The 71,393-nt window shown below is 37.7% G+C and overlaps 5 protein-coding genes across 7 annotated transcripts; 2 read left to right on the top strand and 3 right to left on the bottom strand.

The window, feature by feature from the left end:
- Window positions 1–27,469: 27,469 nt before the first annotated feature.
- Window positions 27,470–31,140, top strand: LOC107804652 (putative adenylate kinase 7, mitochondrial). Its single transcript, XM_016628571.2, has 4 exons — window positions 27,470–27,854; window positions 28,829–28,969; window positions 29,786–30,010; window positions 30,752–31,140. The coding sequence occupies exons 1-4, from the start codon at window positions 27,525–27,527 to the stop codon at window positions 30,905–30,907; spliced, it is 852 nt and encodes a 283-aa protein (XP_016484057.1). The 5' UTR covers window positions 27,470–27,524; the 3' UTR covers window positions 30,908–31,140.
- Window positions 31,141–31,629: 489 nt separating this feature from the next.
- LOC107804653 (uncharacterized) lies at window positions 31,630–37,653 on the bottom strand. Of its 2 annotated transcripts, XM_016628574.2 has the most exons (10): window positions 37,402–37,653; window positions 35,686–36,454; window positions 34,753–35,402; window positions 34,201–34,677; window positions 33,814–34,099; window positions 33,485–33,706; window positions 32,996–33,169; window positions 32,433–32,624; window positions 32,216–32,329; window positions 31,630–32,012 (listed from the first exon to the last, which is right to left on the bottom strand). In XM_016628574.2, exons 2-10 carry the CDS (start codon window positions 36,403–36,405, stop codon window positions 31,683–31,685), a joined length of 3,165 nt encoding a protein of 1,054 aa, XP_016484060.2. In that variant the 5' UTR covers window positions 36,406–36,454; window positions 37,402–37,653; the 3' UTR covers window positions 31,630–31,682. The 2 variants fall into 2 exon arrangements, with proteins under 2 accessions (XP_016484060.2, XP_016484059.2); XM_016628573.2 differs by having other exon boundaries at window positions 34,201–35,402.
- Window positions 37,654–43,274: 5,621 nt separating this feature from the next.
- LOC107761284 (protoporphyrinogen oxidase, mitochondrial-like) lies at window positions 43,275–50,846 on the bottom strand. Its single transcript, XM_016579501.2, has 19 exons — window positions 50,562–50,846; window positions 50,428–50,467; window positions 49,414–49,549; window positions 49,225–49,290; window positions 49,040–49,090; window positions 48,857–48,913; window positions 47,860–47,930; window positions 47,033–47,069; window positions 46,818–46,883; window positions 46,506–46,546; window positions 46,190–46,322; window positions 45,539–45,718; window positions 45,307–45,381; window positions 44,834–44,957; window positions 44,643–44,751; window positions 44,467–44,541; window positions 44,259–44,365; window positions 43,832–43,970; window positions 43,275–43,607 (listed from the first exon to the last, which is right to left on the bottom strand). The coding sequence occupies exons 1-18, from the start codon at window positions 50,590–50,592 to the stop codon at window positions 43,858–43,860; spliced, it is 1,512 nt and encodes a 503-aa protein (XP_016434987.1). The 5' UTR covers window positions 50,593–50,846; the 3' UTR covers window positions 43,275–43,607; window positions 43,832–43,857.
- A 6,187-nt stretch (window positions 50,847–57,033) lies between these two features.
- Window positions 57,034–62,977, top strand: LOC107761283 (COP9 signalosome complex subunit 3). Of its 2 annotated transcripts, none has more exons than XM_075229920.1 (11): window positions 57,034–57,362; window positions 58,691–58,806; window positions 58,901–59,147; window positions 59,520–59,577; window positions 59,725–59,814; window positions 60,634–60,699; window positions 61,020–61,148; window positions 61,252–61,410; window positions 61,501–61,622; window positions 62,399–62,471; window positions 62,602–62,977. In XM_075229920.1, the coding sequence occupies exons 1-11, from the start codon at window positions 57,166–57,168 to the stop codon at window positions 62,668–62,670; spliced, it is 1,326 nt and encodes a 441-aa protein (XP_075086021.1). In that variant the 5' UTR covers window positions 57,034–57,165; the 3' UTR covers window positions 62,671–62,977. The 2 variants fall into 2 exon arrangements, with proteins under 2 accessions (XP_075086021.1, XP_075086022.1); XM_075229921.1 differs by having other exon boundaries at window positions 57,035–57,362; window positions 61,020–61,111; window positions 61,254–61,410.
- LOC107761282 (4-coumarate--CoA ligase-like 9) lies at window positions 62,703–66,262 on the bottom strand. The gene is made up of 6 exons (XM_016579498.2): window positions 65,214–66,262; window positions 64,128–64,317; window positions 63,877–64,022; window positions 63,722–63,789; window positions 63,442–63,544; window positions 62,703–63,229 (listed from the first exon to the last, which is right to left on the bottom strand). Exons 1-6 carry the CDS (start codon window positions 66,210–66,212, stop codon window positions 63,110–63,112), a joined length of 1,626 nt encoding a protein of 541 aa, XP_016434984.1. The 5' UTR covers window positions 66,213–66,262; the 3' UTR covers window positions 62,703–63,109.
- Between the last annotated feature and the right edge of the window lie 5,131 nt (window positions 66,263–71,393).

The following is a 71,393-nucleotide window of genomic DNA, read 5'->3' as shown; positions in this document are numbered from 1 at the left end:
GATAACCCACCTGCTTAGTCTCAAATTAGAATCCTGTTATACCCTTTCGCAGCCACAATTACTATGAAATCACATAATCTTTCTGAGTCCAAACTCATTAACTAGACACGAGAATTTAATTTTCCCCAAAATTTAACAACGTAAAAGATCTTTCACAACATTCACACTCGAGATTGTACGTCACATCAAAACAAAAATAAAGCACCCAATGGCCTTCCTTTACATTTCATGAAAACACTTCTCGTCACATTCAAATCGTCTTAACATATCTCGCAATTATATCATACTCATCACAAAGCCATTCCACCACTCATCGAGCCATAAATTCCACTCGTAGGGATATTACCGGACATATGAGTCCAAATGTACAGGTTACAACTGAAGCTACAGAGCCTAAGCTGCGATCTAAACCTGGCCTCAAGTCCTCCAGACTGGCCCATCACCAAAACACAGAATACACATCTTGAACCTCGTTCATAGAATCCCAAGTCGGCGATGCACAACTGATACCGAGCGCTCATATGCGCATACAAAATGCGTGGAAGGAATTCAAAGAGTTATGTTTCAAGCAGAATCAATTCCGCACTATAGAATACAAGAAAGTGAAATTTTCCTAAGGGTTCGACAACCTCTCGAAGATAAGTACAGACGTCTCTGTACCGATCCGCAAGACTCTACTAAACCTGCTCATGACTCATGAGACCTATGTTACCTAGAGCTACGGTAGCAACTTTTCACGACCCAAAATCCTAACTTGTCGTGATGGCGCCTATCTCGATACTAGGCAAACCGATAATCTCAATAAATCAAAACTTCTCTTTAAGGTTGAAAATATAATATTTAAATACAATACAAAATTTCACAAATATTAATACGAACACTCCCCAAAACCTGGTGTCACTAAGTACATGAGCATCTAATATGAATATAAGTCTAGAAAATACGGTCCATAAAAGTCTGAGACCAAATACTATAAATAAGGAGATAGAGAAGGAGAGGCAAGGTCTGTGAAACACAGCAACTACCTCTGAATCTCCGAAAAATCAACTTTGCGAAAGAATCAACACCCGCTATGACCGTGAGCACCTGGATCTGCATACAAAGTGCAAGGTGTAGTATGAGTACAACCAACCTAGCAAGTAATAATAATAAATAAGGAACTGAAGATAATGACGAGCTACACAGTTACAGTTCATTTCATGTAATTCCAGCAAAGAATAGACATGCTTTCAAATCCGACAGTTTAAGTCAAATCAATTTTATACTATTCAAGTTCATGTAATTCGGATATAAAATCTTTCAGAGAATTTCACAACAATGACAGATAGCAACTAAGTACAATAACAAATGAAAAGAAAGTACAGTCTCTCAGGCCAACAATCATACCACTCGTCATAATGACTCATCCACTCGGCTCTCAGCCCTCAGCACTCACACTCAATGGGTACCCGCACTCACTGGGGGTGTACAGACTCCGGAGGGGCTCCTACAGCCCAAGCGCTATAATCTGCACGGACAACTCATGTGCTGCACGGACAACTCACGTGCCATAATATAAATATCTGGATCCGCGCGGCCAACTCATGTACTGCAGTATAATATAAGGATCTGCACGGCCAACTCACGTGTATAATATAAGGATCCGCACGGCCAACTCACGTGATGCACGTCCAACTCGTGTGCAATAGTATAATATAAGGATCCGCATGGCCAACTCACATGCTACACGGCCAACTCATGTGCTGAACGGCCAACTCACGTGCAATAGTATAATATAAGGATCCGCACGGCCAACTCACGTGATGCACGTCCAACTCGCGTGCAATAGTATAATATAAGGATCCGCATGGCCAACTCACATGCTACACGGCCAACTCATGTGCTGAACGGCCAACTCACGTGCAATAGTATAATATAAGGATCCGCACGGCCAACTCACGTGCAATAGTATAATATAAGGATCCGCACGGCCAACTCACGTGCTGCACAACCAACTCACGTGCTATAGTATAATATCTCACAATCAGGCCATCGACCTCACTCAGTCATAAAGCTCTCCAGTCTCTCGGGCTCTCCAAAATCATAGAAATCAACCCAAAAAACAATGATATGATACATCAATAATGAACAATAAAGACTAAGATAAAATAATCAAGTAAGTTGTGACTAAGTACAAAACAACAATTTAAACAGATAATTCAACATGTACACGACCTATGTGGGTCCCGACAATACCAACGTATAACTTAAACATGGTTTCTAGTAAGACTTATAGTCAGGTTTCTATAACACATAGAGAGCACATAAAATATCAACAAGTTATTCAACTTTACAGTTTCCACGGGTCGGACCAAGTCACAATCCTCTCGGTGCACGCCCACACGCCGGTCATCTAGCATATGCGTCACCTCCAAAGTAATCGCATCATACCAAATTACGAGGTTTCATACCCTCAGGACCAGATTTAAAACTATTACTTACCTCAAACCATGAAATTCTTATTCCTCTAAGCCTTTGCCTTGTGAATTGGCCTCCAAACGCCTCGAATCTAGTCACAATTAACTCGTTTCAGTCAATAAAATTCATTGAAATTAATTCCATAAGAAAAAGTTAATTTTTCATAAAAATCCGAAAATTAGCTCAAAAATCGCTCGTGGGGCCTACGTCTCGGAACCCGACAAAAGTTACAAAATCCGACAACCCATTCAATTACAAGTTCAACCATACTAATTTCACTCAAATCCGACTCCGAATCGGTGTTCAAATCCCAAAAATTCATTTCTATGAAATTTCTATAATTTTCCCCAAATTTCATCTCAAAGTACTAATTAAATGGTGAAATCAATGATATATTCATATATATTAACCAAATCCGAGTTAGAATCACTTACCCCGATGAATTTCTTGAAAAACCCACAAATAATCGTCTCAAACCGAGCTCCCAAAGTCCAAAAATGAAATAAATACCTAAACCTTGGATATATAGTACATACTCTGAACTTCCAATGTGCGGTTCGCACAAAAATAGCGTGGCCGCACATCCCCAGCTCCTGCGGTCGCACAAAAATGGTGCGGTCGCACTTCACAGCCTTTTCCTCTAATAGGCTTTAGTACATTGGCCATAACTTTCTCTACACATGTCCGAATTATAATTTCTTTACTTTTCTGGAAACTAGACACGAAGGGATACAACTTTCATTTTTGAAGAATCTCAAAATTCTTTGTAGATCAAAAGTTATAAGCTTCCGAAATCGGACCGGCGAATCTGCAGAACTCCCTGGAGTGCGGCCGCGGACAGAATTGTGCGGTCCGCGCCCCTTCTCTGAGGTCCGTATTTTTCTATTACGGTCTGCACTCTTATTTGCGGTCCGCGCCCCTCCTTCGCCTCAGCACCCAAAAATGTACGGTCCGCACCCCCAAAAGTGCCAGAATAATATTAGAGTGTCGAAATGCCCGGACTCGCTCAAATTTCACCCCGAAACTCATCCGGAATCTCCGGACACAAACCATATATAAATTTCAATCATAAAATACGCTACGGACCTGCTCGCACACTCAAAACACTGAAAAGAGGTCGTCTTGACCCGATATTGACCATGGCCAAATTCCCAAATTTCTTAACTTTATTAATCTCTCAACCAATGATCCAAAAATATGCCCAAGCCCCTCGGGAGCTCAACCAAATATACCAACACGTTCCATAATATAACACGGACCTACTCGAGGCCTCAAATAACATCAAAATGTCGAATTGCACCTCAAATCAAAATCTATGAACTTTGAATTTTTAAATGCTATATCTTGTGCCGAAACACATTAAATCAATCCGAAATGACTTCAAATTTTGCACACAAGTCATAAATTACATAACGAAGCTACTCAAATTTCCAAAATCGGATTCCGACCCCGATATCAAAAAGTCAACCCCCTGTCAAACTTCCCAAAAATTCAACTTTTGCCATTTCAAGCCTAATTCCACTACGGACCTCCAAATAATTTTTCGGACACGCTCCTTAGTCCAAAATCACCATATAAAGCTATTGGAATTATCTGAATTCGAATCGGAGGTCGTTTACCCATAAGTCCCTATCCGGTCAACTTTTCTAACTTAAAATTTTAATTATGAGACTAAGTGTCTCATTTCCGAATTCCTTCTGGACCCAAACCAACTAACCTAGTAAGTCATATATCAACTGTAAGGCATAAATTGAGCAGTAAATGAGGGAACGGGGCTGTAATACTCAAAACGCCCGATCGGGTCGTTATAGTCTAGGCGGCCGTGACCATGGAGAATGTTTGGGCTATAGCACACGCAAATCTGGGAATGGGGCGACATTCTAGTTTTATGGCCTTAAACCCCTAAAAACGAGGAACGGTCATGGAGTGGCAGTTTCTATTATTCCTTAGGTCATTTTTATTTGTTAGATAATATTTGAGGCAATCGTGGTCCGGCCGTCTAGGCGCATGTAAAATCTGGGAAATCTATAGCACACGCAAATCTAGGAATCAAGTGAAATTCCAATTTTATGGTCCTAAAATGCCAAAACACAAGAAACGGTCATGAGTAGGTGGTGATTATTGTTCCTTAGGTCATTTTCAGGGTACGACAAAATTTGAGGCGATCCGTGTCCGGGCGCCCGGGCCTATGCAGAAGGCGTGGACTATAACACACAAAAATTTAGAAATCGGACGGAATTCCAATTTTGTGATCATAAAATGCACAAACATGACAAACGGTCATGAAGAGGCGGTTACTATTATTTCTTAGGTTATTTTTATGATCCTATAACATTTTAGGCAATCGGGTCTGTTACATGCCCATGCAGAAGGCATGGGCTATCGTATGCGAAAATTCTTAAATCGAGCGGAATTCTAGTTATATGGCCCTAAACGCTAACAACAAGGAACGATCATGGCGTGGCTGTGACTATTGTTCCTTAGGTCATTTTTGATGGTGTGACAAAATTTCAGGCGATTCGGATCCATGGGTCCTGCCCCATGTAGAAGGCGTGGCTGTAGCACACAAAAATTAGAGAATCGGGCAAAATTCCAATTTATGGCTCTAAAACGCCACAAAATGAGGAACGGTCATGGCAAGGCAGTGACTATTGTTCCTTAGGCCATTTTTGATGGTCCGATAAAATTTTAGGCAATCGAGGGTCCGACGCCCTGCCCTTGCAAACTTTTAAACGATCCAGGTCCGGGTGCCGAGGCCCACGCAGAAGGCATGGGCTATAGCACATGAAAATCTGGGAAGGAGTGACTATTGTTCCTTAGGTCGTATTTGATTGTCCGGTAAAATTTTAGGCGATCTGGGTCCGGGCCCATGCAGAAAGCATGGGCTATAACATGCAAAAATATGGGAATCGAGCGAAATCCTTGTTTTATGGCCAAAAAATGCCAAAATATGAGTAAAGGTCATAACGAGGCGTTGACTATTGACCCTTAGGTCGTTGTTGATGGTCTAGAAAAAATTTTGGCGATCTGTGTCTAAGACCCCCGGGCCCATGCATAAGGCGTGGGCTATAGCACTCGCAAATCTGGAATCGAGCGAAATTCCAGTTTTATGGACCTAAAGCGCCAAAAGATGAGGAACGATCATGGAAAGGCGGTGACTAATGTTCTTTAGGACATTGTTTATGGTCTGGGAGAACTTTAGGCAATCTAGGTCGGGCGCCTGGCCCCATACAAAAGGCGTGGGTATAGCACACAAAAATCTGAGAATCGGGCGGAGTTCCAATTTTATGGCCCTAAAACCCCAAAAAATGAGGAGCGTTCATGGGACGATGGTGACTACTGTTCCTTAGTTTGTTTCTGATGCTCTGGAAAGATCTGGGCACCTAAGCCCATGCAAAAGGCATGAGCTATAGCAAACAAAAATCTGGGAATCAGACGAAATTCCAGTTTTATGGACTTAAAACGCTAAAAAGAAGGAACGATCATGGTGAGCCGGTGACTATAGTTACTTAGGTCATTTTTAATGGTCTGGAAAAATTTTAGGCGACCAAGGACCGAGCGCCTGCGCTCATGCTGAAGGCGTGGGCTATATATAGTACACACAAATCTGAGAATCAGGCGAAATTCCAGTTTTATAGCCCTAAAATACCAAAATATGAAGAATGATCATGGCGATACAGTGACTATTGTTCCTTAGGTCATTGTTTGGGTCTGGTTTAGGCGATTCGGGTCTGGGCACTGGGACCTATGCAGGAGGCGTGGGTTATAGCACACGCAAAATATGAGAATCGAACGGAATCAAGTTTTATGGCCTTAAAATAACAAGAAATAAGTAACGGTGATGACGAGTCAGTCACTATTGTTCCTTAGGTTATTTTTCATTGTCCGACAAAATTTTAGGCGATCCAGGTTCGGGCGTCTGCGCCCATGCAGAAAGCGGGGCTATAACATACAAAAATTTGAAAATTGGGTAGAATTCTAGTTTTACGGCCCTAAAATGATAAAGAAAAAAATAAAAAATAAAAAAGAGTAATTGTCATGGCGAGACGGTGACTATCGTTCCATAGGTCATTTTTGATGTCCGGAAAAAATTGAGGCAATCCGTGTTCGGCCGTCCGGGCCCATGCAGAAGGCGTGGGCTATAGCACACAAAACTTTTGGTATAAGGGGGGATTTTAGTTTTATGGTCCTAAAATGCCAAAACACGAGTAACGGTCATGATGAGGCAGTGACTATTGTTCCTTAGGTTATTTTTTATGGTCCTGCAAAATTTTAGGCGATCAGGGTCCGGACGCTCGACCCATGCAGAAGGCGTGGGCTATGCAAACGAAAATCTAGAAATCGGGTAGAATTCCAGTTTTATGGCCCTAAAATGCCAAAAAATGAGGAACAGTCATGGAGAGGCGACGAATATTGTTCTGTAGGTCGTTATTGATGGTCTGGAAAACTTTTAGGCAAAATAGACCCGGACACTCGAACCCATGCAGAATGCGTGGGCTATGCAAATAAAAATCTGGAAATTAGGCGAAATTTCTATTTTATTCCCCTAAAACGCCAAAAAATGAGGAACGATCATGGCAATACAGTGACTATTGTTCCTTGGTCATTTTCGAGTGTCTAGAAATCTTTTAGGCTATTCGGACCCGGGACTATACAGGACGCGTGGGCTATAGCACACGCAAAATCTGGAAATCAGGCGGAATTCAGGTTTTATGGCCCTAAAATGACAAAAATAGTAACGGTCATGACGAGACAGTCACTATTGTTCCTTAGGTTATTTTTGATGGTCCGGAAAAATTTTAGGCGATCTGGGTCCGGGCGTCCAGGCCCATGCAAAATGGGTGGGCTATAGCACACAAAAATTTGGAATTCGTGTAGAATTCTAGTTTTATTGCCCTAAAATGACAATAAATGAGGAACCGTCATGGTAAAGCGATGACTATTATTCTATAGGTCATTTTTTATGTCTGACAATACTTGAGGCGATCTGTGTTTGGCTGCTCGGGCCCATGCAGAAGGCGTGGGATATAGCAAACGAAAATCTTGTATCAGGCCAAATTTCGGTTATATGGACCTAAAATTCCAAAACACGAGTAACGGTCATGATGAGGCGGTGACTATTGTTCCTTAGGTAATTTTTGATGATCCGCCATTTTAGGCAATCCAGGGCCGGTCGCTCAAGCCCATGCAGAGGGCGTGGGTTATGCGAACGAAATCAAGAAATCAAGCGAAATTCAAGTTTTATGGCCATAAAATGCCAAAAAATATGAAACGGTCATGGGGAGATGATGATTATTGTCCCGTAGCTCATTTTGGATGGTCCAGTAAAATTTTAGACGATCCGTGTCCGGCCAACCGGGCCCATGTAGAAGGCGTGGGCTATAGCAGAGATCTGGTATCAGGCGAAATTTCAGTTATATGGTTCTAAAATGCCAAAATACGAGTAACGGTCATGACGAGACAATGGCTATTATTCCTTAGGTTGTTTTTGATGGTCTGGCAAAATTTTAGGTGATCCAGGTCCGGGCGCCTGAGCCCATGCAGAAGGCGTGGGTATGCAAATGAAAATCTAGAAATCAGGCAGAATTCTAGTTTTATAGCCCTAAAATGCCAAAACAATGAGGAACGGTCATGGGGAAAATGTAAATATTATTCCTTAGGTCATTTTTGATGGTCTGAAAAATTTTAATGCGATACAGGTCCAGCCGCCTGGGCCCATGCAGAAGGCGTGGATTGTATGTATCACACGAAAATCTGGTATCGGGCAAAATTTCAGGTTTAAGGTCCTAAAATGCCAAAATACGAGTAACGGTCATGACGAGGCGGTGATTATTATTCCTTAGGTTTTTTCTGATGGTCTGACAAAATTTTAGGCGATCCGGGTCCGAACGCCCGAGCTCATGTAGAACGCTTGGGCTATGCAAACGAAAATCTAAAAATTGGGCAAAATTCCAGTTTTATGGCTGTAAATGTTAAGCAAAAAAAGAGGTACCGGCATGGATACATAATGAATATTATTCCGTAGGTCATTTTTTAAGGTCCGACAAAATTTTAGGCGATCCAAGTCTGGCCGCCCAGGCCCATGTAGAAGGTGTGGGGCTATAGCACATGAAAATTTGGTATCAGGCGGAATTTCAGTTTTATGGTCCTAAAATGCCAAAACACGAGTAACGGTCATAACGAGGTAGTGACTATTGATCCTTAGGTTGTTTTTGATGGTTCGACAAAATTTTAGGCGTTTTGGGTCCGAGCACCCGAGCCCATGCAGAAGGCGTGGGCTATGCAAACGAAAATCTAGAAATCGGGCGGAATTCTAGTTTTATGGCCCTAAAATGCCAAAACACGAGGAACGAACATAGAGACATGATGAATATTATTTCGTAGGTCATTTTTGATGGTCCGACAAAAGTTTAGGCGATTTGTGTCCAGCCATCCAGGCCCATGCAGAAGGTGTGGGCTATAGTACATGAAAATCAGGTATGTCGCGGAATTTCAGTTTTATGGTCTTAAAAAGCTAAAAAATGAGTAACAGTCATGACGAGGCGATGACTATTATTACTTAGGTTATTTTTTATGGTCCGATAAAATTTTAGGCGATCCGCGTTCGGGCGACCGAGCCCATGCAGAAGGCGTGGGCTATGCAAACGAAAATCTGGAAATAAGGCGGAATTCATGTTTTATTACCCTAAAATGCTAAGAAAGGAGGAACGGTCATAGAGAGAAGGTGACTATTATTCCTTAGGTCATTTTGGATGATTCAAAAAAAATTTAGGCCGACCGGGCCTATGTAGAAGGCGTGGACTATAGCACATGAAAATTTGGTATTAGGCAAAATTTCAATTTTATGGTCCTACAATACCAAAACACGAGTAACGGTTATGACAAGGCGACGAATATTGTTCCTTAGGTCATTTTTTATGGTCCGGCAAATTTTTTGGCCATCCGGGTCCGGGCGCCCGAGCCCATGTAGAAGGCGTGGGCTATGCAAATAAAAATCTGGAAATCGGCGGAATTCCTATTGTATAGCCCTAAAACGTCAAAAAACAAGGAATGGTCATAGCGAGAAGGTGACTATTATTCCATAGGTCATTTTCTATGGTTTGGTAAAATTTTAGGCGATCTGGGTCCGGGATCCCGGGTCCTTGTAGAAGGCGTGGTCTATAACATATGAAAATCTGACGGAATTCCAATTATATGGCTATAAAATGCCAAAAATGAGTAACGGTCATGACAAAGCGGTGACTATTGTTCCTTAGGCTATTTTTGAAGGTCCAGCAAAATTTTAGGCAATCCGGGTCCGGGCCAATGCAAGCACAAAAAAATATGATAATCGGATAGAATTTTAGTTTTATGGCCCTAAAAGGCAAAAACAAATGAGGAACAGTTATCGAGAAGAGGTGACTATTTTTCCTTAGGTCATTTTTTATGGTCCCGAAAATTTTTAGGCGATCCGGATTCGGGCCCCGGGGACCATGCACAAGGCATGGGATATAGCACTCGAAAATATGGGAAACGAGCCGAATTCTAGTTTTATGGCCCTGAAACGCCAAAAAACGAGTAACGGTCTTGACGAGGTGACTATTGTTTCTTTGGTCGTTTGCGATGATACGTCGAAAGTTTAGATGATCTAGGTCCAGGTTTAGGGTCATGATTAGGCGGCGACTATTTTTCATTAGGTCATTTTTGATAGTTTGGCAAAACCTTAGACCATTCGGGTCTGGGCCCATGCAGAAAGCGTGGGCTATAGCACAGAAAAATATGAGAATCGGGAAGAACTCCAATTTTATGGCCCTAAAATGCCAAAAAATGAGTAACGGTCATGACGAGGCAGTGAATATTGTTCCTTAGGTCATTTTTAATGGTCCGAAAAAATTTTAGGCGATCCGGATTCCGGCGCCCAGGCCCATGCAGAAGGCGTGGGCTATAGCACTCGTAAATCTGGGAATCAGGCAGAATTCTAGTTTTATGGCCGTAAAATGCCAAAACATGAGGAACGGTCATGGAAAGGCGGTGACTATTATTCCTTAGGTCATTTCTGATGGTCTGAAAAAAATTTAGGCGACCTGGGTCTGGCACCCGGGCCCATGTAGAAGGCGTGGGCTATTATTGCACATGAAAATCTAGCATCGGGCGGAATTTCTGTTTTATGGTCCTAAAATGCCAAAGCACGAGAAACGGTCATGACGAGCCAATGACTATTGTTACTTAGGTTATTTTAGATGGTCCATCAAACTTTTAGGCGATCCGGGTCCAGCCGCTCGAGCCCGGGCAGAAGGCGTGGGCTACGCAAATGAAAATCTGGAAATCGGGTGAAATTCTAGTTTTATGGACCTAAAATGTCCAAAAACGAGGAACGGTCATAGCGAGAAGGTGAATATTGTTCCTTAGGTCATTTTTGATGGTCCGAAAAATATTAGGTGATCCGGTTCCAGCCACCCGAGTGTATGCAAAAGGCGTGGGTTGCACACTAAAATCTAGTATCGGACAAAATTTCAATTTTACGGTCCTAAAAATGCTAAAACACGAGTAACAGTCATAATGAGACAGTGAATATTGTTCCTTAGATTCATTTTGATGGTCCGAAAATTTTTTAGGCGATCCGGATCTAGACGCCTGAGCTCATACAGAAGGCGTGGGCTATGCAAACAACAATTTGGAAATCCTGGGGAATTCCAGTTTTATGGCCTTAAAACACTATAAAATGAGGAATGGTCATGGAGACGCGATAAATATTGTTTCATAGGTCATTTTTGATGTTTTGGTAAAATTTTAGGCGATCCTTGTCCGACCGCCCAGGCACATGTAGAAGGCGTGGGCTATAGCATATGAAAATCTAGTATCGGGCGGAATTTCAATTTTATGGTCCTAAAATGCCAAAATACGAGTAACGGTCAAGATGAGGCGGTTAATATTGTTCCTTAGGTTATTTTTGATGGTCCAGCAAAATTTTAGGCAATCCAGGTTCGGGCATCTCAGCCCATGCAGAAGGTGTGGTCTATTAAAACAAAAATATGGAAATCGGACGGAATTCTAATTTTATGGCACTAAAATGTCCAAAAATGAGGAACGGTCATAGCGAGAAGGTGACTATTGTTCCTTAGGTCATTTGTTAAGGACCGAAAATTTTTTAGCTGATCCGGTTCCGGCCGCCCTGGCCATGCAGAAGGCGTGGGCTAAAGCTCATGAAATTTGGTATCAAGCGAAATTTCAATTTTATTTTCCTAAAATTCCAAAACACGAGTAACGGTCATGACGAGGCGGTGACTATTGTTTCTTAGGTTGTTTTCGATGGACCAACAAAACTTTAGCCAATACGGGTCCCGGCGCCCGAGCCCATGCAGAAGGCATGGGCTATGCAAACGAAAATCTGGAAATCAGACGGAATTCTAGTTTATGGCCCTATAACGAAAACAATGAAGAACAGTCATGTTGAGAAAGTGATTTTTGTTCCTTAGGTCTTTTTTGAAGGTATGAAAAAATTTTAGGCGATCTGGGTCCGGGCGCCTAGGCCCATGCAGCACACGAAAATCTGGAAATAGGGCGAAATTCTAGTTTTATGACCCTAAAATGAAAACAATTGAGGAACTGTCATGGAGAGAAGGTGATTTTGGTTCCTTAGGTCTTTTTTGAAGGTCTGAAAATTTTTTAAGCGATCTAGGTCCGGGCACCCAGGCCCATGCAGAAGGCGTGGGCTATAGCACACGAAAATCTAGTATAAGGCGGAATTTCAGTTTTATGACCCTAAAATTCTACAACACGGGTAATGGTCATGAAAAGGCGGTGACTATTGTTCCTTAGGTTATTTTTGATGGTCCGAAAAATGTTTAGGTGATCCGGGTCCGGGCGCTAGAGCCCATGCAAAAGGCGTGGGCTATACAAACGAGAATCTGGGAATGGGGCGAAATTCTCGCTTTATAGCCCTAAAATGCCAAAAAATGAGGAACGGTCATGGCGAGAAGGTGACTATTATTCCGTAGGTCATTTTTGATGGTCCGTCAAAATTTTAGGCGATTCGAGTCCGGCGCCCGGGTCCATGTTGAATGCATGGTCTATAACATACGAAAATTTAGGAATAAGATAGAATTCCAATTATATGGCCATAAAATGCCAAAACGAGTAACGGTCATGACAAGGTGGTGAATAGTGTTCCTTAGGTCATTTTAGGCGATCCGGGTCTAGGTCAATGCAGAAAGCGTGTGCCATAGCACATGAAAATATAGTAATCGAACAGAATTACAGTTTTATGGCCTAAAATTCCAAGAAATGAGGAACGATTATGGAGAGGAGGTGACTATTATTCCTTAGGTCATTTTCGATAGTCCAGCAAAGTTTTAGGCGATCCGGATCCGGGCATCGTGGCCCATGCAGAAGGTGTGGTATATAGCACACACATATATAGGAATCGAGTTTAATTCCAATTTTATGGCCCTAAAACGCCAAAAATGAGTAATGGTCATGACGAGGCAGTGACTATTGTTCCTTTGGTAATTTTTAATGGTATGACAAAATATTAGGTTTCTGGATCAGGTCGCCCAGGCCCATATAGAAGGCGAGGTTATAACACACGAAAATCTAAGAATCGGGCGAAGTTTCAGTTTTATGGCCCTAAAATACCAAAAACTGAGTAACGATCATGATTAGGCAGTGATTATTGTTACTTAAGTCATTTTGGATGTTCTAGCAAAATCTTAGGCGATCCGCACCCGGGCCCATGTAGAAGGCGTGAACTATAGCACTCGCAAATTTAGAAATTAAGAGGAATTCTAGTTTTATGGACCTAAAACGCCATAAAATGAGGCAAGGTCATGACTAGGCAGTGACTATTGTTCCTTAGGTCATTTTTGATGGTCTGGAAAAATTTTAGGCGATCCAGGTCCTGGCGCCCAAGCCATATGCAAAAGGCGTGGGCTATTTTACATGAAAATCTGGTATTGGGCGGAATACTAGTTTTATGGACCTAAAACGCAAAAAATCGAGGAACGGTTATGGAGAAGTGGTAACTATTATTCCTTAGGTTATTTTTTATGGTCCGACAAAATTTTAGGTTATCCGGGTCTCGTGCCCGGGACCATGCAGAGTGCAAGGGCTATGCAAACGAAAATCTAAAAATCAGGTGAAATTCTATTTTTATGGACCTAAAATGCCATAAACTAAGGAACGATCATGGCGAGAAGATGGTTATTGTTCCTTAGGTCATTTTTTATGGTCCAAAATTTTTTTAGGCGATTCGGGCCCGGCCACTCGGGCCCATATAGAAGATGTGGGCTATAGCACATGAAAATCTGGTATCCGGCGGAATTTTAATTTTATGGTCCTAAAATGCCAAAATACAATTAACGGTCATGACGAGGCGGTGACTATTGTTCCATAGGTTATTTCTGATGGTCCGAAAATATTTTAGGCGATCCAGGTCCGGGCGCCCGGGCCCATGCAAAAGGTGTGGGCTATGCAAATGAAAATCTAGAAATAGGGCAAAATTCTAATTTTATGGCCCTAAAACGAAAAAAGAGGAATGGTCAAGGCGAGAAGGTGACTATTGTTCATTAGGTCATTTTTTAAGGTCCAAACAAATTTTAGGCGATCCGAGTCCGGGCACCCAGGCTAATGCAGAAGGCGTCGGCTATAGCAAACTAAAATCCGATATCGGGCAGAATTTGAGTTTTATGGTCCTAAAATGCCAAAACACGAGTAACGGTCATGACACACGAGTAACGGTCATGATAAGGAAGTGACTATTGTTCCTTAGGTTGTTTTTGATGGTCCGAAAAAATTTTAGGCGATCCAAGTCCGGGCGCCCGAGCCCATGTAGAAGGCGTGGGCTATGCAAACAAAAATTTGGGGTATAGCACACGAAAATATGGTGACTATTGTTCCTTAGGTTATTTTTGATAGTCCAGCAAGATTTTAGGCGATTCAGGTCCAGGTCAATGTAGAAAGCATGGGCTATAACACACGAAAATATGGTAATCGGACGAAATTCCAGTTTTATGACCCTAAAACACTAAACATTGAGGAACAAATATGGAGAGGAGGTGACAATTGTTCCTTAGGTCATTTTTTATGGTCCGGCAAAATTTTAGGCGATCTGTATCCGGGCACCTGGCCCATGCAGAAGGCTTAGGATACAACACACGAAAATCTATGAATCGAGGTGAATTCTAGTTTTATGGCCCTAAAACGCCAAAAAATAAATAACGGTTATGACGAGGCGGTGACTATGGATCCTTTGGTCGTTTTTGATGGTACGGCAAAATTTTAGGTGATCTGGGTCCGGACGCCCGGGCCCATGCAGAAGGCGTGGCTATAACACACGAAAATCTTGGAATTGGGCGGAGATTCGGTTTTATGGCCCTAAAACGCTAAAATATGAGTAACGATCATGATTAGGCGATGATTATTGTTCCCTAGGTCATTTTCAATGGTTCGACCAAGTTTTAGGCGATCGGGGTCCGGGTGCCTGGGCTCATGTAGAAGGCGTGGGCTATAGCACACAAAAATCTAAAAATCGGGCGTAATTTCAGTTTTATGGTCCTAAAACGCCAAAAATCAAGAAACATTCATGACGAGGCGATGTCTATTGTTTCTTTGGTCGTTTTTTTATGGTCAAGACAAAATTTTAGGTGATTCGGATCCAGCTCCCAGGCCCATGCAGAAGGCGTGGCTATAACACACGAAAATCTAAGAATCGGGCGGAATTCCTATTTTATGGCCCTAAATTACAAAAATACGAGTAACGGTAATGAAGAAGCGGTGACTATTTTTTCCTTAGGTTGTTTTTGATGGTTTGGCAAAATTTTAGGCGATTCGGGTCTGGACGCTCGGGCCCATGCAGAAGGCGTGTGCTATAGCACATAAAAGTCTGAGAATTGGGTGAAATTACCGTTTTATGGCCCTAAAATGCCAAAAAAAGAGTAACGGTAATGACGAGGCAGTGACTATTATTCCTTAGTTTATTTTTTATGAACAATATATTTTAGGTAATCCGAGTCCGGTCGTACATTCCCATGCAGAGGCATGGGCTATAATACATGAAAATCTTGTATCCGGTGAAATTTTCAGTTTTATGGTCCTAATATGCCAAAACACGATTAACGGTCATGATGAGGCGTTGCCTTTGGTTCCTTAGGTTGTTTTTGATAGTCCGATAAAATTTCAGGAGATCCGAGTTCGGGCGTCCGGGCCTATGCTGAAGGCGTGGGTTATAGCACACTAAAATTTAGAAATCTGGTGGAATTCTAGTTTTATGACCTTAAAACGCCAAAAAAATGAGGAATGGTCATGGCGGGGAAGTGACAATTGTTCCTTAGGCCATTTTTTTATTGTCCGATAAAATTTGAGTCGATTTGGGTCTGGCCAGCGGAATTCTAGTTTTATGGCCCAAAGCGAAAAAACAAGTAACGGTCATGACGATGGGTGACTATTGTTCCTTAGGTCATTTTTGATGATCCGGAAAAATTTATGTGATGCAAGTCCGGGCACACGGGCGCATACAGAAGGCGTGGCTATAACATGCGAAAATCTAAAAATCTAGCGGAATTCCAGTTTTTATAGCTCTAAAATGCCAAAACACGAGTAACGATCGTGAACAAGCGATGACTATTATTCCTTAGGTCTTGTTGATGGTCCAACAAAATTTTAGGCAATCTATGTGTGGGCGCCCAAGCCCATGTAGAAGATGTGGTCTATAGCACACGAAAATGTGAGAATCGTGCGAAATTCCAAAATTTTAGGCATTCTGGGTCCGGATGCTCGGGCCCATGCAGAAGGTGTGAGTTAAAGCACACAAAATTATAGGATTCAGGCGAAATTCCAGTTTTATGGCCCTAAAATGCCAAAATATAGTAACGGTCATGGAAAGGCAGTGACGATTGTTCTTTAGGTTATTATTAATGGTCCAACAATATTTTACGCGATCCGGGTTTGGGCGCCCGGTCCCATGTAGAAGGCGTGGGTTATAGCATACAAAAATCTGGAAATCGAGCGGAATTCCAGTTTTATGGCTCTAAAATGCCAAAAAATGAGTAGCGATCATGATGGGGTGGTGACTATTGTTCCTTAGGTAGTGTTTTATGGTCCGACGAAATTTTAGGTGATCCAGGTCCGGACGCTAGGGCCCTTGCTGAAGGCGTGGGCTATAGTACACGAAAATTTGGGAATGAGGCGCAATTCCTATTTTATGACCCTAAAATGCCAAAAACGAGTAACAGTCATGACTAGGCAGTGATAATTGTCACTTAGGTCATTTTTTATGATCCGAAAAAATTTTAGGAGATCCGAGTCCGGGTGATTTTGCCCATGAAGAGGACGTGTGTTATTAACATACGAAAATCTGGGAATCGGGCGGAATTCCAGTTTAATAGCCCTAAAATACCAAAAAATAAGTAAAGCTCATGACGAGCTTGTGACTATTGTTACTTAGGTCATTTTTTATGGTTTGAAAAATTTTATCCGATCCGGGTCTGTGCCATGCAGAAGGCGTGTGCTATGCACACGAATATCTGAGAATCGAGCAGAATTTCAGTTTTTATGGCTCTAAAACACCAAAAAATAAAGAACGATCATGACGAGGTGGTGACTACTGTTCCTTAGGTCATTTTTTATGGTCCGACAAAATTTTAGGTGATCCGGGTCCGAGAGTCCAGGCCCATACAGAAGGCATGAGCTATAGCACACGAAAATCTAGGAATCAGGCAGAATTCTAATTTTATGAACCTAAAACGCCACAAAATGAGTAACGGTCATGGCGAGCCGGTAACTATTGTTCCTTAGGTCGATTTTGATGGTCCGATAAAATTTTATACGATATGGTTCCGGGTACCCGGGCCTATGCAGAAGGCGTGGGTTATAGCACACGGAAATTTGTGAATCAAGCAAAATTCCAGTTTTATGGCCCTAAAACGCTAAAAAACGAGTACCAATCATGGAAAAGGCGGTGACTATTTTTTCTTAGGTCATTTTTGATGGTCCAGAAAAATTTTAAGCTATCCACGTCTGGGCGTCCGGGCCCATGCAGAAGGCGTGGGCTATAGCACACGAAAATCTGGGAATCAGGCAGAATTCTAGTTTTATGGCCCTAAACCGCCAAACAATGAGTAACGGTCATGACGAGGCAGTGACTATTGTTTCTTAGGTCATTTTTTATGGTTCGACAAAATTTTAGGTGATCCGGGTCCGGACGCCCGGGCCCATACAGAAGGCGTGGGCTACAGCACACGAAAATCTAGGAATCGGGCGGAATTCCGATTTTATGGCTCTAAAATACCAAACAACGAGGAACGGTCTTGGCGAGGTGGTGACTATTGTTCCTTAGGTAATTTTTGATGGTCCGACAAAAGTTTAGACGATCCCGGTCGGGGCGCTTAAGCCCATGCAGAATGCATGGCTATAGCACACGAAAATCTGGGAATCGAGCGAAATTCAAGTTTTATGGCCATAAAATATCAAAACACAAGGAACAGTCATGTTGTGATGATGACTATTGTTCATTAGATCATTGTTTATGGTCTGAGAAGATTGTAAGCAACCCGGGTTTGAGCGCTCGGGCCCATGCAGAAGGCGTGGGTTATAGTACACAAAAATCTAGGAATCGAGGATCAGTCATGGCGAGACGGTGATTATTATTCCTTAGGTCATTTTTTATAGTCTGACAAGATTGTAGGCGACCCGAGTCCTGGCGCCTGGGCCCATGCAGAAGGCGTTATAGTACATGAAAATCTGGAAATCTGACGAAATTCTAATTTTATGGCCCTAAAACGCCAAAAATGAGTAACAGTCATGACGTGGCGGTGACAATTGTTCCTTAGCTCATTTTTTATGGTCCGTCAAAATATTAGGCTTCCAGGCGCCCGAGCCCATGCAGAAGGCATGGGCTATATAGCACACGAAAATCTAGGAATCGAGCAAAATTCCAATTTTATGGCCCTAAAACTCCAAAATATGAGCAACGGTCATTGTGAGGCGGTGACTATTTTCCTTAGGTGATTTTTGATGGTCCAGAAAATTTTTAGGCGATCCAGGTCCGGCGCCCGAGCCCATGCAGAAGGCGTGGGTTATAACACATGAAAACCTAGGAATTAGGTAGAATCCAAATTCTATGGCCCTAAAATACCAAAAAATGAGGAATGGTCCTTTGAGAGACAATAACTATTGTTCTTTAGGTCATTTTTATGGTCTGAAAAAAATTAAGTGATTCGGGTCCGGTCACCCGGATACATGCAGATGCGTGGGTTTTGGCACACGAAAATATGAGAATCGGGCACATTTCCAACTTTACGGCCCTAAAAAGCCAAAAATTAAGGAATGGTCATGGCGATTCCATGACTATTGTTCCTTAGGTTAATTTTGATGGTCCAAAAAACCTTTAGGTGATTCGGGTCCGATCGTCGGGATGCATGTAGATGGCATGGACTATAACACATGAAAATCTAGGAATCAGGTGGAATTCCTGTTTTATGGCCCTATACCGCCAAAAAAATAAGGAACGGTCATGGCGAAGCGATGACTATTGTTCCTTAGGTAGTTTTTGACTGGCGGGCAAAATTTTAGGCGATTCAAGTCCGGTCGCGTAGATGCATGTAGATGTTGTGGGCTATAGCACACAAATTTGGGAATCAGGCTGAATTTCAGCTTTATGGTCCTAAAATGCCATAAACGATGAACGGTCATGGCGAATCGATGATTATTGTTCCTTAAATCGTTTTTGATTGCCAGGCAAAATTTTAGGCGATTCGGATCAGGTTGCCCGGATGTATGCAGATGATGTGGGCATAACAAACGAAAATCCTGGAATCGGACATAATTTCAGTTTTATGGCCCTAAAGCGCCCTAAAACGAGGAATGGTAATGGCGAAGCGATGACTATTATTACTTAGGTATTTTTTATTGCCCGGCAAAATTTTAGACGATTCGGGTCCGGTCGCCCGGATGCATGTAGATGGCATGGGCTACCACACGAAAATTCTAAAATTTGACGGAATTCCAGTTTTATGGCCCTAAAACACCAAAAAACGAGGTACGGTCATGGCGAATTGATTACAATTGTTCCTTTGGTCATTTGTTATGGGAGGGAAAAAATTTTGGCGATTCGGGTTCGGTCACCCGAATGCATGCAGATGGCATGGGTTATAGCACACGAAAATCTGGAAATTAGATAAAATTCTAGTTTAATGGCCCTAAAATGCCAAAAAATGAGTTGCGTTCATGGAGAAACAATAACTATTGTTCCTTAGGTCATTTTTGACGGCCCAACAAAATTGTAGGCGGTTCGGGCCTGGTCGCTCGGATGCATGAATTCTAGTTTTATAGTCCATGCAATCTGCATGAATTCGGGTGATCGGCCCGGAATCTCCTAAAATTTTGCGTGCACTTAAAAAATAACCTTATGAACAATAGACATTGCCTCTCCATAACCGTTCCTTATTATTTGGCATTTTAGAGTCATAAAACATGAATTTAGCACGATTTTTGATTTTTTGTGTGCAGTCCACGCCATCTTCATAAATACAGGCAACCGGCCCCGAATCGCCTAAAATTTTGTGGGCCCATAATAAACGACCTAATGAACCCTAGTCATTTCCTCACCTTGACCGTTCCCCATTTTTTGATATTTTAGGGCCATAAAATAGAAATTCAGCACGATTTCTAATTTTTTGTATACTAATGTCTACGCCATCTTCATGAATTCGGGTAGGGCTGGGCATATATCGGGTAAAACTGATAACCCGAACCGTTAATTATTTATTGAGTTATCGGTATTGGATTATTGGGTTAACGGTTCGGTAACGGTTTAGAATTTTTTCACTATTGGGTTATTGGTTTGGGCCTCGGTTTGCCAATTCTGTTAATGGGTTAACCGATAACCTAATAAGGATTAATAAAATTACTACTTTACCCTTAAGTATATACATAATTATATATTCTAAGGCTTCACTTCATTCTTTCCTATTCTTTCTCAGCCGCATTCTTAAGTCTTCACTCTTCAGTTGCTTCATATTTCTCAGTCACATTCTTCAGCTTCATCTTCATTCTTCGTGTAAGTCTTTAGTTGCTTCATCTTCATTCTTCATTCAATCGTTTATTAAGTGGATGACAGAGAAGAAGGAACTTATGCCTAAATAATCACAAAGATACCTTGAATATACAAAACTTTCATAAATTAAACTTCTATATATGCTATACGTGACATTCTTATTGAGCAAAAATTGTTTGAAATAGTCTAAAAGGAAGTAAAAAAAAGATAAAAAGACCTAACAATCAATAGACAACACTATCTTGATCTTCTAGTAGCTGCAGAATATATACTTAGGCTTCAGGGAGTCCAACACATGGCATTTCTATTGAGAAAAACTTATTGAAACTGTCTAAGAATTAATACCTTTACTGCTTTACACGGTCAATCTGGAAAATACTTTCTTAAATTGCACTGTAAAATACTATTTTAGTCTTTGAATGGTAAGATTTTGTACATTAAAAGGCACATATAAATTGTGAATGGGAAGGTCCAGTATTTATTTTGTTCAGTTGCCTTATGTCTAGATTCTTCATCTTCAGTTGCCTTATGTCTAGATTCTTCTAATTCATTTTTTAAGATCTTGTTGCCTCGTTGCTTGATTTCTTTTAAATTCAAATTTACAGTGACACAAATGCATGGCTGAAAATATCATAATTGATAAGGTGATTTGTGAAAGTGGAGCTTCTAATTCAAATGCGACGGCACAATCTCAATCAGTTCAATCGACAGTAAGGAAACAAAGAAAAAAGAGGTCTCCTGCATGGGATCATTTTGACCAAATTATTGATTCTGAAGGAAATAAAAAGGGTGTCTGTAAACATTACAAAAGAGAATATTTTGCTGACACAAAAGATAATGGTACGAAATCACTGCTTACGCATATGACCAATTGTAAAAAAAATGCCTTTAGATGCTGTAACAAGTCAATCAAAATTAGCCTTTCAACTGTTCCGGGGGGTAATAAGGGTGATATAGCAGTTGTTCCTTGGAAATTTTATCAAGAACAATGTAGGAAGGCTTTGTGTCGTATGGTGATTGTTGATGAACTTCCTTTCAGCTTTGTTGAAAAGGAAGGTTTTATGAATTTTATGAAAGTGGCACAACTTTTTTTCGAATTCCTTCACGTAGAACTGTGACTCGGGACTGTTTTGATCTTTTCAATGAGAAAAAACGTAAGTTGGTGGAGCTTTTTAAAGATCAGAGAGTTTGCCTTACCACTGATACTTGGATTTCCTTACAACGAATAAATTATATTTGTATTACTGTTCATTGGATTGATAATGAATGAAAAATGCATAAAAGAATTATCAATTTTTGTCCAATTTCTAATCATAGGGGTAAAATAGTATTGTTAATTGTTTGAAAAAGTGGGGGTTACAAAAGATTTTCACTGTCACAGTTGATAATGCTAGTTTAAATGATGTGACTATGAAAGAGCTTTCTAAGAAGTTAACTAAGTGGGGGACCAATTCCGTGAATGGTAAGCACCTTCACGTGAGGTGTATGGATCATATTATGAATCTTGTTGTTCAGGATGGTATAAAAGAATCAACTGTGTCTATTGAACGTATTGGGAAAGCAGTGAGATATATCAGGCAGTCTCCTGCTAGGTGGAAAAAGTTTCAGGAATGTTGTGATGAAGGAAATCTAGTTAGGAAATCTTTATGTTTGGATATTCCTACAAGGTGGAATTCTACATACTTGATGTTGAACATGGCTATTGAATATGAGAGTGAAATTTTAGAATATGCTGATCATGATATTGGCTTGTTACATCATCTTGAGTTTGTTGATATTGTGGATGGCAATCCTGCAGATACACTTTTGAGTAGTGATTGGGTGGATGTAAAGAAATTGACAAAAAAAATTAAAATCTTTTATAAGCTTACTTTAAAGGTATCTAGCTCACTTTATGTTACATCAAAATATTATTTTCTTGAAATTTATGAAATTGTTGTTTACTTGAAACAATTGATATTAAATGAAGATGTTCTTTTTGGTTCAATGGCAAAGAAAATAAAGGAGAAATTTGATAAGCATTGGGGTGATCCAGAAAAAATGAACAAGATAATTTTTATTTCATATGTTTTGGATCCTTGGTACAAGTTTGATTCTGTTAGTTTTGCACTTGTGAAGATGTTTGAAGAAAAAGGGCCAATTATCGCGAAGGAAGTGCATACATACATGACTTCATTGTTTGATGAGTATATAAAGTCTCATTCAAAAGATAAAGGTTGTCGTCCTTCTTCATGTTTATCTAACTCTTCATTGGACACAATAAAAATTTCTACTTCATCGCTTTTAGCGAATACTATTAGTGTCCAAAGCGGAGGAGCTTTTGGTTCTTTCTTTGAAGAATTAAAAAGACATAAAGTTGGGATTGGAGATTCAGATTCTAAATCAGAATTGGAAAAATATCTTACAGAAGAAGTTGAAAATGAAATAGCAGACTCTAATATATTGCTTTGTTGGAAAGTAAACTCACCTAGATTTTCCATTCTTGCTGAGATGGCTCGGGATGTGTTATCTATTCCTATTTCAAGTGTTGCATCCGAATGTACATTTAGCACTGGAGGGCGTATTCTTGATTCATTTAGGAGTTCATTGGCTCCTAAATTGGTGAAAGTTCTAGTGTGCCTTCAAGATTGGCTTCGGAGTGAGTCATTACATGTAAGTGTTGAGGAAGATTTAGATGTTCTCGAACAACTAGAACAAGGTAGCAATATTTTAATTTGTTTGATTGTATATTATTTTTATAAATAGTTTATTTAATATTTTTGTTGTTTGACTTGTTAATATATATTTTCATAGATTTTGCCAAACTTGGAAACAAACCTTGCGATAATGATGCGTAGAATCTTAGATAGTTGTGAGTTAAAACTTTGGTAAGTTAATTATTCAACTTATATAATACATAGTATGTTTAAAAATATTACTTGAATTAATATTTTTTTCTTTTTATGTTTAATAGGTGTAACCATGCCTCGACTTTGTGGTCTCAAAGTTATCTCACATGTTTGGAGTCACTATGAAAGGATTGAAGAAGGTAATGATGGATTGTGAAAAGTAAGATGTAGTCTTTGTCATCTTATTTTATGTTATAATGCACGACAAACTGGTACTAAGTCCCTAATGAGGCAAGTTGAGCGTTGTTTGGAGCGCAATTTGGTGAAACCTATAAGGATTGAGTAGTTGTTGTCTTGTTAACTTGAATTTGAACTATTAGTATTATGTTTGGACTTGTTAATCTTAAGGTGAAATTGCTACTACTTTGTATTGTTATTAATGTATTTGGACAATTGTTGTTGAAGAATTAGTACTATTTCAGTTCTCTTTGGACTTTGGACAACTATTGAATTACTAGTAGCTTTGACACCAAATTCTGCAGTTCAGGCTTAGCAGCAACGGAGAGTGCATTATTTTTTGGTGCAAATACTTGAATGGCATTTTGGTGCAAATACCTGCTGCAAAGTACTCTATCTTCCTTCTTTGATTCTATCGATGCCATCCCATTCTTGACTACTTCAATATGTGAATATTAGTTGTAAATTTTGTGACTGCCTCGGTCATTGTGTTTTGGATGATGGATAACAAATGGTACTCTTTTAATTTACATGTGGGTGGTAGTACTTGAGGTTTTTTCATAGTCTCTTGTTCTAATTATGTTGATGTTTGTAGCATTGCAAAGTTGGTTCTTGGGTTCTTTGTTCTTCCGTTTTCTCCACAAAAAGGTGGTAGGTTGGTGAGAGTTGACTTGGTCTACAAGCACAGACATAACCTTATCTTTCAAAAGGGATTGTGTATTTCTGTAGATTCTCATTCAAATCTATTTTTGCTGTATGAAAATATTATCTTCAATCTATAGAAGCAGAAGCAAATGTTGTCAAATTATTTCAATATGTGAATATTAGTTTCTCCAAGCAGAAGCTTCAAATATTAGTTGTGGCCAGAACGTAGAAATTAGTATACTACATGTGAATTGTCTTCTCTTTTTTACTTAACTCTAGATTGAGTTATCTTATCGGGTAAACCGATAACCGAATCGATAATGGTCGATAACCGGTTAACTGATAACTGATAACCGATATCTTATCTGTTCGGTTATCGGTTTACCATATTTGTAAACTGATAACCGATACGCTAAACCGATAATATTTATAACCGAACTGACCGATGCCCACCCCTAAATTCTGGCAACCGGCCCTGAATCACCTAAAATTTTGTGGGGCCATTAGAAATGACCTAATGAACAATAGCCATTGCCTCACAATAACGTTTTCTCGTTTTTTGGCATTTTAGGACTATAAAATAGGAATTCAGCCAAATTTTTTATTTTTCGTGTGCTAATGTCCACGCCATCTTATGAATTCGAGCGATCGGCCCTGAATCACCTAAACTTTTGTGCCTCCATCAGAAACGACCTAATGAACTATAGTCATTGCTTCCCCATGGTCGTCTTCATTTTTTGGCCTTCTAGGGCCATAAAATAGGAATTCAGCACGATTTTCGATTTTGCATATGCTAATGTCCACGCAATCTTCATGAATTCGGGCGATCGGTCCCGAATAGCTTAAAATATTGTGGGCCCATTAGAATAGAAGGGCGACCCTAGAGGAATGGATCCATATCCACACGTAAAACGAAACATGACCAGCATGCTCAATGCACGGATAACTCAGGTACCAAAATCAACTCAACTCGCACGGACAATTCATATGTCAAAATCACCTCAACTCGTACGGACAATTCACGTGACACAACCTTAGTCCATGTAGAATAACTATATGCAGAAATATATGCATATAAGCAAGAGATAAGAGTATTTATATGATGCATAACGTCCATTAGCTAAATTTTCTATTTCGCTGTTAGATAGAGTAATTTGGGAATCTGTCTTTCTAAGTTAATTAGGTTGTAAGTGATGTTGCTGCATCATTTGACTTTAAGACCTGTTAAGCGTTAATATAGTAAAGTTGATAGTTGACTAATGTTGAAAGATTGTGGGTTAACTAACACACGATCATACACAAGATAAATAGAGAAGAAAAAGTCAATATAAGGATTTAACGAGGTTCGGCTAAGCCTAATTCTCGGGGCAGAAGCAAAGAGAGTTTTCCTCTATGAATGAGAAGAAAAGCACAATACCGTTTATAGAATCCAAACTACAATCCCTCTATATATCACAAATAGTCTCAAACATATGAAAAAAGATTTTTCAATTTGACAAGGACAATAAATTTTTCTTTCTCAAATCTATTAGGACAATGAGTTTTCCCAAACATATAGGGATTATAGTTCCTAAAAAATATAAGGAAATAACCAAGCCATAAATAACAACTAAAGATATATGTATGTATATATAAATTCATTTATCTAAGCCTTTTGCATTAGTTTAAAGCATGCATGTTGCTAGTTGAGAATATGAAGCATGGGTGTTATTTTATATGGCATTTTTCACACCATTGACACACTGAATATTAAGTTACGTTGAACGTGTTATGTATTGGACGGCACATTTCATTTTAAGCAGCTAAGCAAATTTGACCGTAACAAATTTCAAAGCTTCTTATTACTTTACTAGCCTTTTAACTACAGCTACAAGGCCTGTTTTGTTTAGAAATTAAACAAAAACAATATCAAAGCCAAGCTAAGTTTTTCAATATATTAACACAAATAAAATTTCTCAATTTTTATTTTTTTGAAAACTAAATCAAAATTTTAATACTCTAGTACATGAAGGAACATGTAATGAAAAAATGGCTAAAGATTACATGAGAATTATGATAAAGAGTTGCATACTACATTAAAGGACCTGGCTCATAAGGAGGATAAAGTGTGGATGCGGTGGATACATGCATACTACGTTAAAGGACAAAGCTTACAAGATATGGCTATTGATATTGGCTGCTAGGGACAAGGCACATCAGATCCCTACTTTGAATCAGACGAATTGAAGAGCCTCATTAAACAGATATATCTACATCTGTTGGGAGTTCATAATCGAGTAAAGTGGAGAGGCATGCTGTTTCACAATAATGAGGCAAGGCCCAAAGTTGTGTTAACCATATGGCTCCAATGCCATGGAAGGTTGCTAATAGTGGCTCAATGGGGAATTCAAGTAAACTCAAGTTGTGCATTTATGTATGGCAGTAGATGATCTGTTTGGTGAGTGTTCAGTGTGGATGAGATTACTGATATGGCTCCAGTTATCAGCCCAGTTCATGACAACAACTGATTATCAGGTTGATCCCACACACCAAAGGAAAATCGATGAATGCAAGGATAATTAAAATGCCATATGCTGAATATATCTATGTGTTATGGAAAGAGAGGAATAGTAGGATATTTGAAGACCAAACAAAGATCATTGAGCAACTTGCTAGGGAAGTACATGGAAAGTTGAGGACAAATATGCAGCAGCTTTCTTTCAGACATAGACCAATCATATATTGACCAGCTAGCTAGATATTAGTGTGTTGATTATGTACTGGGTATAGAGAGAGAAATTATATGGAATGACTTAGCTTATTTTGTAATTACTGTTCTTGGTGATTAATGAAATATTTTAATTATCGAGAAAAATAGAGAGTTACTTGCATAGTAAAGTGGATGTATGATAGTGAGATCGTAGCCTATGATTATTGAAATGAGTGAAAATTTCAAGAAATTAAGATTCAAATCTCAAGAGATATAAAAACGTTAGTTAACTTTTTTTTATCGTATTAAATTTTGATGGATACAATTACTCGTTATATATATGCCGGTGGACGCGGTCGAGTAACAAATACATTAGCAGCGGAGACAGTCCACATGTCATTCAACCACATACTTCTCTCCCCAGTTGTGTGGATTGCAATTTCCCCTCCGCCTCCTCCTCATATAAAAATCACGTGACCCACGATTCATCTCCCCACCGTTTATTATCTGACACGTGTCATTCAAATCATGGCATTTCCGTAAATAAACCCCACATTCAGGGTCAATATTTCATCCCGCCATCTCTGACTCTGTAAAACCCCAATTTCCCTTCCTTAGAGAAACCCTTTTTCTCTCGACGATGGCATTGCTCAGCCGTCTGAGAGCGGCGACGCAGCCACATATTATTCGGTCATCTCTTCGGTCTTACGGATCAGCTGCAGCTCAGATCGACTACGATTACGACGATGATTACGAATATTATGAAGAGACACGTGTACGCTCAGGGGTAATGGAGGAATCTGAAGGGTCAGTTCCACGAAGAGGAGTGCAGTGGGTGGTCATGGGCGATCCTATGGCTCAGAGACACGTGTACGCCCAATGGCTTTCGAAGCTTCTAGATGTTCCTCATATTTCTATGGGCTCACTTGTTCGTCAAGAACTTCACCCTCGTTCTTCTATCTATAAGCAGGTTTTAATTTCTTTTATTTCTGTTTGTTTTTTGCCTTAGTGAGCTCTTTAAAGGAAAAAATTGTTTTAGTTTAACTTGTATTATTTGACATATTATTTATCACTCTGTTTCAATTTATATGATGTTGTTTGATTTGACACGGTCGTTATGAAAAAAAAAGACTTCTGAAACTTATGTCTAAAACAGGTCATAATATTTGTATGATTATACATCATTTCGTTAAGAGTAAAATGAAAATTTTGATGTGACATTGTTTCTAAATGTAGAAAGATATTTTTTTTTTTTGGGGGGACAGATTAAGAAGGAAAGAGTATAAGATATTTGGGTCAGGGGAGTAATAGAAAGAAATGAGCCTGAATAGAGGGAATGAATACCAAAATTTTCAGATAATTGATCCATACTAGTCTGGAATTAGAGTATAAAGGCTTGTTTGAGCTGGTCTTGTTTCTCTTTTCATTGGGAATGGCTAATGAAAAGAAAATTTGTATTTTTAGTTGTTAACTGGTCTTATTTTGACATATAATTTAGTATAGAAAGAAATGAGCTCGAATGGAGGAAATGAAGGTGAAAGATCCATGTATTTGACTCATACTAGCTTATTTAAAGCATAAAAGATTGGTTAACTGGTCATATTTTCGATTATTAGTTTCTCTGTTTCAGCTTTATAAAAAAATAAACTTTCTCCAAAGAATGTCGATTTCAGAGCAGAGGGTCAAAACCATTTAATTTTTGGTGAGATTAAAACATCGATAAAGAATAAAATATACATAATCCGAAATGATGAGCTATAAGTCAGAATTTTTCAGTCGAAGTATTTGAACATAAGATTCTGTTTGGCTTCTCAAATAGTAGTAATTTGTCATGTAACAATTGAGTACAGGAGTACATTCTTTGTTTAAAGATAGTGGTGCATTACTCTTTCTTTTCTTTTTATTTGTTTCACCTAATAAAACCTCTCATTTTTTGTTATGAAGATAGCAGAGGCTGTAAATCAGGGAAAACTTGTTCCAGAAGACGTTATATTTGGTCTGTTGTCAAAGAGGCTAGAAGAAGGATTTTGCAGGGGTGAAAGTGGATTTATCTTGGACGGCATTCCTCGATCAAAGATTCAAGCTGTAAGTATAGCCTCTCTCTCTCTCTCTCTCTCTCTCTCTCTGTAGACTTAAATGGCATCTTCTTTTTTCTTGTTATCTTGGATTCTTCCATTTTCGTTTCACACTATTTTCCTTAAACATGCTTGTTGTTGCTCCTTCCATTTATCTTTCCCGAGCCGAGGGTCTACCGGAAACAGCCTCTCTGCCTTCTTAAAGGTAGGGGTAAGGTCCGCGTACACACTAACTACCCTTCTCAGACCCCATTTGTGGATTTCACTGGGTTTTTTTGTGTTGTTGTATTTTCCTTAAACAATTGAGTTTCTTGCTCAAGCTTCCAGCTAAAAGTTCATACTTCACATATTGATCGAACTTTGTAGTTTGTTTATGGTGGTGTTAATTACTTGATAAATAAATAAATAAACACTTTGAAAATTTAACCAGTACCTTATATATAAGTCGTATAGTCGCTTTCAGTTGTTCAAGTTTTGTTTTGAGATTTCGAATTAACTGGTATTAGTTTCAACACGTAGTTGGTTAACAAAATCACAATATTACTTGTGAAAGGTATGGAGGGAGTAATTGATGAGAAGAGCCGGTAAATGATTGCTGTTTGTTACTTTCTGAAATCCTGTTTCTGTATCTTGAGACGGATAGTGTTTGGGCCAAGATTATTCACTTTACAGTAATCTGCATTGTCTAATAATATTCAAGTGTATAAAATATTTATTTTTACTTATCTCAGATTTTGTTCAAAGAGGACTCTTTTTTATTGTATTTGTTATGATTCATCTGGAAACAATGTTGGAAATTACATACTCTTCTTGTTTATTCCTGCAGGAAATCCTGGACAAAACTGTGGACATAGATCTAGTTCTGAATCTTAAATGTGCCGAGGGTGAGATGTCAAAGAAAGACAAAAGTACTGGACTTTATTCACCTCTAGAATTCCTTCGCAGGACTTCTGGAATTAATATGAGTCTTCAGCCAGAGGGTGGTCATTTTAGGCCTTCAAATACCATGAATGATGTCTCGAGAAAGAAGCTGCATGTGCATGCAGAGCAGGTACCTATCTGATGTCCTGAAATTTTACAGATGGAAACACTAGAAAAATTTGATGTCATAATTTGAGACAAACAGAATTGTAGATTGCTTCTCTTAGCATTCTTGACGAATAGGATCATAGATCGCCTTTCTTAGCGTTCTTGATGTGTAAGTAAATACTATTGCCTACTGAATCACACAGATGCAAATGTGCTCGTAGATCATCTGCTTCAAATTCTCATTCTCGTAGCACTTCCTTTGAGGAAAATACAAATCAAAGATTGTTTGCTAGAAAGCCAGTATATGGAGTACCTGAATGTTCATTGAACAAACCATGCTGAAATAGTTTAAATGTCAATGCCATATTGTTCTTGACTCTGACATCTCTCGGTTCTCACCTGATCTTCTTCACGGGCTTTTACTTTGTTCGTGCTGATGTCTTAAACAAGTTAATGTCTCAAAGATGATTGCATCTATTACCAACAAAACAAAAAAAAAAAGATGATTGCATCTATCCTAAGCTATATTTATGTCAGTAACCTGAAGGTAGCGGTGCATGTGATCAACTTTTTAAAATACACTGTTTAATTTTCTTTTATCTATTAGAGCTATAAAACTAATTGCATTTGGTTCAAAATTTCCTCAGCTCTCATTTTATTGCTAGTCAGCATGCTAAATGTGGTTGTACAGAGTCATAACTCAGTATTTTCTCAGTTGAACTACAAAATCAACTAATGCACGTCATCATTCTGTTTTATGTAGATCAAACCGCTAGAAGAATACTACAGGAAACAGAGAAAGCTCCTTGATTTTCAAGTGGCTGGAGGACCTGGAGAAACATGGCAAGGCCTTTTGGCTGCTTTGCATCTTCAGCACAGGAATGCAGTTGGCTCTACACAGTTGAGTGCAGGATGCTAATCTGATTTGCTGCTGATCTTCATTCTTTTTGCGAGCATAGTAGGTATAGGAAATATGAGTGAACAAAGTCTTTAGTTTTGGGCGGGAATATGCGTAATTTTGTTTTCATTTTTGTTTAAAAGAGTGCAACCTAGTTTTATCTGCCTGAAGAGAGAAACATCAAGATGCGAGAGCATCAGACAAGCTTATAATACTCTATATATATAGATTCTACAAAGCTTATTTTTGGTGAATGCTTGTGTTGGTGTGTAATACTTTTAACCCCATGGAAATGCTACGTTTATTAGCTCGTGCTGTGGCACCCGTATGAATCTTGTGTTATGTTCTGCAAAGTTTGGCTATTTTTTCTATTAATGGAGCTGTAAAAAGCTGCGCATTGTACTTCAACAGTACTTGTTATATCATCCTGATGTTGATAATTGGAGTTTGGACTCTTAACATAAATGAGATTTCTTGCCATCTCACTGACACTGCTCATATCAAAATCCAACTTCAGTAATACCAGAAATTGAACCAACAGATGATTAAATTGTTTCTAAAAAAATTCGGGATTAAGTTTAAAAAAATTACTTGGGATTCTTGAATAATAAACAGGTCCTCAAGAATATTTTTAGTAAGTCTAGAATATAAATATTTCCTTCCTAACGGACAAGATTTTTGAGCTTGTTCATACGTAAGATATATTCTAGTTTTAAGGTAGAAAATTAGAAGGAATGCAGCAGTTGCGTTAGCTGAAAATATTTATTAACAGAACTAATAATTACTACAGATCAAATTATAATTCACTGTTTATCCATACCTCCCTAAGGAGTTGATACCTCACAGAATTTCCATCAACACTACCTTTCAATATCCTACTGGATTTTGCAAGTGGTGAAGTTTCAATGCCCTCAGAAATGATGAAGTTCATATCCATTTGATCGAGCTCATCATCGCTTGTGTATGACTTCTTGAGCACTGAAGATCCGCTTCGTCTCAGCTTAGAATGGCTACTAATGTCACCTAATAGACCATCCACTGAAACTGTTGAAGGTGGCTTATATGCTATAGGAGCTGTTGTGCATGGGTAGCTCATGACTGAATCTTCTTCCGCATCAAAAGGATCCTAACCAGGGAAAAATATCAGAAGCAGAATCTGATTTAAAAAGACTTGGTTCATTGTAATAGTAAAATGCTTAGCTCATCAACCCTACTCCAAGCTCTGAATGGAGAACTAATTTCAAAATCTACTTGGAAAAATGAACAAAGACATCTTAAGGGATGAGCTTAAACTCTAGCGTGGCAAAATGAACAAAGAGGCGAGCTTACCTCTGTGTTAAGAGCTTCAAGTACACATTCAGGTATTGGATCAGGGCAAAACTCATCCGCGACAAAAACATTAAGAACCCTTCTTATTATAATCGGACCAAATGTGGGACAGACCTGAGGATTAATGAGACAAGTAGCACCAAAAATAAGGGGAAAGAAAAATACAAAACACTCGGGCTGCGAAAAACATGATGCTTTCAAGGTTTTGAGGACAAACCTCTTTTCTTATTGTCCTACTTAACAGCATATCCTTTGGAAGCATCATAAGATCACTCAGTGCGTCGAGGAGATAGAAAGACTTGGAAGATGTATCATATTCTTCACTCTCATTGTCGTCATTATCTTCTCTATTTTCGTCTACTAGTGAGTTCCCAACAAGGTCAGTGAGCCATCTAGACCAATTCCCTATCTGCAATCAATGTGATTTAAAAATCATATATATATATATATATATATATATCAACGGATAAATACTATCTTAGAGTTTGCAGAATGTGACCTAAAAGAAAATTAAGATGGTGTAAAAATTGGTAAAAGAATGAGGGAAGAAAAATAACGGAGAGCGAAGGGTCGGATTTGGAAAACTGGGGAAAAGGAAGTCTAAATATTAGTATGGCACATCTGCTATGAACAAAAAAATGTTTGTTTTCTTGGGGTAATAGGGGAGAGAAGTGATGAAGGACAAAACTCCTGCTACAATGCATCACGGTAAGCAGTAGCCTAACAATCATATCTACATTATAAAACACTAACTGGAAAGGTTACAACCATGATACTCACCGCATTTTTCAGTTGTGCACCTGCCCCAAAGCTAGCTTTTCCAGCTGGAATGGGAAGCACCTCAGCATCACTGATAGGATCTGATATAGGATCTGAAGGCATCTCATCAGCAGACTCTCGAAGGATAGCGTTGAACATAGCCACATCCAATCTAACCACACATTGTTCCATTATCTGGTTTCAAGAACCATTTATTAGCGGCAAGATGGACCAAAATCTAGATCATTACAGTTTGGTCCACATCAAACCCATCCAAAGAAAGACAGGAGATGCTGGTTTAACATAAGCAAAACAACTTTTCCTCAGTACAAGGAAGTTCATGTTTGGTAGTCTTTCTTAACATATTACACTAATTAGTATATGAGCTAACAACTACTTAATTAGAAGACAAATTTTCCTGAGAAGTGAAACAAAGACAGAAAATAGCATGTTATGATTATGGAAGTAAGAGCATGTACAATATGGAAGGAAAGGTAGGCCAGGCCATACCGATTTAGAGAGCATATGCAAACAGCCACACTCATGTCCCGCAGCTCGAACAGGGCAAATCCTTTCACATGCATCTTTTAAAGCCTTCTTCCAAAGATCCAAGGAAAATTTTCCATCTTCAGCACCAAAACTAGACGTCCTACTGCAGACATTGTTTATCTCGGAACCCATGCTATTACAGATCGCTGTTGAAGCACCAGACTGCATATGTGGAATGAGAGTCTGAAGAAATAAATAAATGAATAAAAAAAAGTTGAGTTAGTTGATAGGTAGGTGATTCTTCAGGTTCAAAATCAATAAATGACATCTTTAAGATTCATTTTGTGCACCTGCCACCAAATAGATTCAATGATGCGGGAGAATATCCAAGCCTCTGTTTTCTTGAGTGCTCTTATAAATGTAACAGGGTCCTCCCAATTGCCTAAACTCTCACAAATATCATCTCTGACACCGTTGCTAGAGTGAGACTCCCACTTAAGTGGAGAAAATTTCTTCTTGTCCGCGACAACAGATTTTCCAAGCATAGTTTCAGTAGAAAGAGGTAGCTGCTGCTGCCCATGGAATTTGGTTATAGTTGCTCTCAGCACCACTGAATTTGATAGCCAGAAAGTTAACCTGTGCTCAGAAAAATAAGTGAATATTTAGAAGAAAAACAAATAACTGTCTTGTGCATGTAGCTTAACTTCCTTCCGCAAAAACTTAAAACTGAAAAGTACCTAGCAACATCATTTCCACATGCCTTGGCAACCAAATATATTCCAGAAATAGCACTTTTAGCAGCACTTCCTCTTTTCAATACGGAGTTTTCTTTACATGCATGTAGATAGAACCTAGACAGACGTCTTGCCGGAGAATGGACCTTATTTGCGGAACATCCATGCTCTGCAACAACTGAGTAAAGGCCAACTTCAATAGCTGCAGCTTCTCTCAATTCTCCTTCAAGCATCTTTACTCTTTGCTCCAACTTATGGATTTGGCTTTCCAAAAGAATGTTTGTTGTGTCTCTTGGACTCACTTTTTCTTTTCTCTCATTGCTTGAAAAACCTCGAGCACCTTTCGGAGTGTCTTGCACTAGAATCTGATTACTTCCGACAGATCCGTCACCTCTATTTGATTCTGGTGATGACCTGACTGACATCACATGCTTTACTATCTCACTATGGGAGGTACTACTCTTTGCTTCGGAACTGTCCCTGTAAGAAGAAATTGCATTAATTTCCATCAAGTCAAGTTTTATAGTATCCACTTCTGAATAGCAACTGATTAACTCATCCTTTTTGCATTGCCCTTCATCTTCCGAGCTTTCTTTTCCTTGTTCGTTCTCCTGGTGTTGCTTTCCATTGCGAAGAACACATTCTTGTCCATTTTCCTGATGATCCTCACTGTTTTCACCTTCAACAGAACCATTTTCAGTACCCGCATCTCTGGCATCATCCCACAGCCCATTTACAGATAGAGTTGACTTTTTCTCTTCCATCACACTATTGGAGAAAATACTAACTGTGCTCTCAAAGTTGCTACTCTCATCTGTGATACACGGAATTGGACAGGCTCTTTCAGCTGGATCTGAGTTCTGTCGACTGGATTTTTCACCAACACTTTTGCCATTGGCCGCTATTTGTTCCATGCATTGTACCTGTTTGTCCTGTTTGATTATCATGCAGGCATTCTGAGTCTCCTCATTTATATCACTCACATTAAATGTTGAATACTGAACGCTACTACAACCACCAATTTTCTTTGAGATCCAAGCCAGATCAGAGGACATATCAGTTGAGGAGTGCGACAAACTTCCTTGCAAACTAGATAGAGATTTTGTCTCAGGATTCTCGTCCACATCTGCAAGCCTTTCCTTGTAATCTAGAACATTTTCATCTTCATCTTGTCCAGCGCTACTTTTTACTCCCTCGGATATATCCTGCAATCATATGCCAGTTGGCTATCAAACAATCTAAGATTTTCATAATACTGGAAAGCAATGTAATACAACCACCAATCATGTTACAATGATGTAAAGTTTTACAGAGTGCGTTTTATTCAAAAATGCATGCCACGGAAATGGACATTGCATCTTCTATACATAGTATGTATTGAATGCAAATTTGCTGCAAAAGGACCTGTGTCATGCATTTTGGAAGTAACACAACGGAAGAATTACATTCAGATATGCAGAGGATACTGATAGAAAAGCATCACTATACCTCTTCTTGAGGTGGTGAACCATAGTTTGATTCGTTAGCTGAAGAAGAAACAGGCGCTGATAAATGCGAGGAAACATCATCATCATCATCATCAGTGTATGAAGCAAATTCAGCTTCATCAGCATATTCTTCACTCAGTAATCTAGAAAGAGAACCATTTCGGTCCATTGAAGCTTCTCTTTTTAACTTGTCCCTCAAAGATGACCTTACGCGACTCCTCTCACCTATCTGAATTTTCAGAAAAAGAAGAGGCTGTGCTGTGTTCCTATAAGTTCGCTTGCAGTTAATAGGGGGACATATGCTCAAACTCTCTCTAACAACACCATAATCTGCCAAGTCAACGATAGCAGTTCCTAAAAGTTGACCTTTTACGGTCTTATCACGCCGGGGTTCATACAAGTGGAATTCGATGCAATTCTTTTGGAAAGTGTTTCCATCTCCACCTTTAAGTGAAGTTTCCTTTAGAAGCGTCACAGGAAGTCTAAACGACTCATTGAATTCAATTCTTCCGTCACCAATACCAGAACCAGTTCCCGACGATGGAACAACTTGATTAGTAGATCCAGAGTGCTTATCTCCGTGTTCCCACTCGATTAAAACAGCACGGGGAGTTCTCAATGAATGCGAGGGTGGCCAAGGTTTAATCGCCTTAATATGGATTAGATATTCGACTTGAACTGAGGGGCTATTCCTAGTTCTGGCCTTCAGTCCCAAAACCATGATTTTAGTAACACAGATATAGAATGGTCATCAATTGAACAATATGAGCCTGCACAAAAATGAATAGCAAACACATCTTCAAGCTGTATTAAAGAGCAAAAGATTCCGAACTTAGTGTTCATTCTATCCTTTTCCCACATGCACATTGCAATTGAACCAAGTAGCATTCTCAAGTTAGTAGAACTTCTATAATTAAATGATTTCACATGTTCGAGCCGTGGAATCAGCCATTGATGCTTGCATATTGCATAAGGGTAGGCTGCCTACATCACACCCCCTTCGCGTGCGGCCTTTCCCCGGACCCTATGGGAACTCGGGATGCTTTGTGCACCGGGCTGCCCTTTTATACTTAGAAATTCGAGTTATTCGTTAACAATCCTTATGCTTGTACATGCTCTATGTCCAAGAAACGCCCCTTTCTCTTTCACAAGTCAGTTTCCAATGACTTCATAATTCTAACACTTGGATGCTTAAGTCAATTAACCAGAACACATTAAGTACTATACAAGATCTTAGAAAGGAAAAAAAAGGATTTGTTTTTTTGCAGGATAAGAAAATCAATCTAAGGAACGAAGAGCAAACGAAAAACTAGAAGGAACAAGATATCCTCAAGGCTAAAATACTTTGTCGCTACATAAACTGTTGTATGCGCAAACAAAGCCCCAAATTGGTAGCTGAAATGAAAATGAAACTACTTATAAGGTGTAGGGATAGTTTTAAATTGTATGAAGTCTTTTGGCGGACTATATCATACCACGTGTATCTTTGAGCCGGCTTAATCCGACAAACAATAAAAGCATAATGAACAGAGAGTGAACACCACAAGTAGCAGATTTGAAGACTAACAGAGGCAAATGAGAATAACCCAAGTTCTTATTAAGCAAATAAGACTAAACAGCTACTTCACAAATTCACAATGTTACATGAAATAATGACTAGAAATGATGTTAATAGTAGTAATATCAAGATTGAGAAAATGAGAAACTTTAGACTTACAAAGAACACAACACCAGAAAAATCAAAGGAATGTGAGAAAAAGGAAGGCCAAGATGGTTGTCTTTACAGAGTAAAAAGATGAATGATTAATCATTCATGAGCCCGTGAGAGACAATATGAGTAAAACAACCCAAGGTGGGGTGTTTTGAGTTCTCTGAGTCTGTGAGTGAGAAGTGCAGAGTGAGCAGAGAAAAGAATGTCTTTTTCCTATTGATAATGGGAATTAAATTAGTACTAATAAGTACTCCCTCTGTCCACTTAATGTGAGATAGTTATTAATTGGAGTCAAGTGAATGAAATTTGTTTGTGACTTATAATATTTTATATATAGTTTCTTTAAGTATTAAATATGTAAGTTTTATTTTAATAACATTGAAAGTTTTATGTCTATCGAAAATAATGGGGTAAGGTCCGCATATATATTATCGACCTTACTTGTAGAATTATATTGAATTTATTGTTATTGTTGTTGTTGAAAGTTTTATGCTTGAATTTACACCGAAAATTAAATAATTAGACCGTCGTACTTCGAATTATGTCACATAGATTAGGACATACGAAGCAGTGGCGGAGCCACCTTATAGGAAGGACACCCCTTCGCGAAAAAAATACATTATATAGGTAGGTAAAAATATAAATTATATGTATATATACTATATATTGACTCCCATTAATTTTTTGATATATTTACTTTTATATATTTTGACACTCCTTAACCAAAATTTTGGTTTCGCCAATGATACGAAGTACTAATAAATAGTAATAAAAAAATGGAAAAACCAAAGATAGAGTGAAGGAGAGTAGGTGGGTGTCGTGTTCTTTAACTACTTTATTCATTTGGGTTTTAACATTAAATGGCTTTTTACGTTTGTCCAAAAGTCGAAGCTGTATTCGCAATAACAAATAATCTACTAACAATTACTCTTTATGTTTCATATTATATATCGTGTTTCTTTTTAACACGCCCCTTAAAAAATATTAATTAGAAAAAGGATTAGATTATTCTATCCTTATTTATGTCTTAAAATATAATCTCTCTTCATTGAATATTTATTCTATTTATGTGTTATCTCTATCTTCAATAATAATTATTATTAAGGGTAAAAAAGAAAAAAAATAATCCATTTTGTCCTGAACTTTTAAAATGACAAATAATTTAAGATAACTATTTTTAATAATCATGATTATTAATATGAGACGGAGGGAGTAACAGAGTTCGGTCTACTTCCGGTTAAAGCTAACTCCAAGTGTCGATTTGGAAGTTGGAGATATCAAGCCGAAATATCTGTTCATGAATTACTATTTTTAGTATTTACAGATATATTGAACTTAGTATTTACAAATATGAGTTTAATTACAAGTATTTGTAGTTATTAAGCATCAATAAGGGTGTACATAAGTCGGGTTGGTTCGGATTTTTTAATTACCAAATCAAATTAATGGTGTCGGATTTTTTAATTTATAAACCAAACCAAACCAATAAAGTCATGTTTTCAATCTCGGTTTTCCTCGAGTTTTTTGATTTTTTTCGATTTTTCAAATTTTTTTTCGGTAAAGTTTTAATAGCACAAAATATGTAGCTTGTGCTCCAAATATTTATTTTAGTCATAGTAGGATACAACTATATAATGTATTTTCCATGAAAATAAAATAATAATATGAGATGAGTCATAACATTGTATTAAAATATTCAACAACATAGATAATAAAACCGCACAAAGAAAATATAACTAATTAATACACCATAATAAAAATTAACATAATCTAAAAATACTATATAGGTCGTGCTAAAATAAGTACAACTAATAAGTACTATTAATTTTAATATTAAGCATAAAAAAAAGAAGATAAACTAGATTATACGTTTTCATTATAAATCAGTGCAAAACTAAAAAATAGATATCCAACACTATTGTCATTCCTAGTGTTGAATTGAATTTCTTTTATTAGCATTAGTATTGATTTGAACTTCATTTGACTTATTACCTTTATGGGCTATGTTACACCATGTGCGTCCTAAGGTGACATATAATGAATATGAGACTTGTTAATCATGATTTAAATGAGTTTAAAGTCATAATATGACTATATATGATATTTGGATAAAAAATATAAAGTTTGGGAAAAATCGGATTTAAGTTGCGGAAAAACCGACTAAGGATTTGCCTTGTAATAGAGCTTTTTGAGAAATAAATTTCGTGTGTTATATGAGGTCTTTTTGGGACATATTATATACCAAATTGAAGGTCTTTAAATGTAATTTCTAACGCTATTAATCGTTCATTCATACGACATCCGGATAAAAAGATATAATCGTCGAAAAATGGGCCAATGCGAGGGTGTCAAGCTAGCACCTCTTTGACTTTTTAAAAGTTGATATATAGGTCTTAACTCGTCTCTCTTCATTTTTACATAGAACCCAACTAGAGAACACCATAAAACCTATCCTTGAGCTCTCTAATAGGGTTTCGAAGAATACTAATATCCCAGGTACGAAATCGAGAAGCGATAACATCAGAACGATCCCTACGACGTAAGTATCATTAGACTGCCTCTCTTGTTTCTTTGCCGTTCGAGTTTTGTAAGGTACTTCATAGTTAAAAAATATCTAATTTCTGTATTTAAGTGTTTAAATATCAAGGAAGGTTGATAAATTAGTTTTCTAATATTTAGAACTCACGGGACAGTGATCGAAAGCCGTGAGTTCGATTTATTTCACTTTTAGTAGATTGTTTTGTAGTCCACTCGTATTGGCCTATTGTGTTGTTGATTTATGGAGTTTGGAATGAGGAAGGGCGTGGTAAAATGCCACATGTGGTAGGGTAGTAGGCTGGTCGCTCGTCGTTGCAATTTCAGGCTAATTGATAACTTATTGATTGGATATGTTATGGTATATTTGGGGGTTTTGTTGTATTGAAGGTCCCGAATTGTAGTTGGGTTGTTTTTTAGTTGCTGATTGTATTGTGTTTGTATCTCGACTATAGTAGGCTTGAGGGAGCAGTGAAATTAGGGGAAATGCTGCCCGTTTTATTTTAGAATCGAGTTATCATTTGAGATACGTGATATACCCCCGCCATATAAGTTGTACACGTATTTCTTTGTTATAGGGTTGGCGCGCTAGTTGTCATAAGCTTGTTTTTGAGTTGCATTGACGACTTGAGGTATGTTAAGGCTATCCCTTCTTTCCTTTTGGCATGATCCATATAATACAACGAAACAAGTAAGCACACAACTTTCATAAATAATTTTATTCTTAGAAGTACTAAGGTTGCCTAGGTTCTGGATTCCTCATATGTCCTACTATCATATCGTCTGTTCATGGGTCTCATGACATTCCGAGAGATTTTATTGACTTACTTCATTACGCACCACCACCTGATCAGCTGGTATAGGTTTATGACTTCGCCTACAGAGGCTGAGATAATATGATGGGATGCCCTCAGAGGCTTGATGATGTTATGTACGCATATACATATGCATGATATGATATTTATACGCATATACACGACATTATAAATATTTTATGATTCACAAAGCTATTCAGACTTACAGGTTGAGTCTTTTACTCTATGCTTCTTTCATGTCTGTTATATATTAATTTTTATGCCTTACATACTTGGAACATTATTCGTACTGACGCCCCTATTGCCTGAGGGCCTGCGTTTCATGCTTGAAGGTGCAGGTAGACAGGCTGACGGTCCCCCATCTTAGGATCCCTGCTCAACGAGAGTTGGTGTGTTCCATTTGACCCGTAGCTGCTATTGAGTTTTGGTACGATACTTTTGTATATATATGGGTATGACGGGGCCCAGTCCCATCCTTTATACAGTTGTACACTCTGTTAGAGGTATGTAGACAGTCATGTATAGTTGGATAGTATGTGACCTTGTCGGCTCGTCCTACCGTATTCCGTATATATATATATATATATATATGGCATGTTTTCCCACGTATGTTGTTCATATGAATCAGTAGTTTATTTCCAGACGTTATGCATGACCTACACTTATTTCATGTTTATATCTTAGATGAATGCTTAGGGGTGTTCGATAGATAGAACTCGGGCACTCGTCACGGCCCATCGGTTTGGGTCGTGACAGGCAATAAAATTTATTGGACCATTCAAGAATGTTAAGTCCAAACTTTAAATAATACTTTTAAAGATAAAACTGTGAACAAGTTTAAGAAATATTTTTAAATTATATTACAATAAATATTTATATGTATAAATATTTTTTTAAATTGTATAAATGTAATGTCGAGTTGGGTTTGTTTTGGTTTGACTTTTTTTAGTTAAAACCAAACCAATTATGGTCGGGTTTTTTTTTCCAACACCAAACCACAATCGAATTTGTTTTTCTCGATTTTACTCGGATTATTGAATTGGTGTAATTTATCGGTTTTCTTTGTACACCCCTAAGCATCACGGTCACCGGTAAAATACTTGTAGTTTCTATATTAGTTAATGTCATGTTTGAAACATAATTTGACTTCTACAATTTCTTTTTAAATTTTAACGTAAATATTGTCCAGAATCCTATTAGTGAGTATTAGGGAGCAGGAGGTCCACAGAGATGGAAGAAAAAAGGTATAAATTTGCCCATTTATTATTCGAAATTGTTTAATTTACCATTGATTCCATTCATACACCTGTCGTTCACAAATTTTTTTACTTTTTTTTTACGATAAAAATAAGATTAGACGACGAGTGTAACAGAAGATAAAATTACAGAAAATGCAGGAGCAAATTTAAATATATTCCGAAACCAAGAAGTGGAATGAACGTATTGATAATGAGAGTGGGGTATGCCTAGGATTGTAATTTATTTGGTTTTGGACGCTTCCGCCGACTTTACAGATTTATACAAACTTACTTGAGAAATTTGGGTGGTACGTTAAATAATTGGAATCAAAAGGTGTCAATAATCTTATGATATGTTTCATCTTTTTCGATTGAATATTCAAAATTCGTTCACGGGGGAGCAAAACTCTACAGCGTACAAAATAGCCTTGTTTAGAGATTTAGAGAAACTCTTGTTAAAAGAACCACTAATTTGTTTCTAAAGACAATAGATTTAGGACCGTCCTCGTATAAAAGACCAAAATCAAATGTATTAACATACCTAAATTTTAGATGTTACCAATATATTCCCCCTTTTAAATAGACTCGTAAAGTGAATTGTGACTAAGCCCGTTAAGACACTGGACATAAGAATTTTTTCACTTTTATTCGCAATTAGTGTTTAACCATAAAATTTTTAATTTTCACGTGAAGATGAATTTTGAAATTTTTCGAAAATTTAAAAAAACTTTAAAAAGTCGTTTTTCAAAATTTTCACTCAAATCACTCACAAAACTTCAAAAACAACCCAAAATTATATCCATGTCCAAACACCATTCTAATTTTCAAATACTATTTTCACTTGAATATTTTTTTTATTTTATTTTTTTTGGAATTTTACAATTCTTATGTCCAAACACCCACTAAATTATTCAAATACCAAGGTCCAACTGGGCAGACGACAAAACTGTTACTAACAATCTCCTTTTCATTTTCGCTAATTACTAGGAGGACCATTTTATCTCGACTTTGGAGTCACGTGGTACACAGACCATGCCTTTATTGAAAACCACGAAATACTTAGACTAGTTATTGCTCTTAAAAGGAACTTGTGAGCTTAAAGATGGTAATTTTGAGTATCTATAGATTAGTTGTTGGCAAGCTCGCTCACCACTCACCATTAGGCCATTCAGGACTAAATCATGAGAGTTGATTACATTTGAAATTGACTCATTTATTAAGTTAATCATACCACGAACCACACGTTTCTATAAACCGTGCCCGACCCTTGTGAATAACAACTAGATGGTCACAAAATAATGAGGTGGTAGGATTAAATATTGAGAAACATGACCAGAAATGTAAGGCTGCTGATCTGCAGAGGAATTGAGCAGTTAAGAAGGCAACTCGCTTTGGGGGGGTAGGAACCATTTTACAAATTTCATTAGAGACGAGAGCAGCAAAAGGCCTATTTTTAACTATGCTAAAGATTCACAACATCTATTAGTAACAGCTAACAGAAGAATATGCGCGGAGAGCCTTTTGCGGAAATACAACTGTCCATAAAGGACTGGTTTACTGCTTGAGCTACATGTCAAAGTTGCATCTCGCGATATAAGTTAAACAATTTTAGCAACCTAGCAAGCTGCAGGAAATAAGTATTTTAATTGAGATGCAATTAGTAATCAGAATCAGGAAATAAGCAATATTGCACAAGAAAAGCAGTCACAAAGTTGGATACATGGAACTTGTACTCAAATTGGAAGGAGAGGAGAAAATGAGGTGGAGGAAAGGAAACATCTTGTTTCCGCTACAGCAAGATGAAATTATTGAAGTATACTATAACTAGTGAGAGAGAGAGAGTGTTACCTGCAAGAGATGATATAACAAGATCATCACTGGTTTTTGGTGTCAGCTGACACAGACTCAAGATATGATATAACAAGATCTGCTGCGTTGCATCCCGAAGATAATGCTTTGCCAACTGACAATCCCCCCTTGTGGTTACCTAGCCTTACAGGAGACATGTTAAAGTACAGCGGCAATAATTTATTTTAACTGGGATTTAAGTCAGTGGAAAGTCAGCTTCAGCTTTCTTGCCAAGTAAATCAATATGAAGCCAGCATATGCTAGGCTAAAGAATTCTACGAGCATACATAGCTTTTACTAAGTTAAAGGTTACATGATACATGGCCTCTAGCAGAGAGTAATTTATGAACCTTCCTCGTCGAAAGAAGCTGCATCAACGGGAAAAAATGGAAGATGCTATTTCAAGGAAAGAAAATAGAAATATTACCTGCATAGAATAAACCAGGAAGGTTTTTCTCCATTTTGTCAATTGCATGTAGGACTGAATCATAGTTATGCCCATACAATGGAAATGCTTTACTCCAGTATAGATGACTACAATTAAAGAAATAGCCAGCTTTTCAGAATCTCAACCTTTTCAAACCAAAGCCTACATATGCTGAATTAGATCAGCTATATACTAGGAATTCACGTACTTCACATATGTTGGCTCTCCTTCAGCTCCCAACAACTGCTTAAGGTCAGAAGTTACTATCTCTTTCAGCTCAGTCCTGTGATTACAGGAATATAGTTACATACTGAAGCATCATCATTAAAATTTAGTAGGAATGAAGTAAAGCAGATTACAACAAAATTGAAAAAGTTTAGAAACCTTGAGGCTTTTGCGAGTTCTCTATTTCGGCTTCCACCAACAAAAGTAGTATAAAGATAAACATTGTTGGGTGCCCGATCTGGAAACATCATACAAGAGAAGAGGGTGCCTGCATGCGGTGCAGAAGTAATAAGGGCACAACACTTTCTAGTTGTTATACTGCACTTTTTAAACTAATGTGTTTGCATTACCTAGTGTCTTGAGACCATGTTGTTGCTCCTTGGAAGGTACAAGAACTCCAAAACCCTCAAGGGGATGCTTTACATTTTCCCTCTTAAATGTGGTTATAACAACAGATAGCGGTACATAATCAACCTGCACATCATACGCTCAGCTAGACCGCAACAGTGCCAACGAACATAACAGTTCATACACATATACACAGTACAGAACATATAGCTTCAGATTCAGTCCTCCATATAATATCTCTTCTCAAGACACAACGACGGAGAATAGGAGTCCAAGTAGATAGTGTTTGTGCACCTTTTTCCTCTTGGAAATGAGACCAACTTACTTTGCATGTTCACTTTTCAAAGCATTAACTGAGGAAATGAGTGAATTTCCATGTGGAAACACATTTTGATTTGTCGAAATGAGGTTAATTTCACATAACAAGAATGTCTATACTATACAGTTAACACCAAAAAGCCACAGAAGCACAAACCTCAGGAAGAAAGTTGAGTAGAAAAGGATTTCCTCTCTTAGCAATCTTCATACCCTTAACATCACAGAGTGGGGCCTAATTTACAGAAGCTTAGTCAATAACGGCAACATTTGACATCTGCACAGGACTCGGGTATTTACAAGAATTGAGCAATCACATGTCATGAACTGAGCTTGAGTGAAGCTAGTTGTACAAAAGCAAATACAAGGACTCAATCAATCCAGTGTCTCACCGTCATAATTACAGCATCAAATGATTCTTCTTCTGATTGCCTTTTGTGTGGTGAGGCAGAAATAATTGACCAGCTATCTATCGCAGAGTCCTCATTACAGCTACAAGATAATTCCAGAACTCTAGAGTTTAGCCTAAGTTCATCTTCTCTGAGATCTTTGCATATTGTGTCAGTAAGTGTCTGTAAAGCATTTGGATGAGATAACAGTAAGATGAAACATGACTAAGAGAAATCACAGGATCAAGATTCTATAAGACATAAGTGATGCAAGTAGTTGACTGCCCATTATATCTAGCTCTCACCCACAGAGATATAATTTATCATTAAGAATAAATTTTTCATGAATAACAAGGCCCAAAGAGAAAGACTATGAGAATTTGGTCGAAGTAGTCAAGTTTGGTATATCATCCCTTTGTACCTCCTCTTTTGCAGAAACTTAAATGTATGAAATCACCCAAACAGGGCAAGAAATACATCTCAGAACTAGTGTGTGAAGTTCATGTCGAAATGTTAGACAAGTCATCTCTGGGGCCAAATGGATGGATGACCTTCAAATAATACATGATGCATAAATAATGGGGGTATAATCATTTAAATTTTCTGCCCTTCACCTTCAATGCATGAAGAAAAAAAGAATTAAAGTATACTGACTTGCATCCCGCCCAAGAAGGAAAAAGATCCCCGCTGGCGCTTCTTATTTGCTGAAGTCTTCGGTGGTCCTTGCTTCTTTTCCTTTTTAGGTGATAACTTAGATCGAATTGCCCCAACTATGACTGAGCCAAACCTAGCAAGTAATGACACCAAATGCCATAAGAGGGCTATTTGCATGATAAAATGAATTTGCTCAACGAACTGCATTCTCAATCAACAGGACGATTTTTACAGTAGCACCTCTCCAACGGTAGGACAAGAAAGCAAGGAGAATGATTGCCAACCCATGTGATGGCAGAAATTTGAACGTACATACCTTTTCTCTAAATTCCACAACTCTGGAAATGAATGGTGCATCTGTTTCAGAGAGAGGGAGAAAAATGAAATTTGACTCGTAGCAAGAATGATGTTTAGATGACAAGTCATGACCTGAATCTAAGGCTCTTGAAATAAACTAGCTATATACCAAGTTCACATTATCCTACCCCATTTTTCCTTTTATACTTGAATGTAGTTTGAGATATTCAGTAAGTATACAAAGGCATGTTGACCTCATTATCTTACCCTCTGTGATGTTTGTTGAAAGAAATATAGGATGGACAAACAAGTGGTATAAATGAATACTCACTGAAAGCGAGTTAGGATCACCACCACACGTTCCAGCAACAAAAGGGTCAATCAGATAGTCAACAACCTAGCAGGTAACAAGTAAACAAATGGATGTTCATGTATAACTGATATTAAATTAAAGTTATTCTATACATAGCGAGATTTTCTTTTGTGATGGAATGTCAGAAGATTCGAGGGACGTAGAGATAAAGTCAATCAAAGGTGAGCAAAGACCTCCTTTCCAAAATGACGCTGGAAGAATCCACTGACACTGCATATAATATGGAAAAGTATCACAACCATGTCAATTTAACTTGCCTCTATGCTTTATTTGGAGGTCGAATGACTACTAGATTGAGAAGGCATACTGGACCAAGAAATGTACTTATCACTATGAGCAAGAGCAAGCGAATCTGATGCAGCTAATAAGAAAATCACCTTCAGAATGTAGATTATGAAATCGCTAACATTTCTATGCAGACACTATAGTGGTAATTGCTTCTATAAACAATGGGAAGAGGCTAGATTTCAAAAGGACGGATTAACAGAAAGCGTATGCACAACGCTAGCTTGGATAGAATATCTTATATTTATTAGAAAAACATTTTCCTCCGAGTTCAAACACATCATCTGATCATAAAAGCTGCAAACTCAACAGAGTAAAATACATAAGCAATAAGCTGAAGACCATTGAAATGTATATGAGGCTAGAATGGGGTGGTAACATGTCCCAAATTTGATAGCAATTTACTTCTGGATGCTGCAATGTGAACAATCCTATGCATTGAAACGACCACATAAATTGGACAGAGGAAACCAGTTTCAGTCTGCAGACCAAACCCGAAAATGTGGAATTGACAGATGCTCTACAATTCGAGAACTCAATTGAAATCCACATGCAAATTCAATTTTTTGTTTCTCTAGAACAGCAAGTATGTATTAAACAACTAATAAAAAATTTGGACCTCCAAGATGTCTAAACAAAAGAACTACTAAACATGAAATGAAGTAGCATCAGAAAAGCGTGGAATTTCATGGAGAGGTTGAACCGCATCATATACCTTTCGTGTGAGTCAGACACCTTCGAGAGGTTTTTATTCTTCCATAAAAGTGGCTCCAAAAGCAGCTGTAGCTGCAGTTATGAAGCTACTTTATAAGACAATATTTTTGAAAATTAACCATCATCGCTTACAAAAGGATAGAAGAAAGAAATGAGATATAAGATGAAAACTGAATGTACAGATGGTAAATACATTTTTATGAAGTGTTTTCACTGCAGTATCCACTATTAATAATCACTTCAAGTCCCATGTCATGATATACATTGAATTCAAGTTATTCTGTGATGTGATCTAAGTGCAAAAAGCTATATACTATTTTGAACTCCAAAAGAAAACTTCCAAGGTTGAATCCGAACTTCAGAAACCAATATGTTCAGAATATGATATTATAGTAGTGTCTCTGAATCACATAGACCCAACCATATCTGTTCCCTGGTATTTGGGTCTACGTATCAAGAAATCACCTAATTGGATAAAGCTTTTTTAAGAAGAAACATATTTCATGATATTTCCGAAATTAATCAAAAGCCCCAAGTATATTTGCCCCAACAAACTGTTGATTGATAGAAATGATCACCTAAAGGTACATAGGCTAGGTTGCCAAAGTTACACTTATTAAACTTCTTAATTATTCTGCAGGCAGTTTACCATGTCTTTCTTGAAATCACTATAAATAAATTCTAAATTTTTGAAACAGCAGGACAACAAAGAATTTAAACTGCATTTTAAATACAGTTGAAAGGATCTATAAAGAAGCTATATTTCTTTTTACAAGAAATAATTTTGGTGCACGACTCTCGCTAAGCTATGGTAAAGATAAGCTCATGGCTCAAACAGGGTTAGCAACGAGACTTGAAGATATGGGATTGCAACTCACATCGAGCCACATATGATGTTTCATAGATACTTCCTAAAGGAGCAACTTGACAGATGCAACATGAACTTAGCAAAATATGTATCTAAATCAGAAAGATAGGATGACCGACGACCAACATACCTTTGATCCAGTGGAAAGAAAATTGCTTTTGATCAGGTCAATTGGATTTGAAGGTAACTGAAATTAAAAATCTAGCTTAGGACATGATTAATCATAAAACTCCTAAAACACCATATCAGAAGAATGCAAGTGACGCTGAGAAGGAACATGCAAGTCAACAAGCTTGCCATGGGCCAATCTTACCAGTACAGGAGTACCATTTCTGGCAATGTAGCGCTTGTTCTGTGAAAGTGGCTGCAGAGTGAAAGCATGGAAAAGTACTTCTCATCAAACCTTCCAATGTTCTATAGCTTATTCAACAGGACAAAAGATGAACCAAAGCCTTTTTTTATAAGGTAACGACACATAATAAAAGCAGAAAGCCTTACAAATTGTTGCTTTTCTCGGAGTCCAAGAGAATCAATCAAAAATGTAACATCACCTTCACTTTCAGTCTGCAAAATGTCAAAAGCCACTTGTTTACTATAATCAGAACAGAATATCTAAGTTGGAAACAGAGAATCGGGAAGTCCACTGACATTCACAGAATTTCAATGGAAATTTAGAAATTAACAGACCATAGTATTTGCCCCTTCATCCCATATCAGGCCATCTTGGCTCACACTTCGTAACTTCCCTCCAGCTCTCCCTTCTGCTTCGAATACTGTCACATTCAAGCCGTGGATTTTTAACTTGTATGCTGCAGCAAGCCCACTTGAATATGAAATAAGTTAGCGGCATCTTGAAAGAATAACTTGAAAAGTAAAGGATCAAAAAGGAAAACAAAAATTAGAAAATGATACACATTATATTGCAACGCCATTTTTAAGCTCGGGAAATATAGCTGAACAATAATTTTATTTTATTTTAAAAAGTAATGAACTCAGTTATGTCACAAATGGAAGGCCTCAATTTACTCTACCATAGTCTTAGAATATTCTACTTTCAAGTGAAGACATATTTGCTTTCAGATTGAGATCTGGGATTAGAGTTTCAGCTTTAAGTTATATCAATTGACCATATACAAAATATGTTCAGTGTCTTTAACCGATTGTACCAGGGTTGTGTTACTAAATTCACGCGTCGATGGGCTCTTAATTTTCCTGAATGTTAATTTACAGCATCAATCCATAAAATTTAAACCTTTTATAGTTTAATACCAGAAAAAGGTTCAACAGCAAATATGATCAGTCAACATCGCTTCAATTAATTATCAAATATGAGGCATCTAATTATAACGTAAAACTAAATAACTTTGAAGTTTGAATGAACATAAACTTGCATTCTTAGCTATATTATCCACGAGCAATGACAAAAGAATAGCAAAACTCGGTAAAATTAACTTTTTTTTTTTAATTATCAGTAAAACTAGGTAAATTTAACTCATGAGATGGAACAATTGCAGAAACTAGAACAGCAGAACATGCAAGACAGGAGTAATTTACGGAATAACAATTGCAAAAGCTACAGAAGCAAAATTTGAAAGAGAATAGACCAATTGCAAAAGCTACAGAAGCGAAATTTGAAAGAGAATAGAACAATTGCAAAAGCTACAGAAGCAAATTTGAAACAGAATTGTAAAATCAACACACCTGACGCCGGCACCAATGACTGCGACTCTCTTCGCAGAACCTACAGAAAATGAATAATTTTTCCTTCAATTTTGCTTGGAGTATAAATTACAAATAAAATAATATATGGTATGAGAAGGGAAAGAGAGATTTACTGTGTTTATCTTCTCCGGCAGAAGGAGCCATATCCTGGTTTCGATAATCTCCAAATGGGAAATGAACCCGAGCTGAAGTGTTTTGCAAGCTATGCTCTTAAGTGTGTGTTTAACACCTTAATTCTGCAAATTTGCTTTAAGAATGAAATGGTTTTGATTATCCAGATTTTAATCCTCACTCAATTGATTTGCCGATGATGTGACTTGTAAATCGTATGCGGTCAATGCTAACTTATAAATTCCATGCACTGAATTAAAAATGGCGCTCCACATATGCTAAACTTATAAATCGCATTCACAGTATGCAATTTATAAATCGCATTCACCAACACTACTAAATCTTATTTGGTAATTCTACTTGTGGGGTCTCGCGAGTTTAGAATGTAAGCATAACTTACCTCTATCCGGAGGATAAAGAGGTTGTTTCCGGAAGACACAAAAAATCGTAAGAGACAACAAATAAATGGAAGGGGTAACACAATACAATAGAAAACGAAAGAAAAAAAAAGTGTGAACACAACATAACCCACCAGCAGTCCTAGATCAAACACTATCAGACTAGTCGGTACAAAGAGGAAAAACGATCGACTACCCCCTAACCTACAACCCTAACGCTCGACCTCCACACCTTCTCATCAAGAACCATGTCCTCGTATATCTGAACCCGCATTATGTCATGTATGATCACCTCACCACAATACTTCTTAAACGTATCTACCTCCTTTCATACGTGCCAAAGTCAACCGCTCACACCTCCTAACTAGGGCATTTAGTCTTTTCCTCCGCACGTGCCCGAACCATTTAAGTCTCGCTTCTCGCATCTTGTCGTCCATGGGAGCCACGCCCACCCTCTCCCAAATATCTTCATTCCTAATCTTATCCAGCCTAGTTTACCTGCACATCCATCTCAACATCCTCATTTCTGCTACTTTCATCTTCTGAATATGTGAATTCTTTACTAGCCAACACTCAGCCCCATTCAACATGGACGGTCTAACCACCGCCCTATAGAACTTACCTTTAAGTTTCGGTGGCACATTTTTGTCAAACAAGACTCCAGACGCTAACATTCATTTCATCCACCCCACCATAATGCGATGCATGATATCCTTATCGCCCCCTGAATAATTGACTCTAGGTACTCGAAACTTTCTCTCTTGGGGGTGACTTATGAGTCAAGCCTCACTTCCACGTGTGCTTCCCTCGTTACGTCGTTGAACTTACACTCCAAATATTTCGTCTTAGTCCTACTCAACTTGAAACCTTTAGATTTTAGGGTCTGCCTCCATACCTCCGGTCTCTCATCAACGCCGCCTCGCATCTCATCAATTAGAATTATATTTGTCACGCCCCAAAACCGAGGAGTGCGATCGACGTTCAATCGAGTGAACCCGACCGAGCAAGCCTGTTAGATTTTTTTCTACCCAAACTCATCCACAAATGGAGATAATACATATTTTCATTAATTAGACAAAAAGGTGATCATGTCTAAAATACTAATTCATTACCAATAATTTTCATCATTTTTAAAGTCTCAAATGGGACAAGTTATACAACTACAACATAACATAGTTTGTCTTTTCCAGTACCAATACACAACCCACACTATGTTTGCGGAACCTCTATAAATAAAGAAGAGTACAATGATAATGCCGGCAACAAGGCCCCGGCTATACCTCAAACAAAATATACAAAGAACAAAGATACATGACCCCGGGATGAAGTGAGGCTCACCAAGTCAACTAGGAAGAAGGTGTGTTGCTATCACTGATTAATATCTCATGTTATGGAACCACATGCATCCATTTAAAGATGCAGCGCCCCCGACAAAAGGGACGTTAGTACAGTCGAATAGTACTAGTATGAAAATCAAACACCAATTTAAGAATTTAGAAATACAATTTGAATATGATGAATCAGGGCGACAATAGAATAATATAGATAACCGTTTAAACCAGAGCAAGCTTATTAAGAGCTATCAATAACATTTATATGATTTAAGATGAGATCCTATATAACCATCTTCACACAAAGCGGCCCCGCCGCCTCACCCGATGTATGCAGGTGGAAGTGTATGTACAATACCATAACTCTACTCAAGCGACCATGTCGCCTCACCCCAGTATATACGGGTGGAGGTATAACCACAGTACCAAGAACCTACACAAAGCGGCTATGCCGCCTCACCCCAATGTATGCGGCTGGAAATGCATCAACGATACCAATACCTACACAAAGCGGCTATATCGCCTCACCCCCAATATATATACGTGGGTGGTGGTGCAACAACAATACCAAATCATACACGAAGCGGCCCTGCCGCCTCACCCCAATATATGCGGATGGAGGTGCAATAACAACGCCAAAATCATACACAAAGCGGTCTTGCCGCCTCATCCCAATATATGCGGGTGGAGGTGTAACAACAATATCAAAATCATACACAAAACGGTCATGCCGCCTCACCCTAATACATGCGGGTGGAGGTGTATCACAATCTCAATCTCTACACAACTTGGCATAATAACTTTCACATAAATCACGACTCGAAATTATAACATGTGGATACGCAATCCATAGTTTGGAACACATCCTCAATTTATAATGCAATATGATAAGAGCATTTGAAACACGAATTGAACATATATCTTTATCACAAAACTTATCGGAGTACTCGGTTTGTAATCAACATCTTGGAACTTACAAGGATAATGGGAATTCCAATTCTTAAAGAAGAGTTTATCCAACATACCTCAATTGAGCTTCCTTAAACTCTAAAATATTATGGAATTCTTAGAAACTTCAATCTGTTTTAGAAATATAACAAATTAAACCAAAATTAGGAAGATGATCATAGTTCTAACTCATTTGAGCATTTTATCAAACACTAGGTGTGCATAAGGTTTCAAGGTCCTTTTATGGAAGATTTCATCATCCCACAATCCAATATTTACCATTTTTAACTCAATAATCTTCCTACACCCCTTGATAACACATGTATGTAAATTAAATAACTCTCATGCCCAAAACATTATCTTGCTAATTACCCATTTCTAGACAAATTCGAAATCGAGGGTTAGGGTGTAGAATCTTACCTCTAGGATGAAGACCTAGTGAATTTTCCTTCTTAATCTTCCAAAACTTGAGCAAGAATTGAAGAACAATTATTGAAAAATACCTTCTCACTCTATGGCACTCTCTCTAACTCTAAAATATTAGATTATAGCTCAAAATTGGCTCAAAGAGTGTATTTAGCGAATTAGGGTCGGGTTTTAAAAACTAAAAAATGGAGCTCCGGAACAAGGTCTGCGATCGCATAACCGATATGCGGACCGCATATCGGTCGCATAATCGGTGATCAAAACAGCCAAAAATATGTCCGTGTCTGCGATCACTATGCGGCTCGCAGACCTGTTTTGCGGTCGCATAATGAATCGCAGACTAGTTATGCGGTCGCATAGTCGACCGCAAAATTTCATCCAAACTGGCCCACTCCTGCCTCACTTCTGCGGCCATTATGCGGTCCGCAGAGTGATTCTGCGGTCGCATAATGGACCGCAGAAACGCATTTTTTTGCCAAAAAAATTCTTTACTTTTCGGTGCATTGTTCAACCCAAAAAGTCCGAGCCGCGGCTCGCAAGCTCCTTGCGAATAATTTCTAAAATCCTCAAATACGTATGCCTAGTCCGGCACCATGAAACAGTATTTTTCTTTTTGTAAAATTTTACGGGGCCTTACAATATCATCAGCGAATAACATACACTATGTCACCTCCCCTTTAACATGGTGTGTTAGTGTATCCATTGCGAGGGAAAATAAGAACAGGTTGAGTGCAAATCTCTGGTGTAACCCCATAACTACTGGAAAAAGCTCGGAGTCACCTCCCACGGTCTTAACCCGAGTCTTAGCTCCATCATACATATCCTTTATCACTCTAATGTAAGATATTGATACACCTGTCATCTCCAGACATCTCCAAAGAACGTCCCTATGGACCTTGTCATACGTTTTCTCTATGTCAATAAACATCATTTACAAATCCCTCTTCATATCCATGTACTGGTCCACCAACCTCCTGATAAGATGGATAGCTTTCGTAGTAGAACGACCATGCATAAAGCCGAACTGGTTTTCTGATATAGACGCCGGTCTCCTTACCCTTCCTTCCACCACCCTCTCCTAAACTTTCATGGTATGACTTAGTACCTTGATGCCCCTATAGTTGTTACAATTCTGGATAGCACATTTGTTCTTGTACAACGGAATCATCGTACTCCATCTCCACTCACCTGGCATCCTCTTCGTCCTAAAATAACATTAAACAACCTAGTCAGCCATTCCAAGCTTGCTCTACCCACGTACCTCCAAAATTTTACCAGAATTTCGTCTGGTCTGGTAGCTCAGCCCCGACTCATCTTACCAATAGCTCCCGCGACCTCCTCAACCTTAATACGCCTACAGTACCTAAAGTCTTGGTGATTCTCGGAGTGCCCCAGTTCCCCTAGCACGATGTCTCTATCCCCCTCTCATCATTCAAAAGTTTATGAAAGTAAGTCTGTCATCTCCACTTAATCTGGGCCTCTTTCATCAATACTCTACATTCTCGTCTTTGATGCACCTCACTTGATCCAGGTCACAAACCTTCCTCTCTCTCGCCTTGGCCAACCGATATAACTTCTTGTCCCCACATTTGACCCCCAGTTTCTCATACAGCCGACCAAACGCTGCAGTCTTAGCCTCTGTGACCGCTAATTTTGCCTTCTTCCTAGCTTCCTTACATTTTTCTCTGTTCGCTCTCCTCTGTTCCTCATCGATGCTCTCCACTAACTTAAGGTACATCGCTTTCTTTGCTTTCACTTTACCTTGGACCACGTTATTCCGCCACTAGTCGCCTCGGTGCCCGTCAGAGTAACCCTTCAAGACCCCTAACACCTCTCTCGCCGCCTTCATTATACAATCCATTATCGCTGTCCACATAACGCTAGCGTCCCCACTACTCCAGGATGCCATAGCCGTCAGCCTTAGCATTCTCCTTAGTCAAGGCTCCCCACCTGATCCTCGGTTGCCCCCGTACAAAACTCTTCTTCCTCTTTATATATAACTAATATTTTTCAAAACTATGAATGCTCAGCACCTTATCTTAATATAAGTATATTTGACAAAATAGAAGATGAACTAAAGGGACTCATTTTCTTTCCTTTGTTTCGCTTGGAATAAAAGGAAAATAATAAGAAGTTTTTTGGGAATCTTACATAAATGTCCCAAATAAGTTTTAATTTACCAACCTCTAGCCATTAATCATAGACTTACCAAAACTAGCCAAACACATATTGAAATTGAAAACCTAAATAAGTAAGATTCTTTCTCTCCAAGAAATGGCAAGAATCACACACAAAGATCTCCTTCCATATTTTTAAGCTTGATCAGCAACATTAGATGCAAGATGGAAAGAAAATTTTATGGATGAGGTAGCAAACAAGATGATGAAATAAAATAAATAAATAAATAAATAAATATATATATATATATATAGAAGATTCAAAAACCAAAGCAAAAAAGGACTTTTTTTAATGGGTATGATTGAAATTCATTGAAAACATATATACGAGTCAATATACAAATTTTGAGGAAGATTGGAGGTGATTTGGACTAATTTGGTATCAAAATTCGTAGTTAAAATCGAGTTCCAAAAATTCTTCTGCGATACATGTATCAAATATGTATCACGTATGTATCACACATACATGTATACATGGATATATACGTGATACATATTTGATACAAATATGATACATATGTGATACACAAATGATACATATATCATTTCTTTTCATGTTTCATCTTCTGCTTCGAATTTTTAATTTAAACCACCTTAAAACTCTGCAAAATTATCCCAAAACTGAGATTCAAACTACTTATGATGTACCCAATCTATTATAATAACACCCACTCAAAATAAAACAAAGGTTTGACCTGTTTTTTGGTTACAAATAGCTAATTGGCTAATATTAGTAATATTTAATGAATTAGTCAATTTTTGTAATAAACTACTTATAAATGGGCATAACTAATAGTTTCCCTAATATTATATAGTGTTTTATCGTAATTTCTTGGTGAAGTTACGCATTAAGAACCCGACCAAAAATATTTATATTGCTTATCCAATATACATATATTATTATTAATTGTACATAATATAATTTTTCTCGCTAATTGAAGTTAATTTTTCATGTGGCCTATATGTCACAAGTTCAGAGCCACGAAAGTAGTCACCGGTAATGCGAGCCACGAAAGTAGTCATCGGTACTTGCATTAGGATAGATTATCTATATCACACTCTATCTTTCTTGGAACATTGTCTAAATACGGGATGTTTCGTGCACCAAAACCTTATATTTTAAAGTTAATTTCTCTAATTTTTTATTTACCAAAAAGAAAATTTGTAAAACCTTCAGAGTTCGGTCATACCAAGAGGACACGCGTTAAAGGAATCATAATCCTTTTACAAAAACTGGTCGAACCCTTGCACCTTTGATCAATTGCATTGCTCCTTGAGAACCAGAAGGAAGTAGCAGAGATTCGTTCAGAGAAGAAGAGGAAAGAAATGAATCTGAACATGGATTCCGTTGAATCTCTTGTGGCTCAAATCCAAGGGCTTTCTGGAAATTTATCAGATATTAATCATCTTCACAACCTTCTCAAACAATCGGAAGAGTTACTTCACTCTGAGTCGACTCGCTTAATTTCTTCGCTCTCTCAACTCGACCCTTCTATTCACTCACTTGGCTACCTCTATTTCTTGTAAGTTCCTTTTTCCCCACCGGAAGAACGTATTTTGCTTGTACCCGTGTTTTTTATTCTTTATTTTGTATCCAATTTAGGGTTTCTGATATCATGTGAGGTTATAGAATTAAAAACAATGATACGATAGTGCGATAGTTAGTACTTTTCTGGATATAAATATATGAGTAGGCAGAGTTTTCACCAAGGGAACCAAAAAAATAATAAAAAAAGTAAATACGCCAAGGGATTCAATATCGAATATTTACGTAATGTAGTATTAACAATCCCTTTTTTATATATGTAATGTAATTTTGAGGTGAACCCCCTTAGCTCTGCCCTTGAGGTATGGTGTCATGTGCAAACGCAACCTCAAGGTGGATTGACCCAAAAAAAAGGGATTTTTAATACAAGGCATTGATAATCTTGGAGTAATCCACATGCTGGCGAAGTGTTATAAATGGAGTTTTATGGTAAATGTAGATTCCCCTGCGTGCTAACTTTGTCACTAGTTATTAGGCAATGCATATATTGTTCCCTGTTTTTGCTACATTGTGGCACTCTTCTGGTGGCTTGAAAGTAATATGATTGACCATGAGGAGAAAAAGTGGCACAATTATGATGACTAAGGTAGCACCCAAGGGTGCAACCTAGTGATCTATGGAATGTGCAAACTTCGGTGACAAGGGTTCAATTACCAACGAAGACATAAATACTAGGTAATTTCTTCTCATCTGCCTAAGTGGTAGAGTTTTCCGATGCCTGGTGGGAGGTAGCAGGTACCCCGTGGAACAGTTTATGATGATCAAGGTGGATACTTTATTTCGTTAAAAGATACGTAGTGCATCATATTGTTAATTGTGTAAGAAAAAAGAAATAAGGGAAAAATCGTGTAATGGTCATATTATCTAGCTATATTGCAGGCAATCTCATGTGTGTCTCGTTTAACTCTCTCTCTCTCTCTCTCTCTCTCTCTCTCTCTCTCTCTCTCTCTCTCGTGTTGTTTCTTACTCCCTCCGTTCACTTTTACTTGTCCACTATGGACTTTGCATACCCCTTAAAAAATAATAAATGAAGTGCCTAATTTACCATGATACCCATATTAATTAATGTATATTTATAATGGATATGAGAAAATGATTTAAAAGGAGTAATTAATACTGTGGGTATAACAGGAAAAAAGAAATTATCTTCCTTGATATGCTAAAAGTGACAAGTAAAAGTGAAAATCTATTTTTAGAATACTGGACAAGTAAAAGTGAACGGAGGGAGTACTTGCTGTTGACTTTTATGGAACTAGTCATGTCAACTTCTGGGTGTACTAAAAACTCGCTTCTGTGCTATAACAGGAAGGCGATCTTGTCTGCCCCAGTTTCAAAGGAGGAAGCTAATGGACTACTCGTTTCCCTTGCAAGATTTATCAATTCATGTGTTGTCGAGCAAATTCATTTGACACCTGAAAAATGTATTATCCTTCACTTTCAGATTTTCTTTTTCTGAATATTTCAGGCTTTCGGTCCAAGTTGTATTAAGATATGTTTTTCAATTTGTGGTTGCAGTCATATTTATTTGTAGATGGTTTAAGAATCAAGTTATATTACTGGAAGCACCAATTCGTGGTGTGGCTCCTATGCTGACTGCTGTTCGCAAGCTGCAAGTTTCTTCTGAGCAGCTGACAGCGTTGCATCCCGATTTCCTTCTTCTTTGTGTATTAGCAAAGTGCTATAAAACTGGTATTTCTATACTGGAGGATGACATATTTGAGGTTGATCAGCCAAGGGACTTCTTTCTTTATTGTTACTACGGGTCAGTTTCCTCAGCATTGAAATTATTTTTATTGTGGTGGTCTCGAGGCCACTTCTCACACATTATTGCATTCACTTCCCCTAATTGTTAACAGATCATGCTTTTTTATGTGGTGTTACTCCATTGTTTTACAAAGATACTCTCTTTGACCATTCTTTATGTGCATTTGTTCTTCCATCTGCATTTAGTGTTTTGACTTTAAGTAAAGGCAAAACTAACCCCTTGTTGAAACATGTGGTGTGCTGCAATGCGCCAAACTTGTAAATCACAAAGAGTAATTTAATATCCTCTAGTTAAATGCTTACAATTGTTCAGTCTTGTGGGTTGTGCATCGAGCACATATTTATGTCTCATACATTTGGTACTTAACAGGGGGATGATTTGCATTGGACAAAAGCAATTTGGCAAAGCTTTGGAACTTCTACACAATGTATGCCAATGTTTTTAATTGTAACTTCTTAATGACTAAACCTTCTATCCTGGGTTTATTCTTGCTAGAATGATTTCCCAATTCCTAATTTGCTTTAGGTGATTTATAGCTGTAAGATTGTTCTGATTTAGCTACTATTGCTTTAAGGTTGTGACGGCACCTATGTCCACTTTAAATGCTATAGCGGTTGAAGCTTACAAGAAGTACATTCTGGTTTCACTCATTCGTCTTGGGCAGGTATGTTTTGTCACCATTTTCAACTTAGTGTTTACTGGTGAAATTTGTTTATTCCCGTACAGATGGCTAATATCTAAGAGTGACATACCTCTTGAAGGCAGCATGTAAGGTTTATTTGATTTCTTTTCAGTGTAGTGATATATGTATGTATATGCATTTAATAAATTGCGATTTTCTAGATGAGATATTATCCGTGTATTTTATCTAGCTGTGAGCCACACAGAGTGACTTTCTGTATAGAGCTAAAGGACCATGTATAGTTTGTTTTATATGTGCTTGGGACTAGATAAGCCATGCGAAAAGCGTGGTAATTGAACTGGTTGTGGAAACTGAACATGTAAAATTCTGTCTGTTCTTGTGTATATGATTTTGTACCAAAAACAATCAGTTTAAAAGAAAATTGAGCTGTATAACTTAATTTTTATAACCAACTATCACTTCATCATTAGATTAGATAAACTCTCTTTCATATATTTTTTATAGGGAAATAAGTTTTATTATATCAAAATAGTGCTAGGTCAGTGCAGAGTAAAAGAAACAATTGGCAGTTACATAGTTGAGTTACTGTTGCAAAGAAGAAAGGAAGTCTATCAAAGAATAAATGTGGCAAATCACTCAAGCTGACAAGTTTCTGTTTGCATTTTAATCTTGCTATATTTTCCGTGTTAAGATGGTTCCAGATTTTAAATTTTCATTTTAAATGCTGTGAGTCGTGACCTTCCTGACTCCCGTTAAAAAAATTGATAGTTTGTTACTGAACCTATCATCCTGCCTGGTGTTAGTTATACTGATTAAATTGTGCTTAACTTCTAATGGCAGTTTTCCGCCAGTTTTCCCAAGCACACTTCATCGGTGGCTCAAAGAAATTTGAAGACCTTCTCTCAGGTAAAGTTCCTACTGTGCAAAGAGAAATCAGGTTGCTTCATTTGCTCATACCAAATATAAGAGAGACTGCTAAGTTTATATGATTTAAGACGATGCAAGATCAGCTGCACAAAGAACTGGAGTTAGAATTATTGATGTTAGAAATGTTGAATAGGTTCAAATAATAAATTTCTTATGATTAGGGCTACTTAATCTTTAACCAGTACTTGTAGCATAGAACTGTAGACATGATTGCCAAACATTTCTTGTTATCTGCCTTCTTGGGTTAAGGTTTATCAGGCCCGAATACTAAATTACTCACAAACTCCCTCTTTGCGCAGCCTTACCTGGAGTTGGCAAATAGTTATGGCACTGGAAAAATCTCTGAGCTTGAAACATTTGTTCAAACAAACATGGAGAAGTTTGAAAGTGAAACATTTGTTCAAACAAACATGGAGAAGTTTGAAAGTGTAAGTTCTCTGTGGTCGAAGTGGCACAGTTCTTTGTTTTCAAGGTCGAAGTGGCACAGTTCTATCATCACTAAGGGGTTTACATTTCAATCTCTTTTTTCAGGACAATAATCTTGGATTAGTGAAGCAAGTAGTCTCTTCTATGTATAAGCGCAATATTCAACGATTAACTCAAACATACCTCACTCTCTCCCTTCAAGATATTGCTAACACTGTCCAACTAAGTAGCTCTAAAGAGGCAGAAATGCACGTACTTCAAATGGTAGGTGGAGGTTTCAGTTCTTTTACTACTGCACCTGGGTTTTGCTTCATGATTGAAGCTTGACAACAGATGATTCACATTTGGTTGTAGATTGAAGATGGTGAGATATATGCAACTATAAATCAGAAGGATGGTATGGTTAGATTCCTGGAGGATCCTGAGCAGTATAAAACATGTGCAATGATCGAATACATTGATTCATCAATGAAGAGGTCAGATTTTCATTATTATCGCTATCGCGATTATAATTTAGTTGGTTAAGGAGCTGATTAGGTAAATTTATCCTAATAATTCCATTTGTGTCTAATCATAAGAAAAAGATCCTTATTGTCTCTAAGAACTTAAATTTTCTCTGCCCCTTGATTATGAAAATATTCAGTTTTAATGCTATAATAAATCTGTGCATGGTTTTTCTTTTAGTTATGTCATTCTTTTGCTTTCCAATCCGTGACTTTAGCAACTGATTGGATTTAAACCTCCTCTTTAAATCTAAAGTCCTAATGAATTTATATGTGTTTAAAAAATTTCTCCCACTACTAGTGATGCATGAATTTCGAATGTGTTTGGAGTTTTATTCGACCCTTAGATTATTGCTTTTATCCTACCTGCATGGCAGGGAAAAGAGATGGTGATGCTTGAATCTAGCACCCGTTGTGGTATTACAATACCCACACTATTTATAAATACATTACTTCAATGTTGCTTTTCCTTGTCTTCTAGTAACATATTTTACTCAGTCCATTGTTTTTACGTCAATCACGTCCACATAGAGGAGGGTGATGTTGAAATTATAGTACCCTCCTGCAACCCTAGTTCAATAACTTTAGGATGGGTTTTTGTAACCAAGAATGAAATTTTTGGTGATTATTCTCCTTGTCATTGCCAACAAAATGAAATGCTTGTTGACATCACTTATTCTTGCAAGTGCCTGAAGGGAAAAAGAGTACATGTAGAAGCTGCAATAAAGTCTATGTTCGTTATATTGCAGAATAATGTCGCTGTCGAAAAAGCTGACTTCAATGGATGAGCTTATGTCTTGTGATCCGATGTACCTAGCGAAGGTAGACTTTTGAAACATCCTCTGCCACTAATTGCGTAATTCTAGATTCTCTCATCTGCCAGCCTCGAAGGGAAGAAGTGTGACATTTATTATGTTCTAAGTACTAACTTTTGGTTTATTTGTTTGCGCAGGTTGGCAGGGAGAGACAAAGATATGATTTTGATGATTTTGATAGTGTTCCTCAGAGATTCAACATATGAGACCAGCACAATTGAGTTTTGTGAGTAAATATGTCAGAACGATGATAGAACTATTCATTGAAAGAAAAATTTGTTCCATTATTTCCACAAATGGCTCCAGTGGACTTAAATGCTCTATGCTATTGAAAAAAGACAGTTTTCTCATCTTCTAATGTTGGGTTAAGGCATAAATGATCAGGACAGTTTACATTGGTATATAAGGAATTTTTGTTTCCACCTGTCAAGTGGATGACTAGCGCAGTGAGCTCTGTGCTCGCTACATTAAAACCTTTGCTTGCTTGAAGTAGAACCATCAATTATTATTTAACATTCTCTCTTAGTCATTCACCGTGGTTTGCCAACTGTGCTGTCCAGAAATCATATGAAATTATTTATCTTTGAATCAGAGAATCTTGCACTGCAGCATTGGTACAGGCAAAACGGCTTAAAAGGACCTGGGTTACAGCTTAGATCCTGGTATATGAATCCTCCTTAATTCTTTTCTCAATATCTTCCCAGATGGATTCTTGGGTATGGAACTAACAAATGCCACACGCCTTATTTTCTTATATGGAGCAACCTGCAACAAAAATTTAACGTCACTAAGTTGTGGACAATCACACTAAACATTTCTGAATTGGTTCAAGGATCAAAGGTCATGTGCCTTTATCCCATGTGTTTCACTTTCATATGTGAGATGTATGATAAATCAAGTGAATTGACCTTAGCGATTCACAGCATAACATGGGATTCCTGAGCAAAATGTTTAAATCAAATAGTTAAAGAAAGCACCTGTTTTGAAATAAAATCAATCACTTGTTCTTTGTCTAGAGAGCTTTGGGTACGTCTCACGACAAATGCCATGGGCACTTGACCAGCTTCTTCATCTGGGTATCTGCCAATTTTATGTATAAAATTCATCAACGTTCCACTTCTAACATTTTTCAACATTCAAGTTATCATCTTTTCACATTATGGGCCATTTTTACGTCTTAGCTCTAGTTTACTTGCATCAGATGATTGCGAGTAAATACAAGACAAGTTACACGAAAACAGAAATGCAAAATCTTACGGTATCACAGCAGCATCTACAATATCCGGGTGCGACTGAAGAAGTTGTTCTAGTTCAGCAGGAGCAACCTGAAGAACCAAGCATGAATAATTAGGCATTTCCAATATAAGAGGCCAGAGAAGCTAAAGGTTACAAGGGAAACAGGCAATGGGAACCTGGTATCCTTTATATTTGATTAGCTCCTTCAGCCTATCTACAACGAAAAGGTAACCATGACGATCAATATAACAAAGATCGCCAGTCCTCAACCATCCACCCGGCACCAGAGTTTCAGAAGTTGTCTTCAGATCACCCACATAACCTACAAAAAAGTATCACTATATCATTTGATCGCTTAGCAGATAGCTAAACAAGGAATGCTGTCTCAATTTCAAACTAGTCCGAGTAGTCCTGTAATTGAAGGTACCTTGCATAATGGTTGGACCTTTAATCCAGAGCTCTCCTTTCTCACCGGGAGGCAGAGCAATCCCAGTATCTGGATCTACAATTTTTGCTTCAGTATTTGCTATTAGTCTTCCCACTGAATCCCCACGAAGCATTTCTTCTGTAGTCGCAGCTCGAAATGCTGTCCCGCTTGTCTCAGTTAGTCCATAACCCTCAAATCAAGATTCAAAGTTCAGTTACATGTTAAAAAGCAATTCCTTAGCTTAGCGAGAATTTGGCCTTGCACCAATCAGTAATATATCAAGTACGCCCCAGTGCTACACTATTCAAGGTGTGACTACATGCATTATAGTATAATATTGCGCTGTCATTTCATTTCAATAAACAATACTAACAACTATGCCTCTATATGAATCTTTATGGATCATGTCATTTAATTTAGACTATCTCATATCAATAGACTATTATATAAATAAAAATAAAGTAATAGGAGTTCTTTATATCTTCTATTATATTTCTGACAGGACCAAAGACTCCAAGAAAACAAGACTCCTAGAAAATGTATGACCTACTGTAAACGTACAAACATGTCTAACAAATATTCCTAAGTAATTGGTATCACCTATATAGATTTTTTTTTTCGTGTTCCTATTCCTTGCTAGGTTTGCTCGAATTTCAAGAGATTGTAGTTTTGTCGAGATAATTTACTTTCATGTGATTTTGGGTCTACATATTCTCCCTTTTTTGCCCCTATATTGACCATGATTTCACACCCATTGATCGATGTATTTGGAGGTCAACACTAGATATCATTAAGTCATCTCGAGCAACCTCTTATTTTATCCTTATTGTGCATCTTGTACATTGTGCCAAATGTGGTCATTTTTTACATGATGCCACATTTCATTCCATTACTAAAAACATTATCTTTGAAGCAAAGTAAGGTATTCTAAGGATTTCACACATATTCTTACACGGACATGAACGTGGGCAGAGTCAGGGTGCCCCTTTCATAGTAAAACTACATTATACACGTAATATCAAAATTATTTTTATTGTATATATAGTGATAAGTCTTGGCTACGCCACTAGATATGAAGGTACTTACTTGAAATAATATGGTATTTGGAAACTTGTATGAAAATGCTTGGATCACATCTTTCCCAAGCGGAGCACCTCCACTACCAACCGCTACCAACGAACTCAAATCATAGCCACTGGTAACACTTCCTTTAGTCATTGCCACCACAACCGGCGGAGCCACCACCAATTGCGTCACCTTAAATTCCTCCACCGCCTTCAACATTTTCCTCAAATCAAATCTCTCCATCACCACTACAGTCTCATTCAACGCTACCGATTTCAACGTATAGTGTAAACCGAACACATGAAACAATGGCACCGTATACAACATCACCGCCGGCGACGTCCGCTCTTGTTTCTGAGCATAAAAATTCGCAATAATCGCTATAAAATTCCGATGAGTCAGCTTCACTCCTTTTACCTCCCCTGTAGTCCCCGACGAATACATAATCGCCGCCAAATCCGATTGATTCACTTCCACAGGCTCGAATTTCAACTCCGTATTCGTCATCATAGATTCAAACTCCGGTGAGTCAATAAGAACTGTTCCGTGTTTCAATTTAGGAAGCTTCTGGAAGTTTCTCGACGTAGCAAAGGCGATTACAGGATTCGTTAACTTAGTTTGTTTAAAAAGCTCGGATTCCGTACTCATAGGATTAGCGGGAGAGACTATAACGCCGAGGGAGAGGAGTGCAAAGTAGAGAACCGGAACGTGAGTTGAATTCGGAGAAAGGATAATTGCGACGTCGGTTTTGGGGAAGCGGAACGTGTTCTGAAGGGAGGAGGCTAGCGAAATGACACGTGTACGGAACTCGGAGAAGGAGATGCGGCGGCCGGGGGCGGAGTCGATGAAGGCGGCGGCGGTGGAGTCGGAGCATTGTTGGAGAGAGAGTGCGTAAGAAGCAGCGGAAAGAGGAGAAGCTTCTGGAGGAAGTAAGAGAGGTGGGCAGAGACTGTGGAAAGTTTTGGTTTTTGAACAGAATCCGCTGTTTGGGTCGGAGGAGGATGAATTTATAGTATCCATGTGAGGAAGTAGTTGCGGCAGCTCAGCTAGGGAGCTATTTCAACTAAATTAGTGGTGGTTATATATACAGTTGGGCAGGGGCGAAACTAGGGAGAAGCGCTAGTTGGTCCGAATTCAGTAACTTTGGTACAAACTTATATTTATCTTAAAATATTTATTTGATATATAAAGATTATTAATTTAAAATTTAATAACTTAAAAGTTCTAAAATTTAAATAAAATATAATTATTTAATACTAATAAAGAAGGACAAGATGAGAGAAAAAAATAAAATAACGGTATCATCATATCAAATTCATCATTTCATAATGACGATGACACATTTCGTCGTTACATAACGAAGAATTTAATGATACAATATAATAGATTTAAATAATAATTAACACAAACATTATATATAAAATAACAATACCAATATAACAATCATCGTAAAAGAAAATCTTGAAATCGTTCCCTTCTTAGTATTTTAGGACAACATATACTGAATTTTTAAAAAAGTGTGTGTACCCATGACTAAAATTGTTTATACAACTGTGTGATGGAGACCTTTACCAATACAACCTACTAATTTTTTTATAGTAATTTATTTTTCGAGCCGGAGAAGTAGTTACTGTCTAAGTCACACAACAATCCTCGAACTCGAACACGGAATATCCGGGCTGCCTTTTTTAATCTCATTCCCATTTACAATAGAATATTAGACTCGTTAGTAGTTATCTGTCAAATGCATGCTCGCTTATTACATACTGAAAGCCTCCACTTTTTAGTTTTGGTAGAAAGTCAGTAATTACCGGAATTCTTCATTTTCTTAAACTTTAAATAAAGTTAGTGCCCGTTCGTTCAAAATTTAGTTAATTTGACTTCTAAAAATAAATTATGTATATCACATAATCATGACTCATGTGGGGTAAATTTCTTTGCTAGTTTTATTCCTCGCTTGAATTCTGCTCGACCTTAAGTCCTTTCCCTTCCGTACTGTTTTCAGCATTGATCATTACTAAGACATTCTACCAATTAGATTAATTCAAGATAAAAATAATTTCTTTGTCCTCTTCCATTGTTGGTGGTAAAGCTAGCAGAAACCATATAATATCGAGTACTAGTACTAAAATTCCTGAATTTTGCACTTTCCTCCAACTGGCCAACTTTCACCAGGCGGTTGTGAAAACGAAAAAGAAATGATTAGATAAATAAAAACAAGAAATTGTAACTGAAAAACTTAGAACAAAAGCTTCATTTTCTGTACAAACAAGAACTAGTAACTGAAAAAAGCTTTTTTAAAGGGTTTTACCGTTCTCTATTAAAGAGGATTTCATGTCAAAACTTGAACTATGATAAATGACGAAGAAATATTAAGGTAAAATTACATAGTGTAGGTAACTTATACGATGTATTTACTATTCATAATTATATTTAAAATTTATAGCATATTCACTTGTATTTTTGTATTTCGGGGGAGGAATTTTCCGGTAAATCTCTATATTTCTGTATTTCGCCTCGATATTTGATATTTGGTTATAATTACATATTTTTAGTGCATTGTTTGTCTTGCATTTTGGGGCTTTAATGTTAAACTATACTATATTTGTGCTTAATTGAGTCTGTTTTATGTGTAGGTACGTTGAAGGCGAAATCGAAAGCAAAATAGAGATTTTATTGGTATTTTATACACTACAAGAATGAAACTATGATTATTTGATTATTGGATATATAAAGATTAAAAGTTTAACTGGAAAGCAAAACAATGAAGAGAAACAATTTGAAAAAGAAAGGAAAAGAAATGGAGGAGTTAGGCAGCTAGCACTAACTCCATGAGAAATCAGAAAATGAGAATTAAATTAAAAAAGTGAGCGACGCAAGCTTTGCTGCTCGCTATGGAGGTCGCTTCGAACAGTGTAACGCGAGGTGTACCGTGTGTTTTGCCTCGCGAGACGAGGCCGTAGCGAGGCTGTTCCGGGTTTTTAAAGCCCATTTTGTCTTATATTTGGTTTTACACTTGATATTTTATTTGGGTCTTTTCCCTACACATATAAATAGTTATTAAATATTATTTTAGAGAGTTTTTGCGACCGGAGGCAAGAACATCAGGCTTGGAGGAGGCTTCTAACTAGTTTTTCTTCTCTTCTTATCTTTTAATCTCATAGTTTATTAGTTTTAGAGTTTTGGGTGTTGCATGAACGTTGTAGTTTGAAACTTGAATTGTTCTTATTAGTTTATCATATTGATTTATTTATTCAATCTTGCGCTTAATTATTTAATTGTTTGATCACCAATTAAATACTATCTACGAATCTAGGATTGAACTCGGGAGATTGAATTCTAGATTGCATATAAGATTGAGTAGAGCAAGATCTTAACTCTGAGGGGAAGCGGATTTGCGGTTAGGATAGGAATATACCTAATCGCCTTGCTTGATTACTATATACGAATTATAAATGCGTTCTTGTTAATTCTAATTCTATAGGAATATAAGCGTTAGATTAGCTTTAATAGACGAGTTGTACTTCGGGAGAAGGCTACGAGCAATATTAACCCTGTCAACTAATAAACCAGATAAATTAATTTGACAATTTAAGTGGAAAACTCAACGGGATTGTTAGCTAACCCATAGCTCTAGAATATTCACTCACATTGAATTCGTCTTTCAGCTTGTCGTTGGTTTCTTTAATCTCTTAATTTGTTACTCTAGATTAATTTTAGTTAAATATTCATACGTTAGGATTCGCTTGAATAGATTAATTGTTTGAGTTTAATTTAGTTGATAGTTAATTACAAGTCCGTGTGGGTACGATATCTGGACTTATAAATCATATATTACTTGTCGACCACGTATACTTGCGTGTGCGTTTGGGAGCAACAAATTTTTTAGCGCCGTTGCTGGGGACTTAGAAATTAACTATTTTATTAGATTAGATTTTTACTTTTTATCTATTTAATTATTTTTATTTTAGTTTAGTGTAGTTAGTATTATATATATTTTTAAATGACATCTTTGAACGAAAAGTGGTGGGATAGTAAGTATTCTTGTTTTTGTAATCCTTGTCCATATTGTAAAGGACCCCACTTGTGGTAATATTGTAAAAATATTCCCAGGACCGAGTTGTGTGCACTTTCTCAATCCTGTACTATTTGTGATGGTAATTGGAATAATTGTTCTAAGTGTTGTTATCCTACTCCAATCCCTTTTTATGTTGATTCTAATAATTCTTGTAAGTTTGACATGAGTAACGAATTTGATGATGTGGAGCATGATGTTCGCATTCTTGATATGCACATAAAATTAATAGAGGAATATGTTGGTTTCCGTGAGAAAATTACGAATGAGATGCAACACTTTATAGAAGGAAGAGCTGAACTGGGACAAGAGATCGACCAATTTGGCAGTTGTATTCGCGACTTGGAGGCTCAATTGAGTGCAAAGGTTGATGCGTGTAACGCCCAACAATTTAGTGATGAGTTGTGTGAAGTTGAAAAAGATCTTTTAGGCCAAATTGAGGAGCTAAAACGAGAATACCAATTATTAGACCATGTTCTTGTAGATGATGTTGAGGTTGAGGAAGTATATATTATTGAGGATGTCAAAAATAATACAGTTTTGGAGTTGGGGGCGTGTTGGTCCTCATTATAATCATTTTTCTACATTATGTTTGGATGGAGGCATGGAGATCGAGCTTTTGGAGAGATGTATAGATGAAGAACAAGACCCTTATATTCTAAAAGTTTCCACACCAAAAAGACCAAATGACATTCCTCACTAAAGGTCCAAGAAGTGCAATATGCGATATCTATTGCTTGGTTCCTTTATTTTTACACCACTGCCCCAGGAACGTGATAGAAAAATTGATGCAAAATTGGGGGCGCAATTCATATCCTCAAAGTGAAAGGAAAAATAGTGAAAGTGATGGCATCGTGCCGCGACGTTAAATCAAGCGTTTATTGGGAGGCAACCCAATTCTATTTTTTTCTTTTTTTTTTTGCTTAGTTTTTTATTGTGTTTTTCTTTTGTAGTGTTATTTTTGTGTTTTGTAGGAGTAGGAGCATGGAGTCAAAGGCAATAGGAGAGTGCAAAAGCGAGCAGGTGGTTGAAACTAAGTGTGAGGTACTCGCACAAAGAATCATACATGGGAGAAGTCTGAGTATCCCATGAGCTGCTAATTTTTTGACCTTTGGCCTACTAGGGAGTCTCTTTTACCTTCTTGTTATTTATAGTGTGCATTGAGGACATTGCACAATTTTAAGTGTGGGGTGAGGAGATTGTCTGGGTATTTTTCTGTGCTATCTTAGCTTAGTTGTAGTACTCGTTCTTAGTGTAGTAGTTTTTGTTAAAAAAATTTAAAAAACGAAAATTGAAAAAAAAATCATAAAATTTTGGACTTTTCCCGACTATGGATCCCATTCGACAGGTTTCTTGAGGGATTTAAGTTGAAAGAAAAAAAGACAAAAAAAAGAAGAAGGCATGTTCATAGACCAGATTCGATCAGACTTAGCACATTTCAGATCATAATTTCGGATTTCTAATTTTATAAATTGCAATCCGAATTCGAACCAAATTAAACTTAGATTGGGTCGGATTTTGATGTTTGGATCGAATAAATATTTCGAATTTCGGTTCGAATTGTACGCCTTATTAAGATACTAAAATAAATAATTTTAATATGCTATCTCCTACCATGTTCAGTAGCAAAATTCATTCATTTTCATATCTTTTACTTTTAATATTGAAAGAAAAGAAAAGATAAAAATAATGAGAGAAATAACAAAGAAATCATATAATTTTTAAAACGACACTCTCATTTTTATATGTAAAATATAAATTTCGAATTTCGAATTAATTTGGAGGTAAATTGAGTCAAACCGTAATCCAAAATTCGATCCTAAGAGCTAAAATCCGAATAATACGAATCGATTCGGATTTTCGGATTGACGCAAATAATGCACGGCCCTAATTGCAATACACCTGGGAGATCTTCTTTCTCGTGCTCCAATCAGAAACCAATATTTTCTTGGGCCCCAGACGTCATCCGACCATCCACGAGGCCCAACACCACACACACCCTTTAATCACAACCATTTCACAGTATCCCAACACCACATCCACATGGGAGAGCGTTCTCTTCACTCGCTAGCTAAGACTTCACTTCCAACATTCATTCTCGCGGTCCTCGAAACCGGTTGAATCAA

The sequence above is a fragment of the Nicotiana tabacum genome, chromosome 14 (assembly GCF_000715075.1).
Source record: "Nicotiana tabacum cultivar K326 chromosome 14, ASM71507v2, whole genome shotgun sequence".
In the NCBI taxonomy this organism is placed as follows: Eukaryota; Viridiplantae; Streptophyta; class Magnoliopsida; order Solanales; family Solanaceae; genus Nicotiana; species Nicotiana tabacum.
This window is presented reverse-complemented; position numbering and strand designations above follow the sequence as displayed.

Bases quoted from the DNA above. Each gene is read 5' to 3' on its own strand.
- LOC107804652 (XM_016628571.2), top strand. From the start codon at position 27,525: ATGGCATTGCTCAGCCGTCTGAGAGCGGCGACGCAGCCACATATTATT. The intron at 28,970-29,785 runs GTAAGTATAGCC...TTATTCCTGCAG, and splicing joins CTCGATCAAAGATTCAAGCT to GAAATCCTGGACAAAACTGT. The intron at 30,011-30,751 runs GTACCTATCTGA...TGTTTTATGTAG, and splicing joins TGCATGTGCATGCAGAGCAG to ATCAAACCGCTAGAAGAATA.
- LOC107761284 (XM_016579501.2), bottom strand. From the start codon at position 50,592: ATGGCTCCTTCTGCCGGAGAAGATAAACACA. The intron at 49,550-50,427 runs GTGTGTTGATTT...TTCATATTCAAG, and splicing joins GTCATTGGTGCCGGCGTCAG to TGGGCTTGCTGCAGCATACA. The intron at 44,752-44,833 runs GTAATGCAAACA...CACCGCATGCAG, and splicing joins ACATGGTCTCAAGACACTAG to GCACCCTCTTCTCTTGTATG.
- LOC107804653 (XM_016628573.2), bottom strand. From the start codon at position 36,405: ATGGTTTTGGGACTGAAGGCCAGAACTAGGAATAGCCCCTCAGTTCAA. The intron at 34,100-34,200 runs GTACTTTTCAGT...TTCTGAGCACAG, and splicing joins TGTGGAAATGATGTTGCTAG to GTTAACTTTCTGGCTATCAA. The intron at 32,625-32,995 runs GTGAGTATCATG...CATTGATTGCAG, and splicing joins GTGCACAACTGAAAAATGCG to ATAGGGAATTGGTCTAGATG.
- LOC107761282 (XM_016579498.2), bottom strand. From the start codon at position 66,212: ATGGATACTATAAATTCATCCTCCTCCGACCCAAACAGCGGATTCTGT. The intron at 64,023-64,127 runs GTACCTTCAATT...ACTTTTTTGTAG, and splicing joins AGGTCCAACCATTATGCAAG to GTTATGTGGGTGATCTGAAG. The intron at 63,790-63,876 runs GTTCCCATTGCC...TTGGTTCTTCAG, and splicing joins TCAAATATAAAGGATACCAG to GTTGCTCCTGCTGAACTAGA.
- LOC107761283 (XM_075229920.1), top strand. From the start codon at position 57,166: ATGAATCTGAACATGGATTCCGTTGAATCTCTTGTGGCTCAAATCCAA. The intron at 57,363-58,690 runs GTAAGTTCCTTT...GTGCTATAACAG, and splicing joins CTTGGCTACCTCTATTTCTT to GAAGGCGATCTTGTCTGCCC. The intron at 59,578-59,724 runs GTATGCCAATGT...TATTGCTTTAAG, and splicing joins CTTTGGAACTTCTACACAAT to GTTGTGACGGCACCTATGTC.